Below are 70,786 nucleotides of genomic sequence, written 5' to 3'. Positions count from 1 at the left end.
TACCTGCCAGTGGGTCACGTCTCTCCAAGGCCTGGTTGGGATTGGCTCCCACCCTTGCTGTCACTGTCACGGTCATTTCATCTGTCTGTCCATCCATCCTTCCATCCATCCGCCAACAGCATGTGTGTTAGCTCTGGGTAGGGTCTGTCTGTCTCTCTGTCCTGTCTCTTCCTTCCCTCCCCCTCCTCTCACCCCTGCACACTCCCCAGGGGAGCTGACTCCCTGCCCTCTGTGCTGACATCTCCCACCTGCTCCTGCAGCCGAGACCCTCATCCTTTGCTCCCTATCTCTCGAGCCATAGACTTGGAGCCAGCGTTGGCTGGACCCGCCCCAGGTGCCGCAAACCCACTGCATCAGCTTCACCCCTGGGAGGTACTTCTCTTCGCCTCTGTACCAGCAGCCAGGAGCCCAAGTCGTCTCTGGCTCCTCCCCCTTTGGTTGCCCACAGCTGTCTGTCCCCTCTTCCCGTGGAGTCTCCTTCCTCGGGGCTGCTCCAAGACCCCTCGAATCCCAACCCCTTTAGCCCCCAGCTCTGGCCAGACCCCAGCAACCTGTGTCGGGATCACTGAAGAGGCCTCCTCCATGGTCCTCCAGCCCCCACTGTCACCCCCTCCTCTTCATCCCCCATTAACTTCCAGAGAGATCATGAGTCTTCTTTGCTCAAGTCCTCCCATAGCTCCTGTGTCACTCAGAGTAAAAGCCAATATCCTCACGGTGGCCCACAGGTCTTCCCTAGTCTATCTGCCCGTTACCTCTGCCTTCATCCCCTCCTCCTCTCCCCCTCGCTCATGTTACTCCAGCCACGCCAGCCTCCTTGGTGTCCCCTGAACAGAGAGACGCCAGGGCTGTTACCTGAGGTTAAGACGCACCCTTCATGAGGGCACCTGGCTGAGGGTGTCCAGCCCTTGTTCTGTTCTCCAAGCCATGAGCTCTGGTTTGGGGTTCCCTTTGCCTAGAAGAAAGGTTGCCTTTTTCTTTTAAAGACATAGATACAAAAGCCCCTTTAACATTCTTGCCTGCTCTTCCACCATCTGTGTTATTTTTGGATCTATTTCTATTTACTGATTTTACTCCTAGTTATGGGTCACATGTTGTTCAGTTTCTTGGCCCATCTAAGAATTTTTGATTGGATGCTGAACACTGTGAATGTTACACTGTTGATGGTCTGGGATTTTGTTGTCTTCCTTTAAGACGTGTCATGCAATTACATTACCTGCTAATTACTTTGATCATCTTGAGGTTCATTGTTAAGCTCTTTCAGGGTGGGTAGCCTTCACTCATGGGATACTTTATCCCTTCTACTAAGGCATGATCGAATGCTCCATTGGATCATTGAGGACTCAAGCTCTGGCTGGTCTATGCATGAAGGTCTCCCCACCCTGTATGAGATCTGGGCCTTGTTCAGCTGAAAATTCCCCTGTCTTTCTTTGCCTGGCCTCATGGAGTTTCACTCTACATATGCAAACCTCGCATTTAGTAACGATTCAAGGGGACCCCTAGGTAGATTTCTGGAGATATTTTTCTGCATAGCTTCCTCCTGTCAGGTACTCTGAGCCTCAATTTACAAATTACTCAGCCTACCTGAACTTTGATCTCTGTCTCAAAGACCAGCTCAGCAGTACCACGGGCTCTATTTGGGTTTCCCTTCTCTACACTCAAGATGTGTCCAGGCAGAAAGCTGGGTCAGTTGCAGGGCTCACCTTATTTGCTTAACTTTTTCTCAGGGATCACTGTCTTATGTCGCTTGCTATCCAATATCTGAAAATCATTTTTTCTAAAATTTTGTCTAGATTCTGGCAGAAGGGTGAATCAAGTCCTTGTTCCTCATTCAGGATGCCTTTTTCTAATTTGCACGAAGGCTCTTTATTGGTTAGTGAGGTGCTGATAGTCATGATCTGTCCACAGGGCCTTTGTACTGGCCGTTCACTTTGCCTGGAAGACTGTTTTCAGTCTTTGACTGGAAGACTGATATCGATGTGGCTAACTTGCTCACTTCACAGGTGTTTGTTCAAATTTTATCTTCTCAGTGAATTCTAAGTAGATGGCGTCTACTTAGAGTCAAAACTTGTAATCCTCATTACCCTGTATATTTCTCTCTATGATACATTTACTTTTTTGTTTTGCTTGTCGCCTGTCTCCTTCCACCAACATGAAAACTTGATGAGGGCAGGGAATTTTTCCTGCTTGTTCACTTCTGCACCCCCAGTGGGGATGGGCCAGCACAACTATGGGGTTCATGGTGGATTTAAGTTGAGGTGGTGTTCTGTAGGTGTCCAATACATCTTGGAGCAACTGCTGGGGCTGGTCTAGGCTAGGGTGGGGAAGAGGTGGGAAGGCCTGGCCAAGCTCCGAGCATCTGGCCCTCACAAGCCTTCCAGGGCTGGATTAAGGCCTTCAGAGGCTTCAAGATTATGGCTCCTCTACCCCAACAATAAATAAAAACAATTGATAAATCATAAAGTAAGTATAAGGGAGGTCCACAGAGTTCTAATTTTTCTCATGTTGACAATTTAAATAATATTTCTGAGGTATTATAAAATTACTGAGGTATAATTTACATGCAGTGAAATGTATCCATTTTTTTTGAAATGTATTCATTTTAAGTGTACATTTTGATGAGTTTTGACAAACTATTACAGCAATGTAACCACCACTACAATCAAGATATAGAATTTTCCATCCCCCCAGAAATTCCTCTCAATGTCCCTTGACAGTCAGTCTCCTAACATTCCCCACCCCAAGTAACCAGTCATCTCTTTTCCATCATTACAGATTAGATTTGCAGTTTCCTGAGTTTCATGTAAATAGAATCATGTAGTGTGTACTATTTTGCATCTGACTGATTTTGCTCAGCATAATGTTTTTGAGATTTTATCCATGTTGTTGGATGTATCAATAATTTTTTCTTTTTTATTGCTGAGTAGTAGTCCTTTGTGTAAATATGTAGAAATTTACTTAACCTTTTGCATGTTGATGAACATTTGTTTTTTTTTCCCCCTAGTTTTAGGCTATTACAAATAAATCTACTATGATGTTTGAGAGCTGGTCTTTGTGTGTTTCATTTTATTCACATGTTTTTCATTTCTCTTGGGTGAACATATAGGAGTGGAATTGCTGGATTGAATGGTTAGTGTATGTTTAACTTTATGAGAAACTGCCAAAATGTTTTCCAAGGTGGTTGTACTCCCACTAGCTGTGTATGAGAGTTCCAGTTGCTCCACATTCTTGCCAACATTTGATATTGTCAGTCTTTTTAATTTTAGCCATTCTAGTGGGTGTGTAGTGGTATCTCACTGTGGTTTTAATTTGCATCTTTGGAATAACTAATGATGTTGAGCATCTTTTCTCGTGCTTATCTGCCATTCATATATCTTCTTTGGTGAAATATCTGTCCAAATCTTTGCCAGTTAAAAACAAAAACAGCTTGACTATCTTATTATTGAATTGTAAAAGTTCTTTATGTATTCTGGCTATGGTGTTAGGTAAGAGTTGAGGTCAATTTTTTTTCATATGGGTTTCCAATTGTTCCCGTACCATTTGAGAAAAATCATCCTTTCCCCATTGATTACCTCATCACTCTTGTCCAAACATCAATAGACTATATATATGTGGTTCTACTCCATTTATCCATAGGCCAATACCACATTGTCTTGATTACTATAGGTTTATAGTAAGTCTGGAAACTAGGTAGTGCAAGTCCTCCTACTTTGTTCTTTTTGTCTCAAAATTGTTTAGACTATTCTAGGTTCTTTGCATTTCTATATTGTTTTAGAATCAATTTGTCAATGTCTACAAAAAGCCTACTAGTATTTTGATTGCAATTGTGTTGAATCTATACACCAATTTGGAGAGAACTGACATCTTAACAATGTTGATTCACATGCTGTGTGATCCTGGACCAATCACGTGTCATCTCTGAGCCTCTGTTTCCTCCTGGTCCCTGGGGGAGAGGTTTTAGTGAGCAGGCAAAGCTGAGCTGAGCAGTTCTGGGCACACAAGGGAGTGAGTTCAGTGAGTATTTGGGTTGGGAGGCAGGGAGCTGCAAGCCAGCACAAGGTAGCAGGGCCATGGGGGCTGCCCCAAGCAGGGGTCAGCTCCCTGGGCTCGGCCCTACCTTACTTCCATGTTGCAACACTCCGGGCACGTGGTCTCCTCTCCCTGGGCCTTAGTTTCCCCATCTGTAAATCAGAGGTGGCCAGGGTTGCCGGCAGATTAAACTAGACAGTGGATGAGCAGAAGCTAAGAAAACCATCTGTTTTCTCCATTCCACCTCTGGGCTGCCAAGTTCGGCAGGCGAAAGTCACATCACCATGCTGATGGGCGCCAACACAGATTAATTTTCTCCAACCTCAGCTGGGTCTTAAATGCAGCTCAGCAACCCCTCAAGTGGTCCCCAAACTCTTTCCCTTTCCACCCTTGCAACAGCTGTTCTGCCTGAGCCCCCCCTCTCGTGCCCCATATTCCCCCAGGCTCAACAGACAACCTGGGCTCCCGCTCCATGGAGGAAACAGAGGCCTTTGCGGGGGCATCGGCTCCCCCTGCTCCCCTCCCAAATGTCTCTGGAGCCATCTGCCAGCACTTCCGTATGTCTAAGGCCAGCTGTCCCTTGCCCATCTCCTCTTGGGCCTCACACCCCCTTTCTTCTTCTTCCTCCGATTTCTCCCACTCCACCGGCTTTTTTCTCTCTGCCCATAAACATTTTCAGCGGCTCCCATCCCACTGCCTCTGCCTTCAGCAGATCCCTCTCCTCATCTTCCTGGACAAGCATCTCCATCAAGCTGCCTCCATCCCTGCCTGCCATCCTCACCTTCTACCCCCAAGTTGGTGTTCCCAAGGGCACCCAGGGGCTCGCTTGCCTACTCGCCCTCTTGGGGGCTTTCGATGTTGGCCGCAGTTAAGCGGAACAGCTAGCGGGGGCCCCAGGCAGGATGCAACCTGCCCTTCCCGGGGAGCATTCGGGACCCCAGAAGGTTCACCCAGGACAGAGAGATAAAGTTTCCCACTGAGAACTTAATTAATTCACCTCAGGCAGCTCAGCCCAACACTGAGGTATTGTTTAAAACTAATCCTGCCACCTGGCCTGGATCCCGTCAACAAGCCCCTCCCCACGCCCTCACCGCTCCCGGCCTGTTTCTTCCCTCTGACAACAGCCTCCCTCTCTCCTCCCGCCCCTTCTGCCCGCAGTCCCTCTCCTCGGGCTGCCCCTTCCAGTCTTGCTCCAGGTCCTCCGGGCAACTGAAACCTTCCTGGACAGTTTCATCGGCCTGTGCGGCGAGGTCACAGTCAGCGGCTTAACTCGGCAGCATCCGAGATCGCCAACCACCTTTTCTTCCTCAAGTATGTTGCCCCTGGGTCTCCTCAGCGCCTACCTGTCTCCTGGTTTCCCTCCCCGTCTCTGACCACCTTCTCCCCACCCTCTGTGGCTCCCCTTCCTTGCACTCCAAGCCTCTAAGTCTTCTTCCTTCCACCTCCTCTCTCCTCTCTCCACGCCCAGTTTCTGTGCCCAGCTCTGAGCACCAGACCCTTAGTTAAAACTGCCCAGGGACTTCCCTGGTGGTACAGTGGTTAAGAATCTGCCTGTCAATGCAGGGGGCAATGGTTCGATCCCTGATCCGGGAAGATCCCACATGCCGCGGAGCAACTAAGCCCGTGCGCCACAACTACTGAGCCTGCACTCTAGCGCCCGCAAGCCACAACTACTGAGCCTGTGTGCCACAACTACTGAAGCCCATGCCCCTAGAGCCTGTGCTCCGCAACAAGAGAAGCCACCACAATGAGAAGCCTGTTCACTGCAACGAAGAGTAGCCCCCGCCAGCTGCAACTAGAGAAGCCCACACGCAGCAATGGAGACCCAACGCAGCCAAAAAAAAAAAAAAGAAAAAAGAAAGAAAAAAAAAATCCCCCTGCCAATGCAGGGGACATGGGTTCGATCCCTGGTCCAGGAAGATCCCACATGTCGCGGAGCAAATGAGCCCATGTGCCACAACTACTGAGTCTATGCTCTAGAGCCCACGAGCCATAACTACTGAGCCCACGTGCCACAACTACTGAAGCCCATGCTCCTAGAGCCCGTGTTCCGCAATGAGAAGCCCGCGCACCGCAGCAAAGGGTAGACCCTGCTCACCGCAACGAGAGAAAAGCCTGAGCACAGCAACAAAGACCCAATGCAGCCAAAAATAAATAAATAAAATAAATTAATTTATATATATAAAAAAAACTGCCCACTCTACCCATCACTGCCTCAGGGTCATCAGGTCTCAAACCAAACTCTTCATCTTCCCTCTTGAACCAGATCTTCTTCTTGAGTGTCCCATCTCAGTGGCTTCTGTCACTCAGTCAACAGGATTTATTGAGCATCTGCTAGGTGCCTGCCCTGGTCTAGGTGCTGTGATGCCACACTGGGACTGGATAGTGTGGATGCTCTGTCTACATCTTTTCAGATCCCTTTTGACCAGTTTTTTGTGCCCCCCAATCCCCATCTTTGGTGTGTTTGGTTTCCTACAACTAACACCTGCAGTTTTGGGGGGCGGCGATTATTCTTAGGTGTCAGGAGCTTCTTTCCCCACAGGTATTAAGAACCAGAAGTGCACGGGGATTTACAGCTCCCTCCTCCAGCCCCACTATGCACCCTCAAATCCCTTAGCCAATGCCTGATTCGTGCAGGAGTGGGCAAGCCCAGCTTTCTTCCTTCCAGGGGGGACAACTTGGAGGTGTGCCTGACCCTCCTGAGCTCCCTGTGGGATCAGGCTGTGTCTACCTTCTGTGGGACCTGTCTGAGATGGCAGCCTTGCCAGGCCTCCTCCCCTTCCCTGTCCCACGTCCCCATTCCCTTACCAGTTTGTCTTGGGATCACTTCCTTAATAAGCCACTTGTCCCTAAATTCTTGTCCTATGTTTTGCTTCTGGGGACCCTGACCTCAGTCAGTGGTGATCACAACAGTCAAGGCAGGACTTCCCTGGTGGCGCAGTGGTTAAGAATCTGCCTGCCAATGCAGGGGACACGGGTTCGAGCCCTGGTCCAGGAAGATCCCACATGCCGCGAAGCAACTAAGCCCGTGAACCACAACTACTGAGCCTGCACTCTAGAGCCCGTGTTCCGCAACACGAGAAGCCACCGCAGTGAGAAACCCGTGTACCGCAACGAAGAGTAGCCCCCGCTGGCCTCAACTAGAGAAAGCGTGTGCAACAACGAAGACTCACCGCAGCCAAAAATAAATAAATGAATAAATTTATTTTAAAAAAAAACCCAACAGCCAAGGCTTACCAGCTCCTCCTGAATACGTTTGCAGCCCCTTTCAGATTCTTTCACTCTCTGCATCCTCAGGGTCACCCCTGGTGTGGCCAAACAATGCACCCACTCCTCGCATATCCCAGGATTCAGGCTCATCCATTCTGGTCCCCTCCAGCCAGCCCTCAAACACACATCTGACATCTGATCATACCCTTCCTCCACTCAAAACCCTCCCAGTCAACCCAATAAGAACACGGACAAAAGACATGAACCACTACGTACCCACAGGAATGGCTAAAATGAAAACAAAACAAAATAAAACAAAACTTAATGATAAGAAGTGTTGTCAGGGATGAGGAGCAACTGGAACTCTCACACATTCCTGGGGTCAATGCAAAATGGCACAGCCTTTGAAAACTGTTTACAGTTTCTTGTAAGTTACACATACACTTTACCATATAACATAGCAATCCCCTCCTGGGCATCTGCCCTAGAGAAATGAAAACTTTTTTCTACATAAACACTTCTACATAGATGTTTATAGCAATTTTATCCACAATTGTCCCAAACTGGAAACAACCCAAATATCCTCCAACTGGTAAAGAGATTAAAAAGATAACAACAAAAACTATGATACATCCATCCAATGGAACAGTTCTCAGCAATAGAAAAGAACAAATACTCAAACACACAACAACATGGATGAATCTCCAATGCATTATGATAAACAAAAAAGCCAGACCCAAAAAAGCTACACACTCTGTGATCCCATTTATATGATATTCCGGAAAAGGCAGGAAGAGAACAGATCAGGGGTGGCTAGGGGCTGGTGGTGCTTGAGGGAATTTGAGGGGTGGGGGATGAAATGGTGGCGGTTATGCAACTATATGCATTTGTCAAAACTGTATACACCGGTTCCATTCATGTGAAGTTCAAGAATGAGCAAAACCACTCTTGGGTGATAGAAGTCAGGAAGATAATTACTTCTGGGTGGTGGGTGCTAACTGGGAGACTTCTAGGAGGGTGAAATTGTTTTTGTCTTGATCTGAGTCGTGGTTTCACGGATGTGTTCATAATTTAAAAATCATTGAGCTGCACACTTCAGATTTGCCCGCTGTGCTTCTTGTGTACTAAGCTTTAATACAAAACTAAATATATTCAGCACTCATTGGTTTTACCGACTGTTGCAAGTGAGCAAGGGTGACAGAAGGTGGGAACACATGACCCCAGCCATGATGCTAGATGGAACCGGTACCTATGTGGGACCCCATCACCATGGAGAGGAACATAGAAGAGATCAAGCTTTCCAGGAAGAGAGGCGGTTTAATTAGGTGTTGGACTTAACACATGTCCAATGATAATCCCCCTACCTACACCCTTGGCCTCATCTGGTCCCTAGTTATCACATCCCTACTTGCTCAATGTCCCTGATGTGTCTTCTCGGAAAACTAGCATCTCAAATTTCCCTTTCCAGAGATCAGGTCCCCACTGGCCCCTACTTCCCCACCTCTCCCTTTCCTGCCTTTCCCTTCTTGGGGTGGCAGGAGGGGTTCCCAACCAGTTGTCCCCCCAACTCCTTCTCCTGACCAGCTCCTCTCACAGTGGTTCCCCAAAGCTTCCCAGCTGCCAAGCCCAAGGGTCACCATTCTTTCCTCATCTCCTCCATTCCAACCTTTCTGCTCGCAGCCCATGGGTGACGGCTCCCACCTTCCCGACACGCCCTCCTCCTTCCCTTGGCACACCATCCTCTCCTGCCCCCCTGACCCCATCTAGACCTTCCCCAGTCACCTTGCTGGGCTCCTCTCCCTGCATACAGCACCCTGTTCTAGCGAGGCCCAGGGCGAGGCCCCTGGATTCCTCTCCACAGTGTGTCCTCAGCTTCGTGGACTGTGTCCTCACCTTCATGGACTGTTTCCTCCTTCCCCGCCCGAGCTCTGGGTTAGATTTGGTCTCTGAGCTGTAGACCCGGCCACCTAAAGCTCCCTGGATGCCAACCTCTCGGTCCCCTCCCTGCTTGGGTGCACACAGATGGCTCAGGCCTTCCTGTTCATCTCTTCCTTGGTCCCCAGAGCCACTGACTCCAGAAATCCTGCTGGCCTTCTGGCTCCTCCAGCTCACGTTTGGAGCCTGTCCTTTCTGTAACATTGTCTTGTCTCCCATTGCACTCTTGTTGGGCCTCCTCACCCCCTCTCTTGTTGAAAGGGCTCCCACATACAGATTCAACTCTGTGCCAGTCATTCTCTACAAGGCAGCCAGAAGGATCTTTACAAATGGAAGTCATATCTCAGACCCACGATGCTCCCCACTGCACTTAGAATAAATAATAAGCTCAACAAGCTTGAGGTACTTGCCTGTCCCCGCATCATCCTTGCTCTCTGTTGCAGCCACCCTGGCCTCTTTGCTGTTCTGGGAACACACCAAGCTTGTCCTACTGCAGGGCCCTTGCTCTAGAGGCCCTCTCTTATGGGTTGAACTGTGTCCCCCCAAATTCATATATTGAAATCATAAGCACCATTATCTCTGAATGTGGCCTTATTTGGAAACAAGGTCACTGCAGACGCAGTTAATTACGATGAGGTCACACTGGACTAGGGTGGGCCCCTAACCCAATGTAACTGATGTCCTTATAAGAAATTTGGACACAGATATGCAGACAGGAAAAAAACCATGTGAAGATGAAAGTGGAGATTGGGGTGATATGTCTGTCTACAAGCCAAGGAACGTCGAAGATTGCCAGCAAACCTCCAGAAGCTAGGAGGAAAGCGTGGGATAGATTCTCCCTCAGACCCCTTGGATGGAACCAAGCCTGCCAACACCCTGGTCTTGGACCTCTAACCCCCAGAACTGTGAGCCAATAAATTCCTTTTGTTTAAATTTGTTCTGCTTGTTACAGCAGCCCTAGGAAACTAATACACTCCCTCTTTCTGGCATGCCTCCTTCCCCCGGTCCTCACATGACTCACTCCCTTGTGTCATTTACATCTCTGACCGAATGCCACCTCCTCAGAGAGGCCTTCCCTGCTTATCCCATCTAGATAGCCTGACCCTTCCCCCACCTCACCAGCAAGGAAGATCTCTGGCCACTCTCAGCCTTTGCCCTCGTCCTGCATTTCATCATCACACCTATGATCACTGAAGACCGAGATTTGTGCACCTGTCTGTTGCCTGTCTCCTCTACTTGCTTATGAGCTCTATGCGATCAAGGGCTTTTGGCATCTTCACCTGTATCTCCTGCATCTTTGCCTGGCACGTGGGTGCTGCTGGTTAATATCTCCACTTGGATACATTTAGCCAATCAGAAAATACTTAGTGAGAGGGACTTCCCTGGTGGTCCAGTGGTTAAGACTCCGAGCTTCCACTGCAGGAGGCACGGGTTCGATTCCTGGTTGGGGAACTAAGATCCCACATGCCACACGGCACGGCCAAAAGAAAAGAAAAAAAGAAAAGAAAATACTTAGTGAATCTATGCTGGGGAACAGGACAGCCCCGGTCCCAGTCCTCATGGAGAACCCCATGTGCAGGTGAAAAGACCCATATTAACAAGCAATCTTATAAAAAATAAGATATGAAAGAGACAGACCAGGTGCTTGCTGTGGCCTTCAAGGAAGGCTCCCCCTGAGAAGTGATGTTTGGGCTGAGGCAGAACCATCGTGGGCGTTAGCTGGCTGAAGCAGAGGGAGGCATGCACAAAGGGAGGTTTGTTCAAACAGTAGAAAGAGCATGTGCAAAAGCCCTGAGGCAGGAAGAATAGGATAATGTGCGAGGGGTTAATGGGCCCTTGTGGTGGGAGTGTAGTGAGTGAAGGGCAGAGTGGTGGGCGATGAGGTTGGAAAGATGTCAGAGGTCAGAATCATGCAGGTTGGATTTTATGCTAAGAGCAGTGAGGAGCTACTGATTGTCCAAAGCAGTGGAGATTGTTTTAAGCAAGAGTGGACCTGGGGGAAGAGGTCAGGGGTTATTATAGTCATGGGCAGAGTGAGAATAACACCTGGACCAGGCAGTGGGGATGGAAATGAGGGGGTGGGTCTGAGAAATATCAGCAAGACTGAACAGGTTGGATTCGGTTCTGATTGTCGGGAGAGGTGTGAGAGGAGTGGGGTTGGTGACGACCCCTACATTTTAGGGCAAGCGAGACAGGTGAGATCAGGTGGGTGATGTTACATGGGTCTGGAGCCCAGCGCCGGGCTGGGTGGGCTGGATGTTTGGGAATCGGCAGCAGTGTGTAGATGGTCTTTACAGTGATGTGTGGAGAGGGTGCGAGTGAGCAAAGGGCTCTGGGTCACCGTGAAGGACTTCAACACTGCGGGGCTGAGGGGAGAAGAAGTCCTGGCAAGGGACATGGAGAGTGAGGGGAGAGCCAGGAGAGGGTGGCACCAGGGACCCCAGACAAGGCTGTAGAAGGGACAACGGTTGATGGTACCAAAGGCGCCGAGAAGCCAAGTAAGGTGAGGGCTGAGAGGCGGCTGTGGATTTGCCGGGACCTGGATGGGAAGGGTTTCAGGGTCTTAATGGGAGTAGACCCGGCTTGCAGGGCGGGAGAAAATGGGAAATTTGCCACGATGTTGAGAGAGGCAGGAGCTGGAGGGGCGTGGGGTCCAAGGAGCAGCTACCCAAGCATGTTTGGATGGGGTTGGGGTCCTTTGCCCAGGGAGTGAGGGCTTGGAGATCCAGGAGGGAGGGGTGAGCCTGGGGGAGACCTGCTGACGTCGGGTGGAAGGGTTCAGAGGCAAGGTGGCGCCCGCCCTGGATCAGGGGCAGGACCACCCGGTGGGAAGGGAGCAGGTCCAGGAGGAAGGTCAGTGTTATGTGGAAAGTGGAGAGTGTATGGAATAGTGGCTGGGAACACAGAGGGGAAGCTTCTAGAGGGACAGGGAAGGGTGAAAGGCCATTTGTTCCTGGTGAGATGGGGCCAGTCTGCTGGGTCAGGCAATGTCCCCCACCTGACGTTCCTGTCCCTCGGGCCTCCTGGAGCCCAAGATGTCCTACATCGAATCCACTGTCTCCCAGTGAGAACCGCTCTTTATAAATGGTCCTCACAGGGGATGCTGAAGGTACCCACCGGGTCTCCCAGGTGGGGGCATCCCAGTGCTCTCCCGCCTGCACCCTCACCTCCGGCGGGCCAGCTCGTCCAGTACACCTCCAGCCCCTCCCCTCCAGCCTGACCTCAGCCCCATGAGGGCCTCAAGATTCATAACAGCCAGGTGACGGGGTGGCCTCTGCGGAAGGAGCCTGGGGCACTCACCCTGTAGATGTATTCATTTTCAACTACAAATACTAAAATGTACGTAAAGAGTGTTAGTGTCTTAGAACATTTTCCCAGGTTCCTCCTTCTCAGGGGCCATGGCACTTAATGAGGCCCTCGAAAGCCACTTTCTGAGGCAGCGGGAAAGGGGGACTGGCATCGTGAGGGCGGCAGGGGCTGCACTGGCCAGAGCTCCCATCATACCGTGAGGTGGTGTAAGGCCCCCCTGTGAACCCCTGAACCCATGGACTCTACCTGGCTCCCCAAGGATGCACCACCCCCGGTTCAGGAGGAACCCAGGGCCCAGTCCTCACCCCTCCAACCTACCAGAAGCTTGTCTTTGGGGATGCCCACTGACCCCAAAAGCCTCCTTGCTCTGGTTCCATGATGCTGGTGTGTATTGGACAATGGGGTCCTATGGACAGCGGCCTGGGTCCTGGTGGCCTCCCGGGCATCACTATAGATAGAGAAGGTGGCCCATGGATCCTGAGAGTCCAACGTGGTCAGGGCCGAAAATGGTGGTAGCAAGGAAAGGTCAACCAGTGCAAGCTCTCCTCAAAACCCTACCCGCTGTTTCTACAGCCAGAGGGACTGAGGCCCAGCGAGAGGGGCCACCTGCCTGGAGTCACAGAATGAGGCTGGGGGAAGGCACTGGGGGACACAGTGGCCCCTGACCCTGAGCCCATCTCATAACCCCTTGGGCCTCCTCTCAGTCCAGCCCCTGCCTCTGCTGAATGGGGGAGGGGCGCTGCTAAGGTGAGGGGAGCAAACGCCCCCCACCAACTGTGAGAGGGGCCCGGCGGCCTTGGGAATGATGGCCCTGCTGCTGCAGCCTCACTTTCTGAGGCCACAGGCAGCCAGAGATTCAGGAACCTTCCGGGTGGGCAGCCTGGTCTCCGCCCTGCCTCCCCCTCCCCCTCCCCCTCCCCCTCCCCCCTCCCCCTCTGCCTCCCATCCCTCAGCCCTAGAGGTTCCCTTCACGTCCCCTTGACACTCCAATTGGTTTCAGTAATTAAAAAAGAAGATTGAACTGCATTTCAGACATTTCATTTCATGTCAGAAAATGTTTCTCGAGCAGCTGGCGGGATTAATTCGGCGGCCAGGTGTGGAGCGTTTCAAAGGCAGGGCCGGGGCTCCAGCTGTGGGGCTGGACAGACTCCGGAGAGCGGGAGCTGCCACCGGGCCCGGGAGCCCAGAGGGCCCAGGAGAAGGCCGAGCTCACGGTACTTGGCAGCAGGAGGACGATTTAATTTTGTTCCATTCAATGAAACACACATTCTCATCCAAAACTAATTTCCCTACACCCCACGGGCCCCCAGCTCCTGTGTCCCTCTGTTCCATCACTCACCCTGCAAGACATCCTTCCCCTAAGAGCTTCAATACTCTGAAATTTCTTTTTTCTGTGTATTTGCAGCATTCCAGAATTCCACATAGTGACTTTTTCTTTTCTATCTCTGGAAGGATATGCTGGTTGCCTTTACGGAGGTGACCTGGGGGACAGGGGAAGAGGGACCCGAGGGAGAGTTTTCACCTAGCATCCTTTTGTAGGTTTTGATTTTTGAACCATGTGAATGCATTTTCTAATTAAAATTTTTTTAATTAAAAAAACCCCAATTTCGGGACTTCCCTTGCAGCGCAGTGGTTAAGAATCCGCCTGCCAATTGCAGGGGACATGGGTTCGATCCCTGGTCCAGGAAGATCCCACATGCCACGGAGCACTAAGCCCGTGTACCACAGCTGCTGAGCCTGTGCTCTAGAGCCCACGAGCCACAACTACTGAGCCCGCGTGCCACAGCTACTGAAGCCCGCGTGCCTAGAGCCCATGCTCCGCAACAAGAGAAGCCACCGCAATGAGAAGGCCACGCACCGCAGTGAAGAGTAGCTCCCACTCGCCGCAACTAGAGAAAGCCCGCGTGCAGCAATGAAGACCCAACACAGCCAAAAATAAAAATAAATTTATTTTTTAAAAAACCCAATTTCCATTAAAAAATAATACTTTCCTGGACTTTGCATGTCTTCCTATCTCCCCTCGTCCCTCCTTCCTTCATGGGCAGACCCTTGATTGCCTCCTTTTTCGGGGTTCCCATGCGTTCCCCTGAGGCTGCTTGGCAAAGATCCCCACGGTCAAGTCACCTCCCCTCACCCCTGGGGACAGGGCCCACTGTCGGCCACTCCACCTTTGGGAGTGACACTCCTCTCCTCACCTGCCCTCTGGCCCTCTTGGCTTTGCCACGTGGCTTGCGGGATCTTAGTTCCCCGACCAGGTATGGAACCCGGGCCGCCCCCCACTGGAAACATGGAGTCCTAACCAATGGACTGCCAGGGAATTCCCTGGCCCTGCCTTTTCAATCTCCCTGGTGGGCCCCTCTTAATGCTGGCGTGGTCTGGGCCACAGTATCACGCATCCCTAAAGCTCCAACCCCCTTCTGGACCCGGTGATCCCCAGGGTGCACCCCCCACTGGCACCGAGTTGAGGCAAGTCAGGGCACTTCCTTGCCTGTGGCTGCTTCTACACCTCCCCGCCCAGCCCCCCACCCTACCCCCAGCCTAGATCCACTGGCCTCCTGATCCCCATGTGTTTATCTTGGGGAAGGGGCGGGGTGCTCACACCAGCTTGTCCAGTTTGCCCGGCTTCAAATCCGTACTCTGCCCTTCCTTGCCATGGGCAACTTTCTCAACCTCCTGCGTCTGTTTCTTCACGTGTAAATGGCGATATAAATGAGTTAGTAACTACCTTATAGGATAGTTACAAGGATAAATGAATTAATATAAGTAAAACTCTTAGAACAGTGTCCAGCACATTGTCAAAGCCAAAATGTGTTTGTTAGATAAAAATGTCCCAGACGGAACTCCTGATCTTCCTCTTTCAGTGTTCTCCACGGCTGTCCAGTCCCTTCGGAAAGCCAGAATCCTGGGGGGGTCTTGCTTGACACTGCCCCCTCCTCCTCCAGTGTGCACCCCATCACCAACTCTGGTCCATTTTACCTCCTAAATCTCTTTCCATCTCCACCCCCTCACTGGCCCACGATCCCCTGAAGTTGTTCTTATTAAGCTCATCAATGTCCTACTAATTGCCAAATCAAAAGAAAATTTTCAGCCTTCATTGGTTTGGAATTTTCTGCTACATTTGGTCCTGCTGATCCCTCTCTCCTAGAAATGCTTCACTGGCTCAGTTTCCATGACAACTGCTCTTGGCTCTGCTCATGTGGCCACGTGGCTCTGACATTTCCTTCTCTCCACTGCTTTTGTAGGTGCCCCGGGCTCTGCCAGCCCCTGAAATGGCGGGTTGGGGGTCCTCAGACTCTGGTGGGCTCTCTTTACCTCTCAGTCTTCCCAAGCCACAGCCATTGACATGGTGACCGCCTCTGCTCTGTGCCTCCAGGTGAGATGTCCACCTGAGAACCAGACTTCTAGCCCTGACTCCCTGCTGGTCATCTCCCCCAGGTGTCCACAGGCTCCTCAAAGTCAACTCTGAACTGTGGCAATGACCCCTCCCTGGTCCACCTGCTTCTCCAAGTCCCAGTGAGATCTCTGCAAAACAAAAATCTGGCACAAGCTGTTCCCTGTTGAATTTTCCAGTCTCGTTTTCCAGCAGTGCTTCTATCATCCCAAACTCCTGGGACACCCAACTGCCCCCAAGCACACACCTCACAGTTTCTGTCCTCCATGGAGTTCACGCTTCTCCCTCTGCCTAAGAACTCTTGCAGTCTCTTTTACCCTGGTCCTGAATCCTTGAGAAATCAACTGAAGTGTCACCTTCTCTAGGCATCTTTTTAGCGACCACCTCCCAATTCTGGGTCCCCAAGTGAGGATTACAGTTCCCTTTATCTGTTCTTATAACACTCCAGGCATTATCTCCATGCTATTCAGATCACTTTGGTTGTAAGCAACAGAAACCAAGCTTGAAACAACTCAGGCGAAAAGGGAATTTATTGGCTCAGGAAGGGCAAAGGTTCATCTGGGTTCCAGGGAAATTGAATGCAGAGACGAGAGATTGGGGAAAAGTCCCTGATACCAAGTTGCATCCAATACAAGTCCTATTTATTTATTTATTTACTTAATAGCTTTATTGAAGTATAATTGACTTACAAATACTACACCTACTTAAAGTGTACAGTTTGGAAAGTTTTTACCTATGTATACACCCATGAAGCCATCACCAGTCAAGATAATGAATATAACCATCACCACAAAAGATTTCTTGTGTTCTTTTGTCATCTCTTCTTCCCTTCTAACCTAACCCTCTCCCTCTATTCTCCAGGTAATCACTGATCTGCTTTCTGTCACTATGTATTAATTTGCAATTCCCAGAATTTTATGTAAATGGAGACAAATATACTCTTGTTTTGTCTGGCTTATTTCACTCAGCATAATTATTTTAGATTCATCCAATTTGTTGTGTATTGATAGTTTATTCCTTTTTAATGCTGAGGAGTATTCCATTGTATGGGTGGACCACAGATTGTTTATCCATTCGTCTATTGATGGATATTCAGACTGTTTCCAGTTTGTGGCTATTACAAATAAAACTGCTATGAACATTCATGTACCGTGCTTTGTATGGATACATGCTTTCGTTACTTTGGGGTAAATATCAAGGAGAAGAATGGCTGGATCATACGATAGGTGTGTGTTTAACTTTTTAAGAAACTGCCAAATTATTTTCCAAAGTGTTTGTACCATTTAACATTCCCACCCACGATGTATGAGAGTTCCAGTTGCTCTGCATCCTCACCAACACTTGGTACGATCAGTCTTTTTAATTTTAGACATTCTAATAGGCATGCAGTGGCATCCCATTGTGGTTTTAATTTGCATTTCCCTAATGACTAATAATGTTGAGCATCTTTTCCTGTGTTTATTTGTCATCTGTAAATCTTCTTCGGTGAAGTGTCTGCTCAAATCTTTTGCTCATTTTTAATTGGGTTTTGAAAATTGATTTTGAGACTTCTTTATATATTCTAGATACAAGTCCTTTGTCAGATATATGACTTGCAAATATTTTCTCCCAGTCTGAGGTTGGTTATTTCATTCTCTCATCAGTGTCTTTCAAAGAACATAAGTTTTTAATTTTGATGAAGTCCAACTTATCAGTTTATTCTTTTATGATCATGCTTTTGGCATCATATCTAGGAAACCTTGCCTAACCCAAGGTCACAAAGGTTTTCTCAGATGTTTTATTCTAGAAGTTTTATAGTTTTAGATTTTACTCTTTTAGTTTTTACTTTTATTTTTACGCCTGAGTTAGTTAGTTTATGTTGGGTGTTTGATATTGCAAAGAACAGAATCCCTGCGAATGTAATCTGTCTAGAAGGAAAAGCTTAAAAATCTTCAAAGGCTCCTCATTGTCTTTAGGATAATATCCTAACCCCTGTGGTATGGCTCAGTGGTGATTTCCTACCACTGAACTTGGTCCTTTGCTCTAGATGTACTGAACAAATTGTGATTTATTTTTTTATTTAAAAAAATTTTTATTGAAGTATAGTTGATTTACAATGGTGTGTTAATTTCTGCTGTACAGCAAAGTGATTCAGATATATATATATATATATATATATATATATATATATATATATACATTTAAAAATATTCTTTTCCATTATGGTTTATCTCAGGATATCAAATATAGTTCCTCGTGCTATACAGTAGGACCTTGTTGTTTATCCATTCTATATTTAATAGTTTGCATCTGCTAACCCCAAACTCCCAGCCCATCTCTCCCCACCCCACCCCCAAATGGCAATCTCTTGAGCTCAGTGGCCAGTGCAACCCTTTCTTTGAGCTGTAGGGCAGGCTGAACCAGATAACCAGGCTGAAGCAAGACTCCACTTTCCTGCTTCTCCAGATACAAAGTTCTTTGAATTTGAGAAGACAACCAGGACCCCACCCTGCCATGTTCTGTGGCTCAACTATTTATTTCCCTGTCCTCCACCAAAATTGTCCTGAGTCCCATGCCTTTGGGTTCAGGGTCCCAGCACACTTCCTTTTAGTCTTTTAAAAATGTTTTTCTGTTATTTGTTTGTTTCCATAGCTGAGATCATATCTGGCATACATTTTGCACTCTGGTTTCTCACTTGCTGCTCCACTTTCATATCATAAGAATTTTCCAGATCTTTTGGTAAAAATCATGATTAATTGAATAATAGTCCATTGAGTGAATATAAAATAATTTGCTTAACATTTCCCCAACAGCTGATTAGTTTTGTTGTTTCAATTTTTTTTTTTTTGTCATGAACAAGGCCATACTACATCTCTTTGTACATAAATCTTTGTCAATTTGAGATTATTTTCTTCTGATGGAGTGCCATAAGTGTAATTACTGGGTCAAAGGCTGTAGTAATTTACATTCCCAACAGCAGTATTGTCGGTTTCATCACACCCTTGCCAGCATGGGGTATTCCCATTAAAATTTTTTTCTTTACTCTGTGATGGGCAAAAAGTGTTATCTCACTGTTGTTTTAATTTACTTTTTAAAAAATAATTAGATATTGGAAAATAGGTTCAACCTATGAGCCATAAAAAATTAATCTTCTGTTAATTGAGTGTCCCTCTCCCTTCACATTTATCCAGCAGTGATGTGAATTTTTAAAACTCAATTTGTATGGATTCTTAAACACCAAGGATATTAACCCTCGGCGTGACATCTTTAAAAGTTGCTTTCAGTGTTCGTATACTTAAGTCTAAAATTTCAAACCTGTTTTCTCTTTCTTTTCTTTGTGAATGCTTCCCTTGCTTTTAAACCTAGAAGGTAGCACTTATCCAGAGTTTTGGATGAATATTCACTTCTACTTTATTCAAGTGTGATTTTTAATTTAAATCTTTAATCCATCTGAACTTGATATTGATGTATGACATGAAGTGGAGAATAAGGTGGATTTGCTTTTCCAAACAGCTTAGTGATCATTCCAGCACCTTTTATTGACTAAGCCTTTCTTTGTTTACTGCTTCAGGGTGCCCGTTTTTAACTGTGTGGTGTATGGTAATACTTTTCTCTTGTACTGTGTGTGCGTAGAATTCCCTCTACCTCACCACCCACCCCACTGTCCAAGCTTCCTGGGTGCACTGCTTGTGGGGGTCCTGGGTGACATTATATAGAGTCTCTGACTTGGCTTTTAGCTTCTGTGCTGTGGGTTTTTGTAAGCCCACAGCACAGAAAATGGTTGTGCAGACTTCTGTCTACAAGGGAGCCTACAGAACCAGAGCCATAGCTTTTCAGGGTGAGAGCTGAGGCTTGAGAAAGGAAAGACTCTGGATTCCACACAGCTTAGAGGATTTGGAGTCAAAGCTAATGCAAGAGGCATCCTGGGATAAATCATAATGGAAAAGAATATAAAAAAGAATGTATATATAGGTATAACTGAGTCACTTTGCTGTACAGCAGAAATTAACACATTGTAAATCAGCTATACTTCAATAAAAAAAGAAAACGGCTAATGGAAGAGGCAAAAGTTTATGCATAGATGGTAGATTGAAGAGACAATTCACAAGGTTGTGCTTGGGCCCCATGAGGGGGCGAAGGGTTCAACCTGTGGGCAGGAGAGAAATCCAAGAGGATTGACCAGAACTTTGGCCCCAGGAGAGTCTCAGCCCCTAAGCTGAGTCCCAAGGAGGAATAAGATGGGGTCCCAGACAAGTCTGGGGGATCCCAGAGCAGAAGTCTTAAGTCCAACATGGTGCTTACGTCACAGAGAACACTGGCAGAGCGTCTGGTGCAGCCTCGTGGGGGCATCTGAGAGTGTCTGGGGTGCCCACAAAGGGACTAGAGGGGCCGAGTGAGCTGGTGGGCCGGGGAAGTTAGGGAAAGCTGGGGAAGATGCAGAACTCGTGGAGACAATGGCCTGTGGCTGCCAGCATGTGAGGATGGGCCCAGGAGAGGTGAGGTCCTGCCGCGTAAAGCTGCGCTGCCTATTTGGCTGGCCTGCGATCACGTGACATTCCCTGAGTCTAGGGCCTGGACCCGCACTTGGCCACCGCAGCCTCACTGATGTGGTTTTGAGTTATGTTTTGATGTCCAAGAGGGCTGGTCAAACCTCAGGCTTCAGGAAGCCTTCTGCTAAATGTCTTCTCTTGATGATCCACAAACTCTCTGTTCATCTTTCGTAACTTTTCCTTCTGATTCTGGACTTGATTTCTGCTAGCAGTCAGCTTTTGAACAGCAGCTCCTGTCGGAGCTCATCCTGGGATGGAGAGAGGCTGGGATGCTGGAATCAGAGGCAGGGACAGCCGGCCAACAACACATTCTGAGGTTTTCCACAGCAAATGTCCCATGCTGGTCTCAGCTTCCTTCTCTGTAATATGTGCGGCGACCCATCCCTATCTGCCTCACAGCGTCTGTAGCAACCACATGGGATGATGGCTACGACCCCACTGTGTAAACTGTAAATACCTGTGCCAGCCATCTCATCCATTCCTCCCCCGCCCCCTGCCAAAAACTCTCTCCTAACCTCTCATTCACTCTCCCATGCGGAACTCAGCACACACACACAAATGTTTTTCTGATTGTTCCATTGATCACCAACTCTTTCTGGCTAAAAGGTTTTGATCCTCCATTTCAGATGTTTTATTTCAAGTCAGAAAATAATTTATTCAGCAGCCCCCAGCCCCCAGGCTGGGGTGATTCCAAAATGAATGAGACAGAGTCCCGGCCATGGGCAGGATGAAAAATTCCTGCTAATGTGAGACACCGTTAAGTCACAAAGGTCACATACAAATTCCCTGAAAGAAAGTGGGATGCAGGTAAAAGGCTGAGTATTGAATTCTCTCCCGGGGGTTGGATGCACATTATTGCTCAGGATGGATCCCTCTTGTCCACGTGGCCTCATTTCCTCGGAGGCCTCATTTAGCTAATTGCCCTGTTCTGCAATGGCTCACGTCCCACAGGTGCCTTCCTCTGGGAAAATTAATAGGCGGATATTGCTCTTCTATTAAAACCAAAGCCAAATGAAAAATCCTGCGCACTTTATCTACCCTTCCTCCTTCACAGGTAGACCCTGGATCACCCTCACCCCTGATCCCCCCAAAGAAAACTGGCAAAGGGCCCCAAAGGCCAAGTCCAGAGTAGCCAATCAGCCTTTACCTCCCCTGACCCTCTGTCCGTGGCCCACGAGCAGCCACTCTGTCCTTCCGGAAACTCTTCTCCCTGGGCTTCTGGGGACTCCCCCCATCTTACTTTTCCCCCTCCGTCCCTCCTTCTCAGCCTCTTTTTTCTATATCCAGCCCCCTAAATGCTGATGCCCGCTGGGGCTAAGCCTCTGTCCTCTGCTCGTTCCCTCCATACTCTATAGTCTTTAATTTCACCCATTGCACGAGCTGCTTCAGTACCCCTGCACCCCCCATGCCGGAAGCCCCCTGCCAGTCCTCGTCTCCAGCCCAGTCTCCAGAATCCAGAAGTCCAAAGGCACCTCATACTCCACATACTCAACAGACAACTCTGTCCAAAATCTGGTCCTTCACTAGAGTCCCACGTCTCATGGAAAGACACCACCAGACACCTGGGCTCTTCCTCTCCTGCTTACTTGCACTTGTCCCCCATCTACAGGCTGGCCTTGTGCCTTGGAGACTTGACCTCCCAATGGCTCCTGAATCCTTCCTGCTCTCTTCAAGTCTACTGCCAACATGTTAGTCCAAGCCACAGCCCTGGTCTGGATCATGGACGGGAAGTTGCCCTCTACCAGGTTTCCCTTCACCCCTGCAATCCTTTCCTCACTAGAAGCCAGAGTGATATCTTCAACATGTAAGTGGAAACATGTCACCACTATTTTAAAACTCCTCCATCCAGTGGTTAGGACACCACGCTTTCACTGCTAAGGGCTGAGTTCTATCCCTGGTCGGGGAACTAAAATCCTACAAGCCGCATGGTGTTGCCAAAAAAAAAAAAAAAAGAAAAGAACCCCTCCAAAACCCCCTCCATCATTCTTGGGATCAAGCCTCAAACCTTCCCAGCCTGCTGAATTCTCCAGCTGATTTCTCACCCTCTTCACCATCACTCACCCGCCTTCTTTCCCTTCCCTTTGCCCGAGTCCTGCCCCTCCCACTGCAGGGCCTTCACCTGGAACACTCATTCTGATTCCCCTTAGTGGTCGATACCTGTTCATCTTTCAGATCTCTCTAGGAAACATCAGCAGACCCTCCCATCCCTGACTTCGGGCCCCCGGGCTGCTCTTGGCACCAGGCACCTCCCCTTTGTGATTATCATTTTTGTTATTATCCACTTACTCCTATGACTGCTTCATTCATGTCTGTTTCCCCGTTTAGATGATCAGCTCCACGTGGGCAGGCATGTGTCTGCCCTGTTCACACCATCTCCCCAACAGCCAGCCAGCACATAGGAAGGAGATACTCAGAAAATATTTGTTGACCTGAGTTGAAAACCTTCCCCTGAGTCCACACTTCACTTTCTAGCTCCCAAACAATCCTTGAAACTTTTCTAATTATCTAAACTTAATTATCTAAACTTCGGCAAGAGGGGCGTCTTCGCCAACTATCTATTATCCTCAGGCGCTGCAGTCAGGGTTCTGCTCCATCTCACCCCTGAAACCACTCTTGCTGAGGGCTCCGATAACCTCCTAATTACCAACTTCAGTGGGTGTTTTTCCATCCCTGTCTTATTGGAATTCTCTGCAGGGTCTGATATTGTTGATCACCCTCGCCTTCTTGAAACGCTCGGCTCTCTTGGTTTCCATGACAACACCCTCTCCTTGTTTTTAACCCGTCTCTATGACGCCTTTTCCTTCCCAGTCTCATTAATCAGAGCCTCTGACTCAACCACCCTTGAAATGTTAGGGTCCTGAAGACTCGATATTGTGAAGATGTCAATTTTCTCCAAATTAATGTACAAATTCAATGCCTTCCTAATCAAAATCCCACCAGGGTTTTCTAATGGGAACTTAATAAGCTGATTCTAAAGGTCATAAGGGAGAGGAGATGGGCAAGAATAGCCAAGATAATTTTGAGAAAGAAAAACAAGTGGTGGGAACACAGTAGGAGGAAAAGGATTGAGTTTGCCCTACTAGGTAGCATAGGATAAAGCAACAGTGATTAAACAATGTGGCCAGGAACAGACACATTGATCTATAGAACTGAAGAGTTCTTACCATATTCTAGGACGGGCATTTCAAATGATGGGCATTGGTTGCCAGGAGCATGAAGCCCCCATTCCTCGACTCTTTGACAGGGGCCCTCCCAAGCAGCCTCCCTCACGCTGGACCATTTTCTTTCCTTTTCTGATCATCCCTCCTCCCTACCTTCAAAACTTGTCTGATGCAGGTACCATTCCCTTAAGACTTGTTTTTTTTCTTTTTTTCTTGGTTTTTGTTTTCTTTTTTCTTGGTTTTCCTATTATAAAAGTAATATATGATCTTGGAGGGTGAGTATATTGTATACGGTGTTCATTACGCTATTCTTACTCTCTGTGTTTTTGAAATCTATTATCATAAGAACAGTGATACCTGATCATTGCAGAAAATGTGTACAGTGACTAAAGCATGAAGAACAGAAACATCTCGAATCCCAGCACCCACAGTCATGTTCTGTGAAAACGCATCTGAAAAACACATCTTTTCTTAGCCTTTTTATGCGTTTGTTTACAATAAATACTTTTATTATATATATAATTTTGCGCCATCCTCTTACACTGATTATATGCTAAGCACTTCTCTGTGTTAGTCAACATTCTTTGTAATTATTATATTTAATGGCTGCCTAATAATCTATTTAATGAATGAAACATAATTTGGTTAACCATTCCCCTGGGGTTGGAGATTTTGATAGCTTCTTTTTTTTTTTTCCTTTTTATTTTTTTCCCTCTCATAAATAAAGCCACAGTGCAAATCTTTCTGCACTAATCTTTCTTTCCTTTAGATCATTTTCTTGGGATGAGCTTCCTGTAAATGGAATTCCTGAGCCGAACAGTATGAACCTTTTTGAGGCTCTTCACACGTCTTAAGCAAATTGCCTTCTAGAAAGGTTTTGCCACTTCACAGTCCTGCCAGCTGTGCATAAGAGGTCCCATGCCACTAGGACCGAGCCAGCACTGCCAGCCTCTTGTTTTGTAGTGCCTCCTTCAATGGGCCCAAAGTGGTATCTCTCCATCCTAATTTACATTTGTTTTATTATGACTAAGTTCAACATTTTCAACTGAATTTGCCTTTTGAACTTCATCTTTCATAAATGGACTCTTGCTGCCTTTTATTGCCCCAACATTTCATTATGAAAATTCTTACTGCTCTGTGAATGTTTTATTTATGAGAATTTTCAACACACAGAACCTAACATTTCCTATAGTCAATTATATTTCTATTTTCCTTTATAATTCTCTCTATGACTGTGAAGGCTACAATGGCCTCCCTCAGTCACAGTTTAGATAATGAATCATTTCTACTTTTTTTTCTAGTTAGTAGTATAATTTTTCCTTTTTTTTTTGCATTGAACTCTTTAAATAACCTGACATTGATTTTGATCGTTAGGACAGAGGGAGGGTAAAAATTGCTCTGGGTTTCCTAAATAGAATAAAGATCATTTTGCTGCCCCACTTAGTGACAAATCCTTCCATTCTCCATTAATTTGTGATGCCTCTGCTCTTCTCAGAAGGCACAGTGATATTCTAGGGATCTCCATCTGGGTTTTCTATTCTATTCCACTGAGATGTTTTTCTATTTTTGAAAAAAATATTGTTTTGTTTTATACTGCAATATCTGTTAGGGTTAGAACCCTTGAAATCTCTGTTTATTATCAGATCAGTTGCCCAAGCATCCAACCCCCACGTCCAACTTCCTTTTGGGTATCTCATCTTGGGTTTCCCACAACACCACTTGTCCACACATATACACGTTTTTCTAGCTACTTCTTCTCCCTGGAAGTCAAATTGTATCATTGTGCTCCATAGGGGCAGGCCAGTGGCGGGTACGGCCCTGAAATCTGGAGGCGGGGTCAGGAGATCTGGATTTAGCACTGCCCCTGCCAGTTAGGCACTGTGACTCTGGATGCCTCAGTTTCCTTTTCTGTAAAATGGGCTTGCCATAACCAAATGAGGTGGAGAACATCAACATAGCTTCATTCTCCACCCAACAAATGTGTGTGAGGAGCAGGAACACCAGAACGGGCAGGGAAGAAATGGTCTCTGAAGTAATGGCCTTCAGGGAGCTTTTAGGAGAATAAGTAAGAGTAAGGACTCTTTCAGGGGAGAGCCTTTCAAAACAGAGGAAAAAGGCCACTACTGAAGAAGTGGTTACCAGGCCCATGAGGGAAATGAATGGAACGTTGAGGGAAGAAGTGGGGCAGGGATCCTGCTCTGGTGGCCAGAGAGGGCCTCCTCTGAGGGGACATTTAAGCCCAAAAGGCTGAGAGGAGGTAGGGGAGAGCTTTCCTGGGACGAAGGACGAAGTGAGCAAAGCCTGAAAGAGAGGAGTTGGAGGAATTCGCTGTAGCCTGAGGATAGTGAGTTGGAGCAGCCAGGGGGATTGAAGAGATGGATGGGCAGATCGGGCCTTGCTGGCCTCGAGAAAGAGCCCGGGTTTTGTTCTAAGGGCGCAGGAAGTCACAGAGGGCTGCTGATGGGGAGGAAAATGACGTGACCTCTTTTACTTTTTAAGCGTCTGCTTTTACTTCTGTGTGATAAGTGGATAGGTGAGGAGCAAGAAACAAGGCTGTTTTCCTCTTTCTGACTTACTTCACTCTGTATGACAGACTCTAACAGAAAAACAAATACAGTATGCTAACACATATATATGGAATCTAAGGGGAAAAAAAAGTGGTTCTGAAGAACCTAGGGGCAGGACAGGAAAAAACACACAGACGTAGAGAATGGACTTGAGGACATGGGGCGGGGGAAGGGTAAGCTGGGACGAAGTGAGAGAGTGGCATGGACATATATAAACTACCAAACGTAAAATAGATAGCTAGTGGGAAGCAGCCGCATAGCACAGGGAGATCAGCTCGGTGCTTTGTGACCACCTAGAGGGGTGGGATAGGGAGGGTGGGAGGGAGGGAGATGCAAGAGGGAAGAGATATGGGAACATATGTATATGTATAACTGATCCACTTTGTTATAAAGCAGAAACTAACACACCACTGTAAAGCAACTATACTCCAATAAAGATGTTAAAAAAAAAAAAAAAGAAACCAGGCTGTGAGGCCCTTGCGGCAAGGAGATGGCAGGCGGGGGGAGGCGGGAGGTGGGGGGAAGCAGGTGGGGGGCATGGGCGGAGGTAAGGGTCAGACTGGGGATGATTCTGGAGACAGAACGGCCAGGATTTCCTGGGACTCCATGGGAGGTGTGAGGGCAGGGGAGACTCAAGGCTGACTCGAAGGGCCGGGTTTGGGGAACTGGGTCGAAGCCCGGGCCTTTGGCAGAGAAGGGGAAGGCAAGCGGGGAGAGAAAGTTTTGGGGAGAAGAAGGTAGCATCCTGATTGGCTGTGGCAAGTTTGGGGTGTTGGTGAAGGACATCTGAGTAGAGATGTCAGCCAGGTAGTTGGGCAGGCCAGTCTTAAAAGGGCAGGGCTGGGGTCATTAGTGCCCACCCAGGGTGAGAAGATAGAGGAAGATGGAAAGGGCCCAGATGTGAGTCTTGAGGGAACCCTACACTTAGGTGGTGGGTGGACGAAGCCAAAGAATAGACAGTGAGGAGGTAAGTTAACTGGGAGGTCTTGGTGTCATGAAGGCCAGGGAAAGGTGTTTTCAGGAGGGGGTATCAGCTGGGTCAGTTGCTGCCACAAGGCCGAGTGATGTAAGGAGAGAAAAGCTGGATCGGGCAATGGGAGTTGTTGAAAAGAGCAGGTGGGGATGACACCTGGCCAGTGGGCAATGCCATCACCTGTGAAGAGCTGGGTCCACGTTGGGAGGAGAAGTCCCAGCCCTTCCTCCTGTGCACATCCTCTGAGAGCCTCTCCCAGCGCCCAGCCATGGAACTAACCTGGTGACATTTCCAACCCCCAACCCTTCCACCCCAACCTACACTAACAGCTTCTTTTGCCTCTAATCTCACTCCCTCAGAAGTTCTCCCAATGTCTTTTTGGTAGAAAGAAAAAATTCGGAACCTCCACTTCAGACATTTGATTTCAAGCAGAAAACAATTATCCTGCCTCTACCTAGCTCGCCGCCTGTTACTATGTACCAAAAGGCACAAAAAAAAAGAATAAAGACGTGGCCCCAGACACGAGGCAGGATGAAACCACTGCTAATTAGAGCTGTAGTACTACTCAGAGGGCAGAGACAAAGCCTCCAGAAAAACATGGAGATCAAGTTACTTGGTAATATGTACATTATTTAATTTGCCCCTTTCCACAAACACAACTAATCCCGTCACCTATACACTTAATCCCACTGCTCTGGGACCCCTTTTACCTGTCCCTGCTTTTCAAACTCAGGCTCATACAGCCCTCCGCTCTCCAAATGTCAACTTGAAAGAAACAGCACCTTCTAGAACCTTCTTTCCCCCCCCAGGTCCCCCTTTTCCCTCCTGCTTTCTCAGCCAGTCTCCAGGTCATCCTCCACCCAGCTGGGCTTTGCCTCCTCCCCCAAAGTTGCAGTGGCAGAGGTCCCCAAAGTCCAGGTCCAGGGCGTGCCCTCACCTCCCCCGATGTCTGTGCACCTGGCCCACCAGTGGCTACTCTGTCCTAGAAACTCTCCTTCGTTGGCTTCTGAAGCCCGTCTTTCCTTATCTTCTCTTTCTTACACTCCACTTCCATGTCCAGACCAGCCCCGTCCAATGTCAGTGTTGGCCAGGGCTTAGTCTTCTCTTTCACTGAGTACCTTTCCCCTCAATCTTATGCATCCCTAATGCTTTGCAGACCTCCTGGGAGCTGATTCTCCGAACTGACTGTCCAGTCCAAGCCTCCTTTGAGCTCTAGACCAACGCATCCAACCTTCTCTTTAATGACCACCCTCCCATGTGCAGTGCAGAGCTCTACCTTGAGCTCCAGAACCCGAGAGCCAAACATCTACCAACATCTCAGACATCTCAACCCTGTGACCGAAACGAAACTCCTGGTCTGTTTTGAATCACTTGATTACCCTTTTTGAGTTCAAATTCCTAATCCTTCTTCCCCACAGTGATCCTCATTTGCTGTTTCCTACTTTTTAAAAAATTAATTAATTAATTTTTAATTTAAAAAAGATTTTTTTGGGCTTCCCTGGTGGCGCAGTGGTTGAGAATCTGCTTGCCAATGCAGGGGACATGGGTTCGAGCCCTGGTCTGGGAGAATCCCACATGCCGCAGAGCAACTAGGCCCGTGAGCCACAATTACTGAGCCTGCGCGTCTGGAGCCTGTGCTCCGCAACAAGAGAGGCCGCGATAGTGAGAGGCCCGCGCACCACGATGAAGAGTGGCCCCCGCTTGCCGCAACTGGAGGAAGCCTTTGCACAGAAACGAAGACCCAACACAGCCATAAATAAATAAATAAATAAACCCAAGTTTAAAAAAAAAAAAGAACTTACCTGATAAAAGTAGAGCAATAATTTAAAGCAAATCTGATTATTTGTGAATGTATTTAAAAAAAAAATAAATAAATAAAAATAAAAAAGATTTTTTTGGTGGCGTTGGGTCTTTGTTGCTGCGTGTGGGCTGTCTCTAGTTGCGGCGAGCAGAGGTCACTCTTCGTTGTGGCGCAGGGGCTTCTCACTGCAGTGGCCTCTCTTGTTGTGGAGCACAGGCTCCAGGCGTGCAGGCTTCAGTAGTTGCGGCTCGCGGGCTTTAGAGCGCAGGCTCAGTAGTTGCGGCGCACGGGCTTAGTTGCTCCGCGGCATGTGGGATCTTCCCGGAGCAGGGATCGAACCGGTGTGCCCTGCATTGGCAGGCGGATTCCCAACCCCTGCGCCACCAGGGAAGTCCACCTATTTTGGAGAATGACAATGCCGCTATGGTAGGAGACACTTGGCAGTCACCTAGAATCTCCTCCTACTTCACCTGAGACATCCCATTGTGAGGCTGGTGTATCTTACCTCCTAACTCTTTCCATCATCATCACCAGTAGCTTAGTCCAAGCCATCATCTCTCATTTGGTCCACTGCAGTTGCCTGCTAATTGGTCTCCTCAAATCCACCCTTCCTTCCAATGATCCAATCTTCACAGAGCAGCCAGAGTGGTCTTTTAAGAATACACACCTTTTTCATGCCCACCTCCTACTTGAAATCATTCAATGGCTCTTAGAGAAAGATCGACTTTGATTTCTCCAGCTTCACCATACACCACGGTCCCTCGCTCTCTGACATTGTTCCTACCTGAGAGTCATTTCTCTTTGGTTCTTGCTAACAGAAACCACTGCAGGTGATATGGACTGATCTATGAGAGTCACGAAGGGCAGGCCTATTTCTCTCGTCAGGGACTGGCTTCTGAGTGGGCATGTGGTGCAAATCTAATCAATAAGAGTTGGTGGTGGTAGAGTCTTCTGGGAAGGGTTTCTTAGTCCTCAAAAAGAAATATCAATTTAAGGAAGAACCACTTTCTTTCATCCATCTCTGGATGTTGGTATCGTGGATACAATGCCTGGAGTGGCTGCAGCCATCTTGTGACCATGGGGACAGGAGCCCATAAGCAGAGGATGGGAGAACTGAAAGATGGACAGAAACTGGGTCCTTGATGACATTAGAGCTGCCTCCCTTGGGATTCCTCACTATGTGTGATAATAAATCTCTTACTGTTTAACCATTTTTGAGTTGGGTTTTCTGTCACTTGTGTCAAAATCGTTCTTCCTGATAAGTGCTGCAGCCATGATGGCCTCCGGTTTCTGGAACGTACCACCCTCCTAGCACAGGACTTCACACATGCTGTATCCTTATATGCAAAGCTCTTCTCATTTCTAGTTAACGTCCACTCCTCTGATCAAATATTACTTCTCTGATCTAGGAAGATTTCTCCATGGCATCTATCAGAGTTTAAAATTAGGGATTTCTTTATTGTCTTGATTAATATCTGGCTTCCTCGCTGGACTGGCAGTTCTATGTGGGGAGAGACAAGGTCTGTCTTTGCTCAGCATTGTGTACCTTCCCACACATCTGTCCCAGTGCTTAGATGAACCACTGATTCAGTCAAGATTCTGGTAGGGTGGTGCACCCAAAGGATTTAACTGAAATTATTTTAATGAAAGGACTATTCACAAAGTGTGGCAGGATTAAGGGTTCCAAGAGATGACAAAGGACCCAGAGATGAGCGACAGTTGGAAGCCATCAGTACCTCTAGGCCTAAAGAGATGACAGGAGGGTGTGGGATTTCAGAACCTGGAGAGACAGCTGTGGCTTTAAGAAAGGGACCCCACCTGTGGCCATGAGTAAAGGATGGTAGTCACTGCCAACCCACAGCCCGTAGGAAGGCAGCCAGGAGAACCTCACTCTCCTTTCCCCTCGACTCTCCCACTGGTTCCTCCATTGGTCAAACTCAACTAGAAACCAGAGGGCAGAAATCATGGGTGGTATAAAGGTTGGCCATCCAGGGCACGGAACAGGATGCAAAAAGAGAATGGCTCTGGAGGGGCCAGTGAAGAATATCCAGAACAGTCACCAAATGACCCTCTAGCTACTCAGTTCAATGCACCTTTCCCCTTTCTTATCAGTCTTAACCACCCTGCAGAATTTGACAGTGTAGACAACCCTGCCATCAAGTTTTTCAGGATCGGAAAGGGCATCACAGGGAGTCTTCTCCATGGCTTGCTCTCCTCCCTCGAGACATCTCCAATCATACCCACTTGTTCCCTTTCAGCTGGGTTCAGAAGATGGATCCCAGCTCACAAATCATTCCTCTTTTCATCCTCTCCCTCTCTGCTGATGCCTTTTTTCAAGAAGAGAAAATTCTAGGGTCTCTCATTTTCAAAACTCCTCCATTGATCACTCGCATTTTTCTTGCTGCCACCCAACTCCTCCCCTAGTCATCCAGCCTCAGGAGAGGTCTGCATCTCCTCCACCCATTCACTCCATTGCCCCTGTAAACTAGCTTTTACCCCTTCACCCCCCAAAACAGTACTTGCTGAGGTTCATAATAGCCCCCTGATTGCTAAATTCAAAGGGCTTTGCTTCTTATTTTTCTGAGATTTGGGCCATATCAGAGTGTGGATTACTTTCTCCTTGAAACTCTTCACTACCTTGGTTGCCTTGGCAACCCCCTCTCCTAGTTGTTTATCTCATCCCTCAGGTCCTTCCTTCTCTCTCTCCTTTGTCGACCACCCACACCTCAGTCAGCCCCTCAAATGTCACCATAACTCACGATTCTGCCCTGGGTCCTCTCCCATTCTCTCCCTGGCGATCTTACTCACTCCTAGAGTCCCTGTTATCCTCTGTCCCTGGGTCAGCCCCTCCAGTCAAATCTCTTCCTGGACTGGGATCCAGCTGCCTGCTGGGCCCCACCTGGCTGTGCCCCCAGCCCAGCTCTACCTGAGACTGAGCCCATTGTTGCCCCCTTCAAATTACCCCCCATGCTGTGCTTCCCCTCCCAAGCACCTCCCCACCATCCACTGAGGGTCCCATCCAAGACACATGGGAATCACCCTTGGTTCTTTCATCCCAACAGCCAACCATCACCATGCATTTCTGACTTTATTTTCTAAAGGTTTTTGGGTTCTGTCCATCCCTCTTGCCGTTGCTCCAGGTCAGGTCTCATCCTATCTTACGCGGACCATAACCAGAGTCTCTTAATTGATCTCCCTACCCAGAGACTGTCACTTTCCAAATCTAGCCTTCACACTGGCTCCCACAGTGATTTTCCCACACCACAAATCCGAACACATCGCTGGTGTAACAATAGCACCCACTGACTGCAGGATGGTGTCCAAACTCCTTGATGCGGAGGGCATCCAAGGCCCTGAAGGGTCTGATCTCTATCCACTTCTGCAATCCACTCTTCTCATTCCATCTTTCTTCTCTAGTATTCCAGGAACACCAAATGCCCTGAAGCTTACTCTTGCTACTCCTCACTTCTGGGGCTTTGCTTGTGCTGCTTCCTTTGCTTGGAATGTCCTTCCAGTCCCTTCTACCTTGCTTATTCCTACTCATCTTTAAGAAATCACCTGCTCTGGAAAGTTCTGTACATATCTATGTTTCATTATTGCACTTACCATACTGTATTATAATGGTCCACTTACATGCTGTGTAGTAGGACACTATTCTGTACGTTTCTCAATGTGTTTCCCATCCCCCCCGCACACTTCCTTGCCTGTCACTGTTTTAATGCATAACAAACAGGTCCAAACTTTAGTGACTTAAAAACACAATTTATTGTTTCTCATGGTTCTGGGTGTTGACAGGGCTCAGCTGGGTGGTTCTTGCTTAAAGTTACTGATGCAGTTGAGGTCAGAAGGCAGCTGGGGCTTGAGTCATTGAAGGCTCAACTTGGCGTACAGTGCAAGATGGCTCATTCACACAGCTGGCAGCCGGGGCTGTTGATCGGAGCGCTTACATGTGGATTCACCATAGGGGTTGGACTTCTCACAACATGGCAGCTGGATTGCAAGAGGGAATGTCCCAAGACCAAGTGTTTCAAGAGGCCTGTGTGGAAGCTACAAAGCTCCCAATGATCTAGTCTCCCAAGTCCCAGAATGTCTTTTTGGTTATTGGCTCTATGTTCTAATGGCCAAGTAAACACTAAGGGCAGCCCAGATTCACAGGGGGGGAAAGTATATAGACTCTACCTCTTGATGTGAGGAGTAGTATGTGCATACAGGGAGGGCAGGAATTGATGGTGGCCATCTTTGGAGACTAGCTACCATGGTCACTCTCTCCCCATTCAGTCAGAGCTTTGGGGGAGGATTTGGGTTGTTACAGCACGAAGGCAATAAGAAAGACAGTCAGTGGTTTCAAATAGTCTCTTGAAACCTACAACAGAGACACGGTGTTTGGTTGTGGTCACTGGTCTTTTGTAAAGAGAAAAGAACCCAAGAGACTCAGAACTTGAAACTGATGCCATGAACAGGAAATAGGGAAGAACGCAGAAGCTGTCCTTCTGCCTGTAAGGGATAAAAGTTTGACCACCTAGAGGGAGGAGGGGAATCACATGGAGACAGAACTAACACTAGATGCTAGATCTCCCAAAAGAAATTTGGGGGTATCCCAGAGTAGAAGGGGATATTGCCTGGTTCCTCATGGTGTTTCCCAGGAGACCAACACCTCCCAGCAAGGGCTGGAGAGGTTCAGAGCCCTGATGGGAGCAGGTGTTTGACAGATGGGCCTGGGGGTGTCCTCCACAGTCCTCTGTGTCCCTGTAGCAAGGTGATCATGATGAGGGTATAGGGTAGAGCGTGTGTGTAGCTGGTGGACTTGGAAATGCTTTGTGGTCAGGGCAAGGGTTCGGTGGGGACGTCTTGGTTCAGTGGATGGCAGTAGATAGAGCCTGGTGATCCAGAATCAGACGTACACCATGGGACCAGGGCAAAATAGGAGAGCCCAGAACATGGACCACCCTCAAGGAGAAGGGAAGCAGCGGTGGAAAGCGGAGAAGCTGGAAGTGGACCAAGAATCTACTTAAGAGAGACTCAGGGAACGTTCAGATGCGACTGCATTTACCTCAAACCGACTAAGTTTGTGCTACTGAACAGAAAAGGAGGGGGTGGGGTAAGAGTGACCTTGAGTCATGGAGAAATAAAGAAACTGTATTTTGGCAATACAGCTGTATCTGTCTGTGGCAGTTTCTGGGCCAGCAAACTGGGGCTATCTTCAACTTTTCATCTTCTCTCATCTCTTGTGCTTGGTTGGCCCCGGGGCTCCTATTTCTACTTCTAATCGTCTCTTCAATCCACCTCCTCGCCACCTGCCGCGTTGTTTAGCTCAGCACTGCATCCCTTCTCACCTGGACAGCTGTGGCGGCCTCTTAGATATTCTCCCTGCCTCCAGGCTTGTGGGGGGCCCCCTTCAAACCCTTTTCTGCAGGCAGCCAGAGGAGTGACAGGACATATTTATTGTTTTCTTTACCTAGACCAGTGCAAACTCTCCTGGAAAATCATTTTGCTGTCCCGTTTTGAACAAAGTTCACCTCCTTATTACATTACCCACCTTATTGACCATCACTGATTGACTCTTAACCAAATTCCTGCACTCTCACCTCGGGATCTTTTGGTCACGAACTTGAGGGATGCAAAACATCAGTAGCCATGAATGCCAGCATGTGGAGAAGCAGGTCTGGGTGGGTGGGGCTGGCATGCGGCGAGACATGGAGACATGGAGATGGGAGAGGAAGGGTCTGACAGTCAAGTCTCTGGCTTCAGGGGACCTGGATGCCCAACTAGCCTGCCTATGGTTTGGCTACAGAAGCCAATCAAGTTCTGTTTCTGTCTGAGCTGGTGTGAGTTTTTTTTCACTGGCAAAGAAACATGACTAAATGAAAATGTGATCACATCGGTCTCTCTGCTTAAGCACGTTCACTGGTTCCTCACTACCCTTGGGATAAAAGCCCAAATTCCTCGGCATGATGCACAGGTCACTGCTCTCCCTCGTGTTGCATCCAGGCCCCAAACCTGTGTGCCCCACACATGCTGGACTCATTTCTGTCCTTGGTGTATCCCATGGAGGTTGCTGGCCTCATGGGGACCAGGTGAGAGATGAGATCCATGCCTATTCTGCCTGCTCCCCTCACCTCCCCCCAATCACACAGCTCTCAAGTCTTTTGAATCCAAGTCTTTACCTAGGATTTCACCTTGGCAGTCTCTTCTAAACTCTGGGCCCTTCCTTTTCCTATATCAAAACTTACCTCTCTCGGGCTTCCCTGGTGGCGCAGTGGTTGAGAGCCCGCCTGCCAATGCAGGGGATGTGGGATCGAGCCCTGGTCCAGGAAGATCCCACGTGCTGCGGAGCAGCTGGGCCCGTGCGCCACAGCTGCTGAGCCTGTGCCCTGGAGCCCCTGAGCCGCAACTACCGAGCCTGCGTGCTACAATTACTGAAGCCCTCGTGCCTAGAGCCCGTGCTCCCCAACAAGAGAAGCCACCTCAATGAGAGGCTCGCCCACTGCAACGAAAAGTAGCCCCCGCTCGCTGTAACTAGAGAAAGGCCGCAAGCAGCAACGAAGACCCAATGCAGCCAAAAATAAATAAAATAAATAAATTTATTTAAAAAAAATACAAAAAAACCCCAAAAAACTTACCTCTCTCATGTTTTATCTCCTGAGAACTTGGGTCTTTGCATTTTTTTAATTGCAAAAATAATTTGTGGACATCTTAGAAAATTGCTAAGTACCCAAAGTACCCAGAGGCAACCACTGTTCACATCTTGATACACTTATCAGAACTGTTTTAAAACAAGTCTTCTGTTTCTTTCCATGTAATACATACACATTGTTAAAAAAAAAAACAAAAAAAAACCAAGAGGATAGAAGAGCAGCCTTCTCTGCCTTCTCCCCATCCCCAAACTCTCACCCCAGAGTATGTGATCTGTTCCTTGAGGTCACCTCTCAGCTCTAAGAAACAATTAGATCCCTTGCGTTAGGAAGGATGCTTTCACCAGCATCTAACAAAACACCCGAGAGTGGCTTAAACAGTAAGACCATTTTATTTATTTCAAAGAAAGTCCAGAAGTCAGTGGTGCCAGGTGTCCGAACTGAGTCAGCACAGAGTTGCATCTCCTGGCCTTCCCCTCCTGGTCACAAGATGGCTGTCAGAGCTCCAAGTATCACGTTTTCACCCAACAGCACCTAGGCAGAAAGGAAGGGGCAGGACCAATAAAGCTCTCCAGATGCATCTCTTTAACCAGGGAGGAAAGTGCTTCCTTGAAGCTGCCTGACAACGTCCACAAGATCCTAGTCAAAATCGGGTCATGAGAGTTTTCTGACCAGCATCTAGGATACCCTATTTCTAAATAGTTCATAAGACCCACTGATATCCCATGTGGCAGATTAGGCTTTGGGTCACTTGGAAACTACTCCCCTCCATCCCTGCTTCTCCCACCACAGTTGTCAAGTACCTCTGTTGGTTATCTTTTTAATTTTAAGAAACCTATTTGCCCCTTCACTCCTGACTCCACTGTGTGTCCACAGACGCTCCTGTGCCTCCCATTACCGTCCCTGTCAGTCCTCCGACCCCTTCCCTCCACTGCTATCTCCCAGTTTCTACATCTTTACTTTCACATCTGCCTATGGTTTGGCTACAGAAGGTCACTGGTCATCACATCGTGATGGATGATAATACTGACATTCCGTTCTGTAACCATAATAAAATCCAGGTCAATACAAAAATTGAGTATCAATGAAAAGTGAAAAGGAAAAGATAAAATTCTCGTTATTTGAGACAACTATACCATGTAACTTCCTGTGGGTACCTACCTATGCATTTACAAATTTTTAGAAAGTCTAGAAAGGTGTACATTGGGCCCATTACAGTAGCAGCCTCTGGGTAAGAAGGAAATGGGATGGCAGTGGGTGGCCAAAAGGGACTTTAGATTCATCTGCAATGTTCTATTTCTTAAAAAGGAGAATATATTCATGTTGCGCTTGTGTCATTAAACTTTAATTTGAAAAAATTCCCATTCATTTTCAGCCAATTATGCCAGCTCTGTGTGTTTGGCAGTGCTTGCACGTCTGTGTCCAGGAAGGAAGAACGTTTACTTTGTGTGTGTCTATGAATGAAGTACAGTGATTAGTGGATTAAAAAAAAAATGTAGCAAGCAAAAGAAAAACAAAACAGGGGGTGCAGAGAGAACTCATTCACAACAACAATAAAAACTATAGGAATAAACCCATCAGGAAATTGGTAGGTTCGTTACGGAGAAGACCATAAAATGGGACTAAAGGGCAGACAAGATGATCAGAATGAGTGTAGGGCTATACTGTGTTCATGGATTGAAAGACTCAGGATTGTATTGATGTTGATTTTCCCCAAATTAATCTTTAAATTCACAGAACTTGACAAGCGGGTTTTAAAATTCATGTGGAGGAGTTAACGTGCAGTAATAGTTAGCTGAGTTAACTGAACAGGAAGCACAATGAAATGGAGCATTTTACTTAACAGATATCAAAAGGTGGTCTCAAGCTAGAGCGGATAAAACAGTCTGATGAAGACAGAAATATATAGACCGGTGAAGGAGAACCAGCGCCTCAGACCTACCTAGACATGGCAATTCAGTATATGAGGGAGTTTCACTTCAGATCAGTGGAGAGAGAAGGAACTAGACAGTCCGTCATGTTGCAATAATCAGCTGTATGTTTGCAGAAAGGTTAGATCATATCTCATTTCAATCATAAACATACATTCCAGCTGCATTCAAGACCCAAATAAAAACAAAATTACTAGAAAGGAATACAGAGTATACTTAAACCTTAGGAGTAAGAAAGGTCTAAACATGATATATAAATACAAGGAATAAAGGAAAAGATGGATAAATTTGATTATGTCAAAATTGATAACGTCTGTCTAACAAAAGCCCCTACAAAATTTGAAGGCAACAGACAAGCTGGAAGAAAACATTTGCCATATATATATATATATATACACACACACACACACACACACACACACACACACACAAGATTAATATCCAGATTATATTAGGAAACTCAAAAATCAATAAGATAAAGACAAACAACCTAATTTTTTCAATGAGCAAAAATAAACAGATCATTCAGAAAAGAGAAAATACAAATGCCTAAAACACATATGAAAATCTCACTAGCAAACAGGTATGTATAAACTTTAAAAAATGATTCAATTTTTCACCCAGCAAATTGGCAAACATTTAAAACAATCGCTTATGGTGTGGGGAGTCCTCCCATACCCTCTGGCTAGAAGTTTAAATGGTACAGAAATTATGGAGGACACTTTGGTAACGTCTAAAACTAAAAATGTGGAAACGCTGAGAACACAAATTCCACTTCTCAGTCACTACCCTAGAGAAACATTACAGAAGAGGCACGTGTAAGGCTGTTTTCTGTGGCGCTGCTTATGATGGAGGAAAGAAAAGGATGCAACTAGATGTCCATGGATCTTAGGAAGGAAAAATGTAGCACATTCATGGGAATGAATATAACACAGCTACTAAAAGGAACTGGCAAGAGCTATTTGTATCAGTATATCTTAGAAATATAAGATGGAATGAAAAAACACAGCTTACAGTAAAATCTTTTCTAGAGTGGGATGATTCATTCAAAATACCTCCATCGATACTTACATTTCTATGGAAGGAGACACATAAAACTGTGAGGGAGGGAGGGAAACTAGGATTTCAGAGGGTGGCGAAAGGAAACTTTAGTTACATTCATATTGTCCTACTTTCAAAAGAAAAATGTATTCATGCTTTACTTCATTAATTAAAGTATAATCTGAAAAGATTCTAATTTGTTTCCAGGCAATTATGCCGGCTCTGTGTGTTTGGTGGTGCTTGCATATTTGTGCCCCCGGAGGAAGAATGTTCACTTTGCGTGTGTGTCTGCAAGTCAAGCCCACTGATGGGTAAACAGGTTGAAATGAAATATGGAAAAACAAGGGCCAAACAAATAAAGGGAGAGGAGACCCTATTCACAGTTGACAACAAAACCTGTAATAAACCTAGGAATAAATTTATCAAGAAATATGCAAGACTTTAGAGAAAACCATAAAACTTCCCTGAAAGACATGAGAGTGACCGGAACTGAGAGATAATAGCAACGAGCATTGGCAGAAGACTCAAATATGATAAAGGTGCCAATTTTCTTCAAACTTACCTAAAACTCAATGTGATCCCAATTAAAATCCCAGCAGAATTTTTCCTGAAACTTGACAGGCTATTTTAAAATTCATGTGGTGGGACAAATATGCAAGGATGATCAAGGCAATTTTACAAAAACAACAAAGAGGGTGGGATTTGTCCTGCCAGTTAGCAAAGCATATTATCAAGCTCAGGAGTAGACAAATAGATCAGTGGACCAGAAAGAGCTCTGACATAGACCCGCATTGGAATTTAGTGTCAGGCAGAGGCAGCAGTTTTAAATCAGTGGAGAAATGATATATTATTCCATAAATGGTGTTGGGACAATTACCTATCCATTTGGGGGGAATGGGGAGGAATTAAAGTTAGATCCTAAGATTCGTGCATATGGAATTTATTGTTTGTATATAGTATAAGGGCTTAAATACGTATGTATACAGAAACTATAAATTTTAGAGAAGGAAATACAGTAAATACTTATGACCTTGATACAGGGAACACTTTCTTAAATAAGACTGTAAAAATGGCCTAAATGTAAGATTAGCAACTTTGATCGTATCAAAGTTAAAATTTCTCTAAGACAAAAAGATACTACACAATGAAATGACACAAATCACAATGTAGAAAACATCTGCAATATACATGACAAAGTATTAATATTCAAATAAAGAACTCTTAAAAATCAATAGCAAAAAGACAAAAAAAACCTTAAAAAAAAAAAAAAAAAGAAACAGGCAAAGGATATGCACAAGCAATCCAGAGGAGGAAATGAAAACGGACAGCAAACACATGAAGACTTCAGTCTTGCAGGTAATTCAGAAAAATGCCAACTAAAGCAAGATACTATTTCTCACTCATCAGACTGGTTAAAAATGGAAAACTTGGACATGGTCTGGGGAAATGGACACACACACGCTGCTAGCAGGAGATTACATTAGAAGGCAATTTGGAGAACACTTTAGAAATTTCTATTAGAATTTAAGATATGAATACCCTATGACCCATCAGTTCCATTTCTAAGTATCTATCCCGGAGAAATACTTGTACATGTGCAAAATGAACAATTATAAGATGCTCTTACAGGTTTGTCTTAATGGAACGACACTGGAAACATTTTAATAGTCAATCAATAGGAAACAAGAAAATCAAACATGGTGTAATCCTAAGGCCGCCAGTCGCCAGCTGCAAGGAACACTGCGGCAGAGCACGTCGGCTACACCAGGAGTCCCACAGGGCGCACTAAGCTGAGAGCAACACCTCCAGCTTGTACACATCATGTCTGTGCAAACAAACACACGAAAAGAGAACAGAAGATGTGTTTCAATGGGCATTGGAAAACATTTTGGATGAACAGCAAAAGCCTAAGAGCAGCTACCTCAGGAGGGGGAGAAGAATCTAAGGGCGGGGGGGGGGTGTTCAGTAGAGACTTCTTTATCTGTAATACTCTAATTTTATTGAAAGGAAAATGTATTCATGTATTACTTGCATAATTAAATTTTAATTCAAAAATTCTAATTCATTTCCAGCCAATTAGTTCTACTTTATATGTGTGCTGTGCTCTCATTTGTGTGCCCAGGGACAAAGCACATTTACTCTGAGTGTGTGTCTGTGAATGAAACATCGTGATTAGTAAATTGATTAAAATTTGGAAAGAGAAAAGAAAAAAGAAAAACCTTTTACACTCACAAAAGGAGCAAAACTGATAAGGTACTCAGGAATAAACCTAATAAGAAATGTGAAAAACCTTCATGACAAAAGCGACCAACCTTTATTAAACGGCATTAAAAATCAAACCAAACAAATAAGACTTTGATTAAATGGAGACAGATACCATGTTCACGGATGGGAAGAACTGATATCCTAAAGATGTTATTTCTCCCTTCAATGAAATCCCACACAAAATTCCCACAGGATTTTTTTCATGGAACTTTGACAAGCTGATTCTAAAGCGTATATGAAAAAGTAAATGTGCAATACGACCAAGGTAATTTTAAAAAAGAATAAAGGACAAGGAAGGGAGGGGTGCTTAACTTACTGGGTAGTAAGATAAAACTTTTGCTCATTAAAATCTGGTATTGGCCCAGAAGTAGACAAACAGATCAACAGACCTGAACAGAGTGTAGACATAGGGAACTGGGAGAAAAGATAGTGTTGGGACAATAAATGGTGCTTAGCCAACTGGTTATCCATTTGGAAAAAGATCAAATTAGATCTCTGTGCCACACCATACATGGAAATCCGTTTCAGATGGGTTAAAGAAAAACATTTTAAAAAAATACAGAGAGCTTCAATGTAAATACAGAATGTATGTATCATTCATGTGGGGGGGAGGTTTCTTAGACAAGAGTGCTACCTGCTCTAGTGCTAGCACTGCAGATGTTATCACCACAGTTTGATATGATGCTTTAATATCCTGTTTCCAGTCGGACCGTACCTCCAACCTCCCGCACGTGCCTGCGGAGTGTCTCCACCTGGACCTCACAGACCCCTCTTCCTCTTCCTCTCAGCTCAGCCTGGTCCTGGGAAGAAGCACTGTGATCCTGGATGGGGTGAGGTTGAATCCAGCTCCTGCTACTTGGGCTCTATGTCAGAAAGGCACTTGCTTCTCCAGTTTCTGTTCCCTCCTCTATGATGTAGGGTGATGCTCTGTTGCTTGTGGGGGAAGGTGAAGTTCACATGAGATGATGAATGTGAACATGCATAAATGGCACAGAGCTTATAAGGATGAGGAGAGCCGACTTCTCTACTTTTTCTCCACCTACCCACCCGCGCAAACCCCTGCCACCATGACTTAATACCCCAATTCTTTCCTGCATCATAATTCCAGAGAATCGTCACAGATTCTTTCTGGTCAAAAAGGGTGAATGTTGACTTCAGATTTTTTCATTCCAAGGCAGATAATATTGATTCAGCACCCAAAGAGCTTACTGCCTGTTGCTAGGTGCTGAGAAACACAAAAAATAAGAAGACAGGATCCCAGCCATGAGACAGGATAAAAATGGTGCTAATTAGAGCTGTAGTTGGTACATAGGTCAGATAAAAGCTCCCAAAAGAACATGGAGATCAAGTTACTCTCTAAAAGGTAAATAATTAAATTTTGCCCCATTCAGTCAAATACACATTATTGCCCCAAACTAATTTATCCATCACCACACTTGAACCCAACCCCTGTGGGAACTCATTTCACTAATTGTCTCCATCCTTAATCACTCCATTACTCAGGCTCCCTTCCCTCAGAATATTCATATGCCAGCACTGCTCTTTCCTTGAAGACTAAAATTTAATTTAAAGGGCCTAGACTTTGCTGCCTCTCTCCTTCCTCTCCTTAATCACCCCCCGCACAAGCTTCCTCCGTTAAGGTCCCCAGAGGTCTCCCATGGGCCCTGGGGGTGGCAATCAGCAGGGACACCAGGCTGCCCAATTCCAGGGGCACTATGGTGATTGTGCAGTTGCACATCGGAGGGGCTTGTGGATGTGCCCTTGACCCCTGACCTTTCTGCACATACCCACTGATGACCACTCCATCTTTCTGCTGAAAGACCTCTCTGGCCCTTTCTTTTATGTACCTTAGGAGGATCGTTCTTTCCTTTTACAGGCTCCACTTGTTGGTGCCTGGCCTCTTCTTCCTCAGCCTCCCTCATCCCCTCAGAATGCTCCAGAAACCTGATACCACTTCAATTCACATTTCCACTCAGGATCCCTCAGGAATTCTGAACCGGTCTCACTCAGTGTTCCAGGTCCATGCATTTCATTCAACCACCTCCTCCCCATCTCCCAGCTTGGATGCCTCAGCTGTCTACCACCAGACTTGGGGGCTGCCTCACAGGCCTAGTTTCTTTGTAGAAAAGCACTGCCATGCCACCAGTAAGGCAAGCCAGAAACTCAGGGGACTTCTGGAATACCTCCTCCTCTCCCTCCCCCTCTTCAATCCATCCAGCACCAAGACTGACCAGAATGTGTTTTGTCCAAACAGACAGAAGCTTCCTAACTGGTCTCCCTAAGTCTACCCGTGATTCCTCTAATGACTTCTCCATGGACCAGCCAGAGTCTCAGATGACAGGAAATACTAGGGCAGGCCTCAGGCACACGTCCCTCACTCTCAGGATGGACACAGGAGCTCAGCCCTGGCCTCTAAAGCTCTGCCCAGCCAGCACTGCCTGCCTCTCTGGTCTCACAGCACCTCGCTTTGCACACACTGTTCCCTCTGCCCCGAATGCTCTTCAATTTATTCTGTCCAGTTAACTCTGTCTCCTTAGTTTGGTTCAAGTGTCACCTCCTCAGGGAAGCCTCCTGGAGTTGGCCTAGGGCAGGTCCCCTTGTTGTGCACCCTCCAGCACTTGGTACCTTTCTTTTGGAGTGCCTGTCAAAAGTTATACATTTATGTGTGTGATTATCTGATTCACGTCTTTCTCCCCTACTACCATACAAGCTCCATGAGAACAGGAAATCTGCCTATTTTAACTCATTCACCACAGAATCCACAGTGCTAGGCACAATGCCAGGCACAAAATAGGTGGTAAACTAGACTATGCAGAATGAATAAACTTTTGTCGTCACTAAACAACACGTCACATTTGAGCGTTGACATCTGCCTATGAACTTGCTCCTGTCTTTCCTACGCTCAACTTTCCCACCCCTGTCCTTCACATCTCCAAGTCTTCTTTCCAGATTCCTCAAAGGACTCTTGGCGACAGATTCACCTCTCCCTCACATCTCAACATTATTTAAGCTTATGCCCCATCACTCCTCCAAAATGCTCTTATTAAAAGGTCATCAAAAGCTTACTCATCATCAAATCTAAAGAAAAAAATCCTGTCTTTATCTTATTGGAATTCTCTGCTGCATTTGACAGTGTTGATTACTTTCTCCTTGAAACTCTTCACTACCTTGGTTTCCATGGCAACCCACTCTTCTGGTTGGTTGTCGCACGTCTCAGGCCTTTCCTTTTCTTTCTCCTTTGTCGCCTACCCACACCTTGATTGGTTCTTCAAATGTCACTGTAACTCATGATTCTGCCCTGGGCCCTGCCCCATTCTCTGGTGATCTCACTCATTCTCCGGGTTCCCATTACTCAAGTGGTCATGGCCCTGGGCCAGTACTTCCAGTAGAATCTCTTCCTGAGCCCCAGACCCTTGATCCAAGTGCCTGCTGGGCTCCACCTGGCTATGACCCTGACCCCTTGGCTGTATCTGAGACCACTGTCTTGCCCCTCAAACTGGCTCCCCATGCTGCGGTCCCCTTCCCAGAGGTCTCTCCACCGTCTACCCAAGACACATGGGCGTCTTTGTCTTCATGCTCTCTCTCCCCCTAACAGCTAATGATCCATCATTTCTGGTTTTTATCTTCTACAAGTTTTGGATCTATTGCCATCTCCACTGGTCTAGTTCAGGCCTCTCCCTCTCTTATCTGGACCCTGGCCTCCTAACAGGCCTCTGCCTGGTTACTTCCTATAATGGATGCCTCGGGGGGTTGGGCTTTCTAGCATCCCTTATTCCACCCTAACAACGCTTGTTACATTTAGGGAGATTTCCTGTTCCCTATTTTACGTGGCTGTGGTGGGACACCGGATGCTCTCTCACACAGAAGCCACAGAGGCCTCTCCTTCAGGTCTTGCCTCTCACCACCCCAGTCCTGTCAGAGGATGGCATGAGGCCCGAGCTCAGCCAGTTAGACCAAGGCTCCCTCTTGACTTTGGAAGAAATAGAATTACTCGATGTCCAGGAGACACCACCAGGTAGTGGTGGTGAAGACCCTGAATGAAGCATTCAAGACTGTGCCCTATCCCCACAGACTTCAATGCCCATCATTCCTTCCCTCTATCCTGCCTCTCTGAGTCTCAGCTTCCTAACCTGCGAAATGGGACTAACGGTAGCTGTTTGCCTCACTAGGGGAAGGAGAGTGGGTTTGCCATGACCAGATGAGACAATGGTCACAACCTCACCATAAAATCTAAAAATAAAGAGCTGTGCCCACACCAGAGTGCAGAGTGCATTTCCTGAGACCCAGACAACCTCACATACAGACAGCTTGACTTTTATTTCCCTGTTTGTTAATTCCTTGGTATTTGTCACAAAATCTTTGCGGTTAAAAAATTCTGAACCTCCATTTCAGACATTTGATTTCAAGCAGAAAATAATTATTCTGTCTCTACCTAGCTCGCTGCCTGTTGCTAGGTACCGAAAGGTACAAAAATGAATAAGACACAGCCCCAGACATCAGGCAGGATGAAACTACTGCTAATTAGAGCTGTAGTCAGTACTCGGAGGGCAGAAAAACAACCTCCAGAAAAACACAGAGATCAGGTTACTTGGTAAAATGTACATGATTTAATTTTTCCCCTTTCCATGAACACAACTAATCCCTTCACCTATACACTTAATCCCACTGCTCCGGGGGCCCCTTTCATTACCTGTCCCTGCTCTTCTGTCCTCGCATAGCCCTCCTCCCTCCAAATGTCACTGTGTAAGAAACAGCACCTTCTAGAAACTTCTGTCCTCTCAGGTCCCCCTTTTCCCTCCTGCTTTCTCAGCCAGTCTCCAGATCACCCCCACCCAGTTGGGCTTTGCCCCCTCCCCTAAAGCTGCTATGGCAGGGGTCCCCAAAGACCAGGTCCACGAGATGCTCTCACCTCCCCCGACTTCTGTGCATCTGGCACATGAATGGCCACCCTGACCCCTGGAAACGCTCTCCTCCCTGGGCTTCTAGGGCCCCCACGTTTTCGGTCCTCTCCTCCAGCCACTCCTGCTCAGTCTCCTCGGCAGCATCCTCTTCCTGCATCCGTCCCTGAAGGGTCAGTCACAGCTCAGAGTCTGGCCCCGCCCCATGAACTCTGCACCTTCCCCTAGTTCTCCATCTACCCCCTAGGCAGTTGTCCACACTTCCTCTGTGAGCTCCAAACTGGCATGTAGACTTTCTTGACAACAGCTCTAGTCAAGGTCACCAATAGCCATTTTTCCTTCTTACCACCCATGCCCTTTGATCTTGCCTCTGATTTATACAGACAAGAGGACTTTAGGTGACAGCCCTTTCAACCTCTTTTCCATCACGTCTATCCTTGTTTCCTCTCAGCCCAGCCCAGAATTTCATCCTGACCCAAATCATAACCCTAGCAGCTTCTCCCCCATATTCCAAACTCCCCAGGACAGGTGCCATGCTGCCTGCTTTCCCTCCCTCTTTCACTTTCCTCTGCCCACCTTGTGGGGGCTTCTGACCCATCTCTCACAGGAACTGCTCCTGTGAGGATCTAGGGGGCCCATAATTGCTCCATCCAGGGGGCCCTCAGTCCCTACCCAACTGGCTTTTCTCTTTTGTTGGCTGATTATTCTCTCTTGGAAATGCTCCACATCCTTGGGTTTCCATGCCAACACAGGCTCCAGGTGCTTTTTCCATCTCTTTCTGCTTTCTCTTTTGCCTTTGTGGGCTTTTCTTTCTCTCTGCCCACCCTTAAATGGGGGAGAGGTTCTCTGTCTTAGACCCGCTTTCTCTTCTCAGCTGCCACATTCTCCTAGGGCAGCTCACAAAAGTCCATGGCTACAACTGCCATCAGTCACAACCCAAATCTTTCATTCAAATCTCTGCTGGGATCCAAGCTCTCTCCTAGCTCCTCACAGGCCATCTCCACCTGGATGCCCACCTTTCATTCAACTTGTCTAAAATTGAGCTCAACGATCCTCTTCTAGCCCCCCAAGCCTGCTCTTTCTCCTGGGTATTCTCCTATCCTCCCAAGACACAAACAGGGAAGGCATCCTTGACTCTCTTTCTTTGACCCCAGCAACAGTCAGTCAGCAGCTTCTCCTAACTTTACCTTCTCTTCATCCTCTTGGCCCCCACCCTAATTCAGGCCTTGCCCTCTCTACCTGGACCAAAGCAAACATCTCCTCACTGGTTCTCACACCTTCAAATGTCTCCAAGTAACCAGAGTCATCATCTTAAAACAGAAATCTTACCATGGCGCCTGCCCACTCAAAATGCTTCAGTGACTCCCTGTTGTCAAGAGGAAAAAGACCTAACTCTTCAATTAGACAGTCATGGCACTAGGTGATCTGGTCCCGCCTTCTCCATCCCCTGCCTCTTATTTCACACTTTGGCAACCCTGTCTATGAGTTTATCCGTGATGCCTCTCACTTCTGTCTCTGCCCTCTACCTGAATAACTCCTACTCATCCAGGCACCTCGTCTAGGAACCTCCCTGGATACTCCCATAAAGCTTCACACTTGTACCACCCACCCCAGCTGCTCCATGCTTTGCATGTGTCCCAAGCATATCTCTGGCCTTCTTACTACATATCATTTTAGAATCTGTGTGTTTTTCTACCTCTTTGACTGTGTGCCCAAGAGCAGACAATATATCTTATTTATCTTCACATTTTAACACCCAGCACCATGCCTGACACAAAGTAGACACTCAATAAATGTTGTATATATAGGCCAGTTGCCCTTTCTTGAAACTTTCATCTCTCCTCTCTTTGACTATCATATTACTTTCCAAAAAGTTACACCAATTCACATTCCCCTTCGCACTTAGTGCCTCTTACACTGTATCCTCATCAGCATTGAGTATTCTTAAATTTTTTTCCCCTAATTTGTTGGTGAAAACTAGTGCTTCTTTTTCATTTTTTATCATTGATCTTCTGATATTAGTGAAATTGAATATTTTTTCAAAAACTTTTGTCAGTTCTATTTCCTCCTCTGTAAACTGTTTACATGAATCACATACCTGTCTGTTGCATTTTTACTGTTAAGGTTTTGTGTGTGATCTTTTACACAGTATGGATCTGCAAATAGTTTACTCACTCTGCCTTTTGGTTCTGTTTGTGACATTGTTTGACTTTGGAAATACTTAGTTCTGATGTATTCAAATTGGTTGGTCTTTGCCTTCTTGCATTTTGTTGCTTTTTAGCTTAGAGGGGCTCCCCCTTTCAGACACGTTAAATATCCAATTCCTTTTCTCTTTGGTTTTTAATGGGTTTATGTCTCCTTTCTGATCAAAAGTTTTTGAATTTGGGGGTGTGCTCTGAGGTGAGGTTGAAAAGGGATTATTATTTTTCAATAGTCAGAGTTCCAACTTTGGACAAGTCTTCCCCTTGTGGCTCTGACACTGAGCTAAGTTATTCCTGGCTGATTATGGCATCAGGACCACAACATCCTCAGAGAATATGCCACCTGGACAGGGAACCAAAAGGCTATGGGAAGGTATGATTCTAGACACAATAACAATGAAATGCAGGGAAGCATTTAAGGGGTGGCAGCAGAAAGCCTTTCTGCAAGCCCTGCCAGGACAGTGTGTGGAAAGATAGTTCACCCACTTTGCCTATATGAGTGGCTGAATCTAGCTGGCACCCAACAAACAGTCCTGGAAGCTTCTGACTCTGCAAGGAAATGTTACTCGGGGACCACAAGGGAGGGAGAGCCCAACCCCTCCCCTCACCTGCATCAACCTACCTGCATAGACTCTGCCAGGACATTTCACCATCAGCAAAAAAATCTCTCAGCCAGTTCCTGCCACGTTCAGCTTCCAGGCGGCTGCAGCCATCACCACGATTCCGCCATGCTCCAAGATGTGGACTGACCCAGATCCTGGGGTCACCATGCCCCTTGTCCAATTACTGTTCTGGGTACCAGGGCATCTGAGGGTGATGCTAGAGCTAGAAAGGAACTCAAGGATTATCTAGTCCAACTGCTTCATTTTACACATGGGGAAAAACTGAGGCCCAGTGAGGGGAGGTGACTCACAGCCACCTGTTGCCACAGGAAGGATACCAGACTATAGAGCCTTTTACAAGGTTCTTCTCACATTATCTTTTGTGACATATTAGTGTCTGTGATATCTGTGTGTAAACTATTAGTCTAGAGGCTGGAAAATACTGCCACTTCAGAGTCGCCAAGAGGAGACTTGGGAGGCAAACTGAATTCCCTCACTTCTAGGAGAGTGAGGGCCACTTAATTCCTTAGGGAGTCTAGAGATTGACTGACTGAGCCTTCCACCCATCCACCCCCTTGGCCAGCCAACCAGCAGGTTCTATGCCAGGCCTGGCCAGGCAGGTACCGTGCCTGGTCAAGGGACAGAGATCAAGCCCCCACCCTCAAGGGTGGTGCAGGGCTCTGACAGCCAAGCAGGACCACAAGCAACAGGGAACCACGGAAGGGCCGTGTTTGTCTTCCTCCCTCAGAGACCCTCCCAAGTCTGCTTTGACTCTAAGATTCTTGACACTTCTGCACCCCAGAGATGTAAAGTTTATTCTTTAATGCAAAAAACCCTTTGATTAAATGCTTGCTTAACATACTTTCTTTCAACCAATACCTTTAAGACTGAAGTAACAAGGATAAAGTTCACTGATATTTCAGAGAAGATGGCTTTGGAAACGTTAAAGACTTCCTGGGCCAGCCCCTCCTAGGTGAACAGATGTGGAAACGGGGCGGGCGTGGGGGCGGTGCCTGGAGAAGAATGAGCAGAGGAGAGCAAGGTCACATGGCAAGGGGGTGGGGATCAGGCCCAGGGCCTCAGCTCCCCGCCCTGCCCTAGAGGGCGGCCACTAGCATTGTGGGGCGGGGATTGGAAGAATTTAGCTTTGGAAGAAGCAGTGAGGCGTCCCCCTGTAGACTCTCCACAAGTTGTCCAGGAAAAGAGGTGAGAGGCCAGAACCGCTCAAAGGGTTAGTCTGTGGAGAAGGTTCGTGCTTACCCCGTACCTGACAGGGCACTCTCAAACATCCCCGCACCAGTTCCTCATGAGGAGGAGGCCCAATAGGCAGTGATTTCTTTCCAAGAGGGAAAAATCCATGGATGGTCCTAGGCGAGCTAGTGGCCAAGCAGGGGTGCAAAGCCAGGGTTCTGGCCTCTCAGGAAAGAGCACCATCTAGGTGTTCCTCTCCCTTTTAGGATCTTGTCATTTCGGGGCTTGTAAAAAATAATTAAGGGAACTCATGTCGAGGTGCTGACATACGGCCTCGCAAATGAGGTCTCTCCCTAACTCCACACAACCCCGATGACACAGCGCGGTCATCATGCGCCTGCAGGACCGCCTCGATGCCCTACCCCTTGCTGCAGGAGCTCCTCACGGAGGGCATGGTCTTATCAGGTTCTGGGTTGGGCACAGGGCCTGGCAATGCTCCCTGCAGGAATGAATGAGTGGGAGAGCTGGATGATCAGACCGCATCCCTATGAAGCCTGAGCCCAATAAGGCTCGGTGGAGGGTGGTAGGGCACAGAAGAGAGGCAGTAACATTTGTGAAGACCTGGCCTTGAGCCAGGCTACAAGGGATGTTACCATCTCTGTTTTGCCAGTGAGGAAACTGAGGCTCAGGGATGTGTGGTCAAAGAGACAGGGGCGTAGGGCCCGGGCTCCCCGAAACCTCGTCTCTCAAGGTTTGCCGGTCCTAAACTGTTCCCCAAGCCCACGCCCACTGAGTCCCGAGAGGGAGACCCAGGGCTTCTGTCTGAAGCCTCCAGCTGCTGCTCAGCCAGCTCCTCCCCTTCATCTTGAGCCCGCTCTATGATCAAAGTTTTTCTCGCGATATGGAATTCTCTCCCTGAAGCCTGGCAGACCAAACTCTGCCCTTCTTCTGGCTTTTAGTCAGGATCACCTTCCCTGGCTTGCTGAGAGCACTGCTTAGTTCCTCCCTCTTTTCAGAGCAGTGACCCTTTCTCCCTTTAGGGGGCTGGGGGATGAGGGGTGAGCTTTGCAACAGACGCCAGGAGACTGGGTTCTGGCTGCGGCAGTCAACTGAACACAAGGGACGACCCCTCCCTGACCTCACTTCCTGCAGCTATTCAACGGGAGTCTCTCATCTTTCTCTGTCCTCCCTCCCCAGCCTGCTCTGGCTCCTGCCTTCCCCTCCTCACCCACCATGGCTCCTTGGATCTACTTCTCCCCATTCCCAATGATCTAGACAGGCCAGTGGCCTTCTTGACAGTCCTGCTGCTGTTACTGCTCAAATGCTATCCCGTTCCCTACTGAAAAAAATCCCACCTTAAATTAAGTGCTGCTCTGATTGGGCCACCCCCTACTCCCATCAGATCCTTGTCTATGATGGTTCCAGTCAGTTGGAAACTGAAGACTGCTCACTCAGGACTGAGTTTGGGGGCCCGCCACCAACACGTCAACCTTAAACCCCCTGACTATCTCCCAGTACAGCCCTCCAGGGCAGCCAGATACTGGTGGTCCTTCATTTTACTTTCAGCCCAGTCTCTTTCGCTGTAAGCAGAGATGCTTGATTAGATGGTGAGAAATAACATCTCATTTATTATTTCACTGCTCCAGCATTTACACGTGTCCTCAGGTCTCAGCCTGAACATCAATCCTCCCCAGCCCACACCAGGTCCCCCTAGACTCCCCTAGACTCCTCTCAGGGCACCTGCCACAGTCCATATTCTGTCTATCTGTGGGATTACCTGCCCAAGGTCACCCCCTTTCCCATTAGCTTGGATGACTCCCTGAAGGCAGAGACGCTCCACCCTGTCCACTGTGTGACCCCAAGGCCTGGTCCTGTACAGGATTCTGACAAGCACCTCAGGTTAAACAACAATGCAAACCCCCTAGGGAGGTGGGGGGAGCCCAATCACTGCGGAAGAGAAAGTCTGCATGACCACTAGCACTAGCACTCAACAGAGGGCTGAGTGAAGTCATCTAGGCAACTGGATCTCTAGGGAGAGGGAAGAGTCCAGGAAGGCTTCCTGACAGAGGACTATCCAGGCTAATGTGGTACAATCATTAAAGCATAAAGCATACGCAGGCTGCCCTGCAAGGGCAGTGCCACCTTCCCAGAGCTCAATCACCCTCCTCAAAGGTATCCAGGAGGACCCGAAGATCCTCGGAGAAAGGATTCCCAGTATATTAGGGGTAGGAAGACTGTGTTTGCTCCAAAGCGCACATCTTACCTACAAGGAAACTGAGGCGCAGAGCAGGGCACAGACCAGTTCCTAAAGAAGCCCAGACCTAGGCCTCATGGGATCTTGTGGTTACCAGGTGCCACGTGAGCAACATTTCACACTAGGAGCCACGGCGACTGGCAGAATTGCAGGGTGTGGTTTTCTAAGACCTGGTACCCTGCTCTTTTCCAGAAGAGGTATCATCCACTTCTCATTTTCCTGAAAGGCATTTCAGGAAGAGGAGGCAGGGTGCTGCTGGTGCTGCCTTGGCAGGTGGAAAGCAGTGCTGGGCAGACAGAATGCTGATGTGGCATCACCTTGGGAAAGGGTGGGCTGCAGGTTCCCTGCTGGAAAGGGCCACAAATCTTTCAGAGGGAGGCCTGTTTGTGACTCTTTAGTGAGCTTGACCTATGACAGAAAGCTGCTTTCGGAGGGAGAGCAAAGTAAGCAATAATCTTGGCTTCATTTATCATCCAGGTGCCTCCACGGGAGAGCGTGGCCACAAAAGCCTTGTTTGTTTGTTTTGTTTTTGGAATTTGCAGTTGTCTATTTTCTTAAGTCTTCCCACTAGGCTAGAGTCATGCGCTCCTGGAGAGTCAGGCCTGGGTCTTGCCCCTGAAATCCCCAGCAAGCCCAGTACAGGGGCTCAATGTTTGCTGAACAAACCATCCTTTCCACGTGTAACAGTCCTCAACTTGTCAAGACTTTGCTGAACCACAAAATACATCCAGAAACACACACAAAAAAAAAAGAATGCAGAGGTAAAAACACAAAAGCATCAGAAAGGAAAAATACCCAGCAGATATAATCAATAAGTTTGGTTCTCTGAAAATACCTTTAAAATGAACAAACCTTTGGCAAGTTTTGACCAAGAAAAGGAAAAGCACTGATAGGCGATGGTAGGAACGAAAAAAGGGATACACTGACAATGGGGAGATTGCAAAGGGCAGGAGAAAACTACACAAAACTTCATAGCAATAAATTACCAATCTAGGTATAACAGATGACCTTTTATGAAACAACCCAAGCCCTTTTACAACAATAAACTCTCACAACAGCCCTGTGCCTTGGACAGGCAGTGCTCCTGTTATGTTTTCTAGAAGGAGAAGAGATGGAGAGGTGGACACCCAGCACAGGGCCCTGGCAAGCCACCCAGCTTTGTCTCAAAGGTCACGGCCATGGGAGCACGTGCACATTGACGGCACAGAACCACGCCACTCCCGCACTTCCAGCCATCGCCCGGAGCCCCCTGCGTGGACAGCCAACCTTATTTATTTTTCCACTTGAAATGCCATAAGGGGTTTCACTTTATTTTTACTTCAAAAGCAGCACCATAAAAATTCTTGATGATTAGAGCTCCAGCTGTCTTAAGTTGTTTGTCAAGGGATCGGTTACTCAAATCTCCTACGGAGGGAAACAGTTTCAGGCGAGAAGCCATGGGAGCTGAGAAACGCAAATGTCTCATCTCTGAAAACTTTCAGACTCCCTCCTGTTCACCGCCGGGCCTGCCCCCTGCTCCCCCTCCCCCAATCCCACCATCTGCTCTCCAGAGAGCAGATCAAATTTTCAGCCTAAGGTACTGTGGCGCCAAGGACTCAGCCCCTCCATGCTACCCCCTGCCCCCCACCAACTTAGAAATCCAACACCACGACCCAAATGGACTGCAGCCACATAAAACCACAGAGTAAAGTTTATAAAGCTTTATTAAACATTTCAAACAGCTGTGCAACGAACACACCAGAAATAAAAGCTCCAGAATAGCAGTCCAAATGTTCCACAAGTGTGGCCTCGCAGTCCCATTCCCTAGATGGACTGCCTCCAGTTCTGTCCTCTGCCTGGCCCACCTCCCTCCCCCTTCAGGCAAGAGAAAGATGGATGGTTTAGACTGGAAGGACAACCATGCTGATCCCCAGCGGGCAGGGGCCAGGAGACAGTCTCGTTTGCCAACACTTTTACTGAAGCGCAGAAAAAGAAAAAAGCAAGTGACAGTCACAAAGTCTTCCCGTGTATTCTTCATAACGTATACAGTCTATACGCGCAGGACCGGAGAAGCTCCTGGCACGAGGACGATGGCCACTGCTCCCCTCTGTCTCGTCTGAACCACCTCGGAGTCCAGTGTGCTGGTCACTCTGCAATCCCCATACTAAATACCAACTGTAGCGGCCCCTACAAGCTAGCTATTGCTACACCTCAAAATCAGAACACGTTCGATAAAGCTTCTTTAAAAAGGATTTACACATGTACTTGTACACGTACGTATGTATACACACACGCGCACGCACGGCACACCACACCAAAAAATATCCAAACACCTATCAGGGGATCGTGGCTGTTATGAAACACACAATACTCTCCCATTCACTCGGCTGGGGACCGCTAGATCTACGTAAACACACCACACGTCAATCCTGCAGAGCATGCACGGGAGACAAAATGAGGCCCCCTCCTTGCGACAGTTGAGAAAGGCAGGAGGAAGGGCAAAGGAAGCGAAGCCGGGCTGCTGAGCAGGAGCCCAGACCCCCAGGTGAAAGAGCAACATGTATCTGTTACTTCTTCCTTCAAAATGAAGTGGGGAAAATACTGAAGACTTGTGGACAGCAGTCAAGACACAATTCTGTCTAGCCTGCTGGCCAGGGAAGAAGGATGAAAAAGCGAGGCTCTCGGGCATCAGCAATCTCGTTATATTCGAGATAAGTGCAAAACTGAGCCCTGTCTTGGACAGGTGCTCCCCAAAAAAGGAAAGGGCTAAAGAGAACTAACAGGAAGCCAAGAGAGGGACGGAGGAGTCAGTAACACTCTGAGAAGGGAGGAACCCCTGACAAGGAAGGGTCACAGAGGTGACAATGAGACTGGCATTTTATCTGCCCGGATCATGCTGGGGCAGTTGACCAGGATGGGTGCAGGCTCCTCGTGGGAATGAGGCGAGGGGGGTGGCCATCCTGCCAGCCGGGGGCCAAGATGGGGACAGAACACATACAACCACAAGACCACCCACGACTACAGGACTCTACGATAAAAGCACCGGTCAGTGCTATTATTCACATTATAAGGATAAAACGTCACAGGCCAAAAAGGCGCCATTAGGAATGTGGCACCCGCAGGGCCGCGGGATTTGAAACTCCAATGCTTTATGACCTATGTCAGTGCCTCCCCTCCCGTCTTCTGCTTCCTTGGAAAGCTAACTGGGCTGGCTGTTAGGTGCCCACAACGCCGGGGTCGTGTGCCGATTCCGGAAGCGGGGAATCGGAGCAGTGGTACAGGAAACAGTTTCCCCAGCAGCTATAGCAGATGAGGAACAGGGCTGCCAGGAAAACCAAGGCACAAATTGTGCAAGGCTTCCGTTCCAGGAGGAAGCTGAGCAGGTAGAAGCCCATGAACATGGAGTGGCTGAACCACAGGGCGGGGTTGAGGGGCTTGGGGATGAGGAGGACGGGCAGCAGCCACTGGAGGCAATACATGATCTCTGCTGGACAGGGCCTTCGCCAAGGCCACCGGGCACCGCTGCAGGAACCGACCTAATGGGAGCCAGCGGGCGCGGGCGGCTGCCCTCTGCTTTCTTCAACCCTCGCTCTCCAGGAGCTGAGCCGCTGTGGTCTCTGGCTGTCAGCCCGGGATCACCAAGGCAGCAGGGATCCTGAAGAGAAAAGTCAACACAACAGACAAACAGACACAAAACAGACAGACAGACAAAAAAAAAAAAAAACAGGAACAGAATGTATACTTATTTGGAAAAATGGATCATGGTTAACAACAGCAAATGTGAATGCCCTTTCCTCCCTGCCCACCCATGGAAGTCTACTCCTCTCCAAGTCACCCTTTCCAGAAGCATCCTGGGTGTCTCCCCTTCTTGGGGGCTAGGCCAGAGGGCTCTAGGCAGGTCCGGCACAGTGGCCTGGCTTTGCCTGGGCCCTGCCCAGCAGAGATCATGTATCGCCTCCTGGGGCTGCGGCCCGTCCTCAAGGGACCCAGACCTCACAATACCGCCCTGTGGTTGCCACTGGACGGCCATGGGCTCCATGCTGTGACCCCTGAGGAATAAGAAAAGGATTCTGTGTCTAGTATCTCTCACAGCAGGTGCTCGGTGGAGAGTTAAAGTAGTTAGCGGCGCACTGCCGGCGGGAGATTGCCAGCAACGGATCCTTGCAAGCTCTGGGAAGCCGCCGCGGCAGCATCACCGAATATTTTGTTTTAAGATGGCAGCCTAGAATGAGCTTGCCTTTTTCAAATAATCCGGCGTCATTTTGCCAAAATCAGCCAACTTCTTCGAAAGTCAATGTAGGGGAAAAAAAAAAAATCACCATGCTACTTCGTCCAAACTGACCTCTCTGGGTTCACTTGCGCTCTCCAGCTGCTGCCGGCACTGTATAGAACTTGACCTCTATGAGCTTTTAATCAAAATTAATTTCCTATCCACATAGGGGCAAATGCCAGTTGGCCCCCGTGCCAGGCAGTTTGCTGGAGAGAAGTGCTCTCGAGCAGCGGGCCACCGGTGCGCCAGGGCCGCGCTCGCAGACCGCATTCCGGTCTTCGTGCCGCGCCAGGAATCGGAGCGGCGGCAGCCACGACCCTCTGGCAGCGGTAGCAAAACCCTCCTCCAAGCTCCAGACGCCCAGCGCAACGGGTACAAAGAACCTCGCTGGCTGAGGAAGACCTACCAGCGCCTGGGGGGTAGGGGAGCAGAGGTTGAATTACCCGCCTAGCAGAAAACTATCCCAGAGCGCATTCAGACCACTTCTTTGGAGAGCTCATCCCATCCCTTCCGCGCATACAAAGGCGCCATCCCTCCTACAGGGTAGACACCCGGTGACTATCGCTTCTGCACCTAGGGCTCAGTGCCCTGGCTCGGCTCCCTACAGCCGCCACCGCTGTAGATCTAGCAACCGTAAGAAGCGGGATGCGGGCATCAGGGAAAGGTTCCGCGCTCAGAGGCTCTCGCAAAGCAGAGGACGTGGTCTTCTAATACATCGAATATTAGAAAATGAGTGCTGAGCGGGGAGCCTGTGAAGCCAAGGCTTCTGGAAGGGGCACCTGTTTTTGCTCCGTGGGGCAGATGATCCCTCTCTAAATTAGGTCCCCCTTCTTTTCCATCCTTGCCCAGGTGTGATCTGGCGCGGCACCGGACACTGGGCTCGAATTTGCAGGCCCGGGCTCGGAGAGATGGGCTCCGCTACCAAGGGGTGCGCACCCCTACTCTTACCCTATGCGCTAACTCAGAGTTGCATTTCCCCTCCATTTTACATTAAAATTCAAACGCGGGCACAGCGGAATCTTCTGGAAAGGGGCTAAGATGAACTCAGGAGGCGGGGGTCGGTGTGGAAAGAGCAGATGGATTATTTTTTTCCTCTCCTGACGAATGAGGAGCGCCCCCGGCCACCCCTCCTCACGGACCCCCCCCCCCCAATAGCGCGCATGCGCACTTGGGCGGTGGGCGGATACTTAAGGCGCGGCCACCGCGGCTGCGGCAGTGCGCCCAACAGCGGACTCCGAGAGGCCAACGGACCTCGGAACCGGCAGCACTCGCTCCCAACCACCCACCCACCACTCTCGGAACCATGGCGGCAGTGGCAGCAGCCTCGGCTGAACTGCTCATCATCGGCTGGTACATTTTCCGCGTGCTGCTGCAGGTAAGTGTGCCCGGGTTCTGGGTGGGAGAGGGTCGCGATGTGCGCCCCCTGAACCGGCAAGTCCGCGTCACAATTGCCGCATCCCGACCCGTCCTGTCCTGATTGCCGCGATCCCTGCCCACCCAAGTGCCGCGGCCGGCACCGCACGCCCCCGCCCGTCCCCTGCGTCCTCCTCCTTGCGTAGACCCTTCCCAGTGCGCCCGCCCGGGAACAAAGAGTTGGGGCGCGGCGGGCGCCAGCCGCGGACGATCGCCGAGGCGCTTAGCGACCAACGTGGTAAGAAAATACCGCTACGTGAGACTCGACCCCAGGAGGGAGGCGGGGCACTTCTGTTTTGCGAAAAGAGACTTTACCGCTCACACAGCGGAATTTTTCCGCCTTAAAAAAATTGCGCATTGCGGGGAAATTTTCCTTCAGAAAATAGAGTACTTGCGGGGGTGGGACAAAAAATAAGTTAGAAAAAGGCACTTCTCAGGGGGGGAAAAAAAACCCAGCACTCCGCCATCAAGATTATAACAAATCAGAAAAATTCGCGGGAAAAAATGAATTAGAGAAAATGCGCATTGCAGGAAGAATAAATCAGACAAAAGCACTTGGCAGAAAAAAAAATGCATTAGATAAAAAGCGCCTTGCAGAAAAAATATTAGACAAAGGAGCTAACAAACTATGAATCGATAAGAGCGCTTTGAAGAAAACAATTAGAGGAAAAGGTTCTTTGCAGGAAAAATAGAACAGAAAAAAAGCCCTTCCGAAAAAGGACAGTTCGCTTTATTAAAAAAAAAAAAATCAAATACAGGCAAAGCGCTTTGTGTAAAAAGAAATAAATCAGAAGAAATTGCTTTGCCCATAAAATCATCTACCCTAAAAGCACCCCTTGCAGGAAGAATTCCCTGCTAAAGGAATCCTTTGCCAAAGGAATCGCATATTTCCTTCAAGGTGTTCCTGGAATGCTGCATTTACTGGGTAGGATTCGCTTTTCGAAATCCTCCAGGGACACAGCCCATTGCGAGAAGTGAGGTATACCTAAGTTGTGGGTCCAATCAGCTTGCGGCCATGCAGCCTTCAGCACAGTTGGAAAAGCTCCAGCTGCCCTGACTCGTGGACAAGCTGCGCCCGCACCCGCCTCTCCTCATTGGACAGGCGGGCGGGGCAGGGGGCGGGGCGGGGGCGGGCACGGCAGCACTACAGACACGCTGCGGATGCTCGCCTCTAAGGGCAGGTCCTGGGTCTCTCTCTCGCCACAGGTGTTCAGGTACTCCCTGCAGAAGCTGGCATACACCGTGTCGAGAACCGGACGGCACGTGTTGGGAGAGCGCCGCCAGCGGGCCCCCAACTGAGGCTCCAGCCCCCTCCCCTGGGCGGCCGTGTCACCAGGTGCTCCTGTGCAGTTCCACCAGCATGGGAGCCAGTGCCGCGCAGGAATGGGGCGTCCCCTGTGCCCTCTCGCCAGAGGAGCACTTGCCAAGGTCAGTGAGGGGCTGGTAGGCCCCCGGAGAAGCAGCACCGACAATGACGACAACACCAGATCCCTTCCCCACCCCTTTGCACCCGTCCTACTGCGGGTGGCGTAGAGGGAGGAGGGGGGAGTGGGGGAGCAGACCCCTGAGATCTGGGCACAGGCAACGCACTCAGATCTGGACCAAGTCGGGACAGCGCCATCCCAGCCCCACAGCCACGGCCATGCCAGCAGGCCGCACCACAGAGATCCAGACAACCACACCAGCCAGCAGAATGGACATTCCAACTTCACCAGCCGAAGCCCTGAATCTCCGTGCAGCAGACAAGTGACAACTGCGTGCCTGTGTGGCGGGACTGGAGGGCAGAGGGTGAGGGAGGAGGGTTAAGAAACAGAGCAGGGCCCTCTCACTGTCCCTTGCCTACGGCATGTGCATTCCAGCCTTGCTGCCTTTGCTCCCTCAGTTCCTCTTTCCCCCCACTCCCACCCAAAAGAAATGTCACTCAATTTGGACCTACTGAACAAGAAAACGAATCCCATCGTTACCAAAACACCTCCTCCAAGCCCCCAGCCCCTCACTGATCTTGTATCCCCCAGGTCTCACGCAATTGTGGTCAATATTGTGGTAATCGCTAATTGTAATGATTGTATAAGTGTGCATTAGTTGTGTCTCCCCGGCTAGATTGTAAGCTCCTGGAGGACAGGGACCGCCTCTACAAAAAAATTAAAAAAGTACCTCCCCTGTCTCGCACAGTGTCCCAGGACCCTGCGGGGCGGTGGAGGCGCACCAAAAAGTTTTGTCTCCTGTGACTTCTTTTCCGGCTTCAACACATACTTCTAAGACTGGGCTGATGTGCCCATTGTGGAGTGGGCACTCTACTCGGGAGAGGGACGGAGGGGAAGCAACAAAATGGGAATAAACCTTCACACACCCAGTTCCATCTCAACACTGTCCTGAGATAAAGGACCACATCCCCGCACCACCACCCAAAGAAAAAGGTGGACATCTTCACTTGTGGTCTCGGAATAAGGGACCACTTATACCTCCCCAAAGGTGTGGGTGCCTTCAGTTTTCCTGGGATAAGGGGCCTTGGCAAGTAATCAGTGGGAAAGATGGAAGGAGGGAAAAGATAGGAGGGGGAAAAGTGGGAAGAGCCCTCAAAATGGAGGTACTAGGGGCCAAGAGGGTGATCAGGAATTCAGAACACAGTCTTATCTCCATCCAGGATCCCCAAGGAAATGAGCACGGGGGTGGGGGTGGGGGTGGGGGGTGGGGGGGGCACTGGTTTGGACAATGACTATGGGGTAAAAGGTGTGGTGTGGCGCCTCCCCCGCCCAGTTCCTCCCTCCAGGCCCTATAACCTCTACCAGGACCACTACAAGGGCATCCTGCCAGGCCCGCCTACTTTCCCAGGGTCTCCTCCCCCACCCTCAGGAACCTCTCTCCAGCTCACTCTCCCCACTACTGGGTCCTGTGCTTCTCCCAGCACTAGCCTCCATATCCTTAAGGGTGCTTACCGGGTCCCTGGCCCTGGGCTCTCCCCTGCCATCATGCCAGGGTGGTGGGGTGGGCTGGCTGCTCGGCTCCCAAGGTCTCTCTCCCACTCCTCAGTGAGTCAAGGCTTCTTTTACGTGGGGTCAGCTGACTGCCTCAGCAAATGGCACTGCCGCCTGTTCAGCCTCGTCTCTGGCTTTATGTGTCCCTGTCACCACACACCTGTTCCTGGGTCAACATCCAGGGAGTGAGTTGGAGGGCTATAAATCTTTCTGCCACTTCCTCAAATCCCTTAGTCACAGCTGTCACAAACAATTTTGGAGCACAAAGGACCTCAATCCCTTGAGCCTGATGTTACCCGCCCCTGCGCCAGACCCTAGCGTTTCTCAGCCCAACCACTAGCACCTTTAGAGGCACCTATAACTTCAGTTCAAGATAAGAGAATTATGGGGGTGGGGGGTGTAGACCTCAATTCCACTATTGGCTTTGCCATCAGTCAGCCCAGGGAACCTGGTCAGGTCACTCCTAGCCACCTTCGGTTCCCCTCTGTAAAAGGACTGCTAAGATCCCAGAGAACCCCAACACACTAGAAACAGTCTGCCATCAAAGTGGCAATCAGGACTCAATGGGACTAGGGTGCGGATGTGCGATCAGAGCCTCATCCTCCTCAGGCTGGGCGGTTCCAGCCCCTACCGTAGCCTGTAGGTGGGGCAGGTCTCCTCTTGCCCCGGGGTGACTCAGCAGCAGGCAATGCCCACACCTCCCTTCTGAAGCCTGTATCTTGGCAAGCCTCAAGACTGGGAGTTTCTGTGGTTTTCCACACTAAATGCAGAGAACCATGAACATATTTCAACATGTGTTCTCAATAAAGGGTGCCCCTCCCCTCGGAGCCCTCAAGGGGCGTGCCCACGGCCCCACTGCCCCAGATGCTCTAATCTCAGCCCAGTTATAAAGTAGCTGGGTTCAGGGGGACAGGCTGCAGCAGCGTGGAATGTCTGGCTGCTCTCGACACTGTAGGCCCCCTTTTAAAAGGCAGGAGGCTGCTGGCAGCCCCAGGGCTTTCCAGATGATCTTGGCCAAGCCCAACTGCAGGGCTTTCTCCATCCCTCCATCAGCAGGGCTCTGAGTGTGGCATGATGAGATGACAGACTTCCAGGCAAGGGCCGCCCTGATGGGCTGCACCCGCATGGGTGGCTTGAATGTGCAATGTCCACTCCCCCCTTTTGTGCCCCATCCAAACCCTCATGTTATGGCAGGAAACACAGTCCACCAGAGAAGATGGAAGGAATGTGTTCACTTTCTATTCCTGTGCAATGCTTAGAAGTCTAGTCCAAACACATCTTGTTTATAAAATTTTTTCCAGAAGCAATACCATTAAAACATTTTATTCTGACAGAGAGCAACAAAAAGAGTTGAAAATGACTACAGTTTTGTTGCAAAGCCCTTAGTCCACAGGCCCCCCCTTTGCTTAAATTTTCTCTACCACATCCTCAAGACTTTGCCCCCACGAGGCCAAGGATAGAGCAGTTGAGTTATGAGGGAACTGGAATGGCTTTGTGAGACTCCAGCAACAGGCAAGACTCTTGGGACTAATGCCCCCAAAGGATGTTAGTTTCTTAGCCTAACCAGTTGAGGTTAAACCACAGAGGGGTTTAGGTACCATGACTGTTGGAAGTGTGTGGTGCTATGTGACACTGTTACCTCTACCTGTGGAATATTTGGATTGCGATTGAAGGACAAGTTTCTTGAGCTTCAGCTGCAGGACAGCAACAGCTTATTACATGTGGGTTGGATTGGATGAGGGAGCAGGTGTGCTGTGAGTCATTTGCTAGACATTTATTTTCAAACTTCTATCTACTCAGAAGCCAGTACCCTACAGTGAGATTCTGAATTTGCAGTGAGTTTTACCCCCAGAGATTTAAACGTGCACACATATACAAAACATTAGTCTAACAACAGTCTCTTTTTCCCTGGAGACCTCTGATTTCCTCTATATGCCCCAGAGACATGTCACCATCTTCTCTGGTTATGATCCTGCTCCCCCTCCCCCTCCCTTTCTCCCTCCCACGGGGCCCATTCCCCAGCAGGATCCAGATTCCAGAGCATTCCCAGAACAGGAAGTCAGAGAGGCAGGCAACACATGGTCCTTGGTATATCACACAGCGACAGGCTTGAAATGGAATGCATATGTTTCAAAGATAAGAGAACAACAACAGAAAAAGACAGCCAAACCCAGACTTCCAGATTCCTCTTTGAAACAACATGTTACAGATAAAAGGTTAAACTGTTTTTGGCAGCAATTCTAACAAGACCAATTTCAGATACGGAAGCGATCTGGTCACTGGAAACCGACCAGGGCTCGGCAATCTTTCAACAGATTTGCTGACATTAATTAGTCTCTGATTTAAAACAAACAAACAAATAAACAAGATCTAACACTTGGCATTAGCACTTAAGCTGGAACTTTGTGTGTGTGTGTGTGTGTGTGTGCCTGGCTTTGGTGTTGCCGTCCAGAAGGCTGAGGGGATGGTTGTACCATGTCAGGCAGGGCAAACAGAAGCTGTCCCCAAAACACCAGTTCCCTGAAAGGGATAAAACATGATCCGAACCTATAAACAGAAAGGCCGTTTCTTTCCCAGGACAGACCCCAGTCTGCCCCAACATTTAGCGTTGAAAAGGGACACGGAGGCCTGGAAGGAAATTAAATAAGGTGTGGAAGAGGGAAGGAAAAAGCAACTGTCCCCCATCCCCCATTCTTCTCTCCAGGCCATTAGTGTTCCAGGCAATCCATTCCTTCAGCTGCCCTTGAGGGCCACTCCCCACATATATTGTAGGAAAGGGAACGGGTGTCCAGACTTGGTGTAAAATTAGAGGGAGTAAGAAGCACCCGCGACCCAAAGCAGAGCGTCAACCTATCACCCCAGACACCAAGGCGGGGACCCGGGGAGGGAGACCCTTTTCTCCTCTCTCCCCTACGCCCCTTCTGGTTTTAAAAAAAAAAAAAAAGACAACTTAAGTGGCGGGGACAGAGTGACAGGCATCTCAGAAGCTGGGCCCCCTGCCACGGGTACCGGGGCCGGAGAGAAGGTTGTCGCACCCCCAGCCCCGAGCTCCCCATCTCTGCCTGCCCCATCCCAGAAGCAGACAGGCTAGTGCTGACCTTGGAGGCCTGAACGAGAACCCAGGAGTCCAGTGACCTGCCCTCGGGCCAGGAAGAGACCCCCAAGGCCCAGGCTGGGGGCCAAACAGGGCAATCACGTGACACCGGACAGGGGCGGCCCCCAGGGTGCGCGGAAGGAAAACCCCAGAGAGGGACCGGACGACGCCTAAGGTGACCCCGAAGGGACAACATGGCGGCGCGGCCGCATTGAGGGCCTCTCATCCCGCCCCCAGGAGGCCGACGCCACGGTACCTGCGAGCCCTGCCATGGCGCCGCCGCCACCGTTGACGCCTTCGCAGCTGCAGCCTGCCTCCGCCTCAACTCGCCTCCGACGCCGCAGGAAGCAGGGGAGACGCCCCCTTCGTCTTCTAGTCGAGCCGACCGAGGACCCCTTCTGGGATAGGGCTGCCTACGGCAGATGCCTGATAATACGACCTAAATTGGGGGCGTCTTCTATGCCCGATATCCTCCTAACATGTGCCACAGATGACCATTTGAAGACTTTTTGCTAACGTGTTCAGAAATCTGGGGGTTCTGAAGTCTTCAAATCCGAAGAATTTTTGATCAGGCGCATCCAGGACAGCCCCCAATCACGCCCCTCCCCCACTCGGTCCCCTCATACATATGCAGTAGATTGTGATCTTTACACATTTAGAGCGGAGGGGGCGTACCCTAGTCTCTGTAAGTGAACGTTTGCTCGCTTTGATTCTCGTGGATGACCCGTGTAATCTGTGAAAACGTTCCCGTGGCTCAAAGTCCGCCTCCTCCCTGGCCCGTTTACCAAGGCCAAAGGTCAGGAGCGGAAATATTCCGGCTCAGAATTTAGGATTTGACTTGGGTCAGGAGCTGACTCTTCTTCTTGCCCTGTACTTTGGGCGAGCCACTTGCCCACCCCGGCTGTTAGCTTCCCCGAATCTGATGAAATGCCTACTTCACAGGGTTGTTATAGGGATTAAATGAGTCAATGTATCGATTTATTAGCTAAGTAAGCACATTCCTTGAGCGCTTACTATGTGTAAATGCAGTGCTGAAGACAAGAGGATAGAATGGAGCGTGAAATAGGCACTGTTCTAATTCAAGGTGATGCTCGGCTACTGGGGGAGAGTGGGGGAGGGGTGGAAAAACAATCATCAGATTACTTATATGTGGAATCTAAAATATGACACAAATGAACATATGTACGAAACAGACTCATAGATATAGAGAACAGACTTGTGGTTGCCAAGGCGGAGAGGGTGGGGGAGGGATGGATTGGGAGTTGGGGATTAGCAGATGCAAACTATTATGCTGTATATAGAATGGATAAACAAGGTCCCACTGTATAGCACAGGGAACTGTGTTCAATATCCTGTGATAAACCGTAATGGAAAAGAATATGAAAAAGAAATGTATATATAGGTATAACTGAATCACTTTGCTGTACAGCAGAAATTAATACAACATTGTAAATCAACTATACGTCAATAAAATAAAAAATTTTTTAATCATCAAATGATCACTATCTGTTAATAATTTTAATCAAATCAATATATAATTATGCATGATGGGAAGTGCTGTGGGGGAAGATGAAGAGTGCTATGAAAAATTAATGGAGGGGAATTCCCTGGCAGTTTGGTGGTTAGGACTCCATGTTCTCACTGCCGAGCGCGCGGGTTCGATCCCTAGTTGGGAAATTAAGATCTTGAAGGCCGCGCCGTCTGGCCAAGAAAAAAAATTAATGGAGCCCTCATGTAGTGCGAAGGGTAAGGGTGGAAATTCCTTGGCAAGCTGGCATTTAGGCTTAAAAAACAAAGATAGTTTTGTAGGGCAAGAGTGAGAGGGGAAATGTTGTAGGCAGAAAGAACCACTTGTCCCAGATGTGGAGGTGGGAAGGAGCAGCTGAGGGTGAGGAAGGAGCAAGTAGGGCAGGTAGTGCTACCTAATGAATTTGGATTTTATCTTTATCTTTTTATCATTTTCATCAGGGGAATGATACCAGGTTTGGGTTTCTGAAAAACCACCCTACATGGCTTGGAAAGCACTTTCGAGTGGGTGTGGGGAGACCAGCTAGAAGGCTGTTGCAGGTTTCCAAGTGCAAAGGAATGGTGACCCTGGCAGGGCGGTGGCTTGGGAAGGTGGAGAAGTAGAGAATGTAAGATGGAATGTGGGTGGGTGCTGAGGCATTGGCAGTGACACCTAGATCTTTGCCTTGAGTGTGAAGGACTGAAAGAGCCCTTGACTAAGGTGGTAAAGCCTGCAGAAGGCTAAAATTGAGGGGGAAGATCAAAGTTTGGCTAAGAAGGTAAGTTTGAAAAGCCTGGGCAATGATTGGGTGGAGAGGGTCAATAGGCAGCTTTATATGAGACTGGTGCTCAGAAGAGAGATCTGGGCTGGAGATACATATTTCAGTAACATCAGCACACAGTACACACATCATGGTGCTGGATGAGGTCCCAAGAAAGTGAAGGTAGATTAATAAGTAGGCAGAGGAGGAGGAGCTAAGAAAGGAGGCTGAGAAGCAGTGACCCGTGGGGTAGGAGGAGGACCAGGTGAGCATGGGATCCCAGAGAGGAGGTTTCAGGAAGGAAAGAATGTTCAGTGGAGCTGACTGCTATGGAGGACAGAAATGGCACCATTCGGTTTGGTTACAAGGGGGGGGCTTATGGACTGTGTCCTTTATGATTCAAGTTCCAAAAACAAGACCCTAAGTCACTTGGCTTAAAAAAATAAGTACCCTGCCACTCAGTGGCAGGTTAGTTGAGTGGCTTGACCATGTCATCACAAACATTCCGTCTCTTAGGTTCATTCCATCTCTGCTGTGCTGTCCTCATGTTGGTTTCATGCTCATGGTCATAAGATTGCCACCCCAGTTCCTGGGGTCTCATCCACATCAAGGAGATGACCATTCCTCCTGTAGCTGAGACTCAAACAAACTAGATGTGACCTCTGTCTTGCTGCTTCTGGGCTGAGGGATCTATGCACTCATGCCAGGCACACCCAATATCCAACACTGGAGGAGAAGAGGTAGATTCCTCATAGTGGAAACTCTTGTTTAGAAAAGAGAAAGGCTAAGCGTTGGCAAGGATGTGGAAATTCTTGCACACTGCCTGTGAGGAAATTGGTACAACCACTTCAGAAAACTGGCAGTTTCTACTAAATGTAAACAGACACTTACGCTATGACCTAGAATTTCCACTCCTAGCTTTTCATTCCAGGAGAAATAAGTGGCTATTACAAACAGACTTGTGCAAGGATTTTCATAGCAGATTTATTCATAGCTCAACGTGGATACAGCCCAATGTTCATCAACAGGAGAATGGATAAACAAATTATGGCATGTCCATCCAATGGACATCCAATGGACTACCATGTTTTACATATAAAAGTACAAATTGCTGGGAGTTCCCTGGTGGACTTTCACTGCCGTGGCCCGGGTTCAATCCCTGGTCGGGGAACTGAGAACCCGCAAGCGGTCCGGCGTGGCATAAGAAAAAAAAGTACAAATTGCTGACACATGTGACACTATAGATTATACTCACATATGGTATGTGGACTAAAAGAGTCCAGACACAAAAACAGTACATATTGTATGATTCCATTCACAGAAAGTTCAAGGGCAGGCAAAACTAATCTATGGTTCTAGAAATCAGAAGTCACCTGGGTCGGAGGGGGCATAGATATGGGGGAGGAGCAAGAGGGACTTTTCTGGGGTGCTGGAAAAGGTCTATATCTTAGTCTGGTTGGTGATTACATGGGCAAAAATTCAAGTTGTACCTTAAGATTAGAGGACTTTACGTACTTTATATATGTTATACCCCGAGAAAAATAAAATATAATACGAGAGGAGGAGGTCCTGCCATCCATGGCGTGTGATGTGTGCTGCTGAGCAAGAATCAGAAGGTCTGTTTTTGGAGGGACTTCACCCTCCAGTAAACTTCATGCCAGGTCTGGGCATTGACAAAGTCAAAAGGTAGCCAACCCTCTCCCCCTCAGGGCCCCAGAAAACAGGAGAAGGTGAGGCAGGGCCTCTTATTCACATGGAACTGACTTCTCTTCCCTTCCCCTGGACCCACAAGACTGCTCCACCACCGCCCCCAGCTCCGTTCCAGGTGGGAGAAATGACACCAGAGCTGAGCTCTGACTTGAGGGATCTGGAAGTTCCTTCTGCCCTACAGTTTTGTTCAACAGACCTTAACTTCCTGTCAAGGCGTCTCCAGCCTGCCCCCTCCCCCAGACAGCTGGACGCACCTGTGACTCCTGCCCTCTCGTGCTCTGCGCTCCCCATGTCTTGTCCATCCCTTCAGAATCCCCCTTCGGGCCTTTTCTGTCCCCACTCCCAAAACCTTGGTCCAGGCCGCAACCCTCTCTCTCCTCGGCCCTGTACCAGCCTCCTTGTTGGTCTCCCTGCCCCCCGCATCTCCCCCAGAACCATTGTCCTCCACACAGCAGCCAGGATGATCTTCCTAAAATGGTCCTGTCACTCTTCCTCTTGAGGGAGTGTCCCCTCTACCCTGTCTTCCCCTGTCAATAGCCTCTCCAGCGTCCAAGCCCCAGGTCAGCGCCACCTCCTCCATGAAGCCTTTGCATTCATTCAGCAAACATTGACTGAGCACCTAAAATGTGGCCAGGCACTGTGCTAGGCATGGAGGATAGAGACGTGAGTAAGACAAACGCGGTCTGTAGACAGTCTGGGGAGACGGGCAATCAAGCAACGCCTATGTGTGTGCACTCCCTGTGTCTGTTAACTCTGACTTGGCTATGAGCTCCTTGAGGGCAGGGCTCATTCTGAGGTCACTGCTTGGCTTCAGAGCCCAGTAGAGGGCCTGGCAGGGAGGAGGGGGCAGTAACTGTTGAATGAATGAATATGTGAATGAATGAATGAAAAGCTAGGCCAACCTCCTCCCTGTTTCACTTTCCTCCAAGCCTCCAATTTAGCTGGTAACCAGGTCCATGGAATTCAGTTGGAACTGGATGGCAAATTTGGAGCTAAATGATAAAGAATCAACAAAAGGTTGGTATTTATAGAACAAGGTTTTGTGAAGCCATAATACCTCCTTTCCTACATCATCACTCCATTTGACAATATTTTTTTTTTTTTTTGACCACACTGCACGGCATGTGGGATCTTAGTTCCCCGACCAGGGATCGAACCCACGCCCCTTGCATTGGAAGCCTGGAGTCTTAACCACTGACCTCCAGGGAAGTCCCTAACAATTATGTTTTTTGAAGATCAACATTATTTCCTTACCAAGACTTAGGTTCAGGAAATTTAACTGTAATAGAACAATAGTTATTTGTTAAATCAGCAAAGAAGCTAGGCGATATCAAAAGATTTAAAATGTAATAAGAAACAAATGAGCAAATATAACAAAACAGAAACAGGCCGACAGATATTGAGAGCAAGCTAGTGGCTATCAGTAGGGAGAGGGAAGAGGGAAGGGACAAGATAGGGATAGGGGATTACGAGATACAAACTACTATGTATAAAATAAATAAGCAACAAGCCATGCTCGAAGCCATGAAGACCCAACGCAGACAAAAATAAACAAATAAATAAATAAATAAATTTTTTAAAAAGTGTATATTGTACCACACAGAGAAATACAGCCATTATTTTGTAATATCTTTAAATGGAATATAATCTATAAAAATGTTGACTCATTATGTTGCACACCTGAAACTAATACTGTAAATCAACTATACTCTAATTAAAAAAATGTAATAAGAAACATTGTTACCAAGGTGACCAAAGAGGTGAGCTCTAGGGTAGTACATACTGCAGCCAGAATGACTTTTTTTTTTTTTTTTTTTTTGGTTTAATAGTTAGCCATTCTTTTAAAAAGAATATTTATTTATTTGGTTGTGTGGGATCTTAGTTGTGGCAGGCAGGCTCCTTAGTTGTGGCATGTGAACTCTTAGTTGTGGCATGCATGTGGCATCTAGTTCCCTGACCAGGGATCAAACCCGGGGCCCCTTCATTGGGAGCACGGAGTCTTACCCACTGCACCACCAGGGAAGTCCCCAGAATGCCAGGGTTTTAATCCCACTCTGCATTTACTAACCGTGTGTCCTCAAGCAAGTTACTTAACCTCTCTGTGCCTCACTTTTCCCATGTGTATAATGAGGAAAACTTGAGACTCTACCCCAAATGTTTATTTCTGGGAATTCAGTAAGTTCATGTTTTAAAGAGCTTAGAATAGCACCTGTCACAAAGTTAGCACTCAGCGGGCTACCTATTAGTACAAATGGATAAAACAGGCTTTCCCAAGGGCTGGATGAGCTGTGGGAACCCAGAAGGGGAAGGCCCCTCCCAACCATGGCCCTTAAGTTTGCCATCCTTAAGGAGGCAGGACAAGTAGGTTCAAATCCCGGCCCTGCTTTCACGACCTCGAGAGGTCCCTGTGTCGCTGTCTTCAGTTTCTCCAAGGTCCTTTTGTTCCAGACTTAGGGCTTTTACATTTGGGAAGTTAGTGCTGTTGTTTTAGCCTAGTCCGTGGCGACATCTAGTGGTAATATGGGGAAATGCCTAACATTCTTGTTAAAGTGTCTTCAACCGATTAATGATATGAACAATAACAGTACAGTATATTAAGTTCTTCCTATGCTAGACACTGAGTGTTACATGAGCTGTATTAGTTAATTTTAAATGTAATTCTATAAATAATAGACTGTTATTAACCTTATTTTACAGAAGTCAGTTGCCTAAGACTACACAGCTATAGGTGACAGAACTGGATTTGAATTCAGGCCATGTGGACCTGAAGTTTGCATTATTAATCCCTCTATGTCAGGCCCCTGCATGAGTACTGGGAAAACACGAAAAATTATATTCCTGCCTCATGCAGAACATAACTATAATCTATAGTTATTTTAGGGAGAATAAATGAAACTTAGACTTCCATGTTTGAATAAGCTGTAAAATGTCTCCCTAATATTCCTTGGAGAATTTAGGACCTAGGGAGCTCTTCCTTCCCAATTGGCCAAGTCAATCCCAGAAGATTATGGGATCCTGGCAAGGACTATCTGTGAAGCCTAGATTCCAGAGTCCCAGTTGTCATTCATTCATTCAAGCCTACAACAAACACTTATCGAGTACCTAGTGTAAGCCAGGCGTCGTGCTAAGCTCTAGGGATACAGGGGTGAACAAGAAAGAGA

The 70,786-nt window shown here is 48.1% G+C and overlaps 2 protein-coding genes across 10 annotated transcripts; one reads left to right on the top strand and one right to left on the bottom strand.

Annotated features, from left to right (window-relative positions):
• Positions 1-35,907: 35,907 nt before the first annotated feature.
• BLCAP (BLCAP apoptosis inducing factor) lies at positions 35,908-64,057 on the bottom strand. Of its 7 annotated transcripts, none has more exons than XR_009497755.1 (5): positions 63,905-64,057; positions 55,433-55,551; positions 48,493-48,695; positions 41,487-41,704; positions 35,908-36,068 (listed from the first exon to the last, which is right to left on the bottom strand). XR_009497755.1 is itself a non-coding variant. In XM_059898621.1 (2 exons), the coding sequence occupies exon 2, from the start codon at positions 55,373-55,375 to the stop codon at positions 55,112-55,114; it is 264 nt and encodes an 87-aa protein (XP_059754604.1). In that variant the 5' UTR covers positions 55,376-55,551; positions 63,905-64,035; the 3' UTR covers positions 53,603-55,111. The 7 variants fall into 7 exon arrangements, 2 of the variants coding, with proteins under 2 accessions (XP_059754604.1, XP_059754605.1); XR_009497754.1 differs by lacking the exon at positions 35,908-36,068 and adding an exon at positions 36,075-40,331 and having other exon boundaries at positions 63,905-64,056; XR_009497756.1 differs by lacking the exon at positions 35,908-36,068 and adding an exon at positions 36,075-40,331 and having other exon boundaries at positions 48,493-48,677; positions 63,905-64,056.
• Positions 57,369-59,791, top strand: NNAT (neuronatin). 3 transcript variants are annotated; one of them, XM_059896300.1, is made up of 3 exons: positions 57,369-57,541; positions 58,478-58,553; positions 58,786-59,791. In XM_059896300.1, the coding sequence occupies exons 1-3, from the start codon at positions 57,470-57,472 to the stop codon at positions 59,013-59,015; spliced, it is 378 nt and encodes a 125-aa protein (XP_059752283.1). In that variant the 5' UTR covers positions 57,369-57,469; the 3' UTR covers positions 59,016-59,791. The 3 variants fall into 3 exon arrangements, with proteins under 3 accessions (XP_059752283.1, XP_059752281.1, XP_059752282.1); XM_059896298.1 differs by having other exon boundaries at positions 58,478-58,558; positions 58,786-58,971; XM_059896299.1 differs by lacking the exon at positions 58,478-58,553 and having other exon boundaries at positions 58,786-58,971.
• Positions 64,058-70,786: the final 6,729 nt, after the last annotated feature.

This window comes from Balaenoptera ricei, chromosome 15 (assembly GCF_028023285.1).
Source record: "Balaenoptera ricei isolate mBalRic1 chromosome 15, mBalRic1.hap2, whole genome shotgun sequence".
Taxonomy (NCBI): Eukaryota; Metazoa; Chordata; class Mammalia; order Artiodactyla; family Balaenopteridae; genus Balaenoptera; species Balaenoptera ricei.
This window is presented reverse-complemented; position numbering and strand designations above follow the sequence as displayed.

Bases quoted from the DNA above. Each gene is read 5' to 3' on its own strand.
- BLCAP (XM_059898621.1), bottom strand. From the start codon at position 55,375: ATGTATTGCCTCCAGTGGCTGCTGCCCGTCCTCCTCATCCCCAAGCCC.
- NNAT (XM_059896300.1), top strand. From the start codon at position 57,470: ATGGCGGCAGTGGCAGCAGCCTCGGCTGAACTGCTCATCATCGGCTGG. The intron at 57,542-58,477 runs GTAAGTGTGCCC...ATTTCCTTCAAG, and splicing joins TTTTCCGCGTGCTGCTGCAG to GTGTTCCTGGAATGCTGCAT. The intron at 58,554-58,785 runs GTGAGGTATACC...CTCTCGCCACAG, and splicing joins GACACAGCCCATTGCGAGAA to GTGTTCAGGTACTCCCTGCA.